General features: G+C 51.7%; 1 protein-coding gene across 1 annotated transcript; it reads right to left on the bottom strand.

Annotated features, from left to right (window-relative positions):
* Positions 1-15,344: 15,344 nt before the first annotated feature.
* LOC140372104 (uncharacterized) lies at positions 15,345-57,242 on the bottom strand. Its single transcript, XM_072459387.1, has 4 exons — positions 57,169-57,242; positions 15,676-21,269; positions 15,534-15,598; positions 15,345-15,411 (listed from the first exon to the last, which is right to left on the bottom strand). The coding sequence occupies exons 1-2, from the start codon at positions 57,240-57,242 to the stop codon at positions 15,773-15,775; spliced, it is 5,571 nt and encodes a 1,856-aa protein (XP_072315488.1). The 3' UTR covers positions 15,345-15,411; positions 15,534-15,598; positions 15,676-15,772.
* Positions 57,243-70,277: the final 13,035 nt, after the last annotated feature.

Below are 70,277 nucleotides of genomic sequence, written 5' to 3'. Positions count from 1 at the left end.
CAGCCCCAACCACAACAACAGCTGCCCCAACAACAACTACAACAGCCCCTACCACAACAACAGCTGCTTCCACAACCACCACAGCAGCCTCAACCACAACAACAGCTGCTCCCACAACCACCACAGCAGCCGCAACCACAACAACAGCTGCTCCTACAACCACCACAGCTGCCCCAACAACAACAACAGTTGCTCCCACAACCACCACAACAGCCCCAACCACAACAACAGCCGCTCCCACAACCACCAAAGCAGCCCTAACCACAACAACAGCTGCTTCAACAACCACCACAGCAGCCCCAACCACAAACACAGCTGCTCCCACAACCACCACAGCTGCCCCAACCACAACAACAGCTGCTCCCACAACCACCACAGCAGCCCCAACCACAACAACAGCTGCTCCCACAACCACCACAGCAGCCCCAACAACAACAGCTGCTCCCACAACCACCACAGCAGCCCCAACCACAACAACAGTTGCTCCCACAACCACCAAGGCTACCCCAACCACAACAACAGCTGTTCCAACAACTACTGTAGCCCCAACAACAACAACAGCTTCTCCTACAACCACCACAGCATTCCCAACCACAACAACAGCTGCCCCAACAACAACTACAACAGCCCCTACCACAACAACAGCTGCTCCCACAACCACCATAGCAGCCCCAACCACTACAACAGCTGCTCCCACAACAACCACAGCATTCCCAACCGCAACAACAGCTGCTCCCACAACAACCACAGCAGCCCCAACCACAACAACAGCTGCTCCCACAATCATCACAGCAGCCCCAACCACAACAACAGCTGCTCCCACAACCACCACAACAGCCCCAACCACAACAACAGCCGCTCCCACAACAACCACAGCAGCCCCAACCACAACAACAGCTAATCCCACAACCACCACAGAAGCCCCAACCACAACAACAGCTGCTCCCACAACCACCACAACAGCTGTTACCACAACAACAGCTGCTCCCACAACCACCACAGCAGCCCCAACCACAACAACAGCTGCTCCAACAACAACTACTGTAGCCCCAAAAACAACCAAAACTGCTCCTACAACCACCACAGCTGCCCTAACCACAACAACAGCTGCTCCCACAACCACCACAACAGCCCCAACCACAACAACAGCTGCTCCTACAACCACCACAGCTGCCCCAACTACAACAACAGTTGCTCCCACAACCACCACAACAGCCCCAACCACAACAACAGCCGCTCCCACAACCACCACAGCAGCCCCAACCACAACAACAGCTGCTCCCACAACCACCGCAGCAGCCCAAACCACAACAACATCTGCTCCCACAACCACCACAGCCGCCCCAACCACAACAGCAGCTGCTCCAACAACAACTACTGTAGCCCCAACAACAACCACAGCTGCTCCTACAACCACCACAGCTGCCCCAACCACAACAACAGCTGCTCCCACAACCACCACAGCAGCCCCAACCACAACAACAGCTGTTCCAACAACAACTACGGCAGCCCCTACCACAACAACAGCTGCTCCCACAACCACCACAGCAGCCGCAACCACAACAACAGCTGCTCCCACAACCACCACAAAAGCCCCAACCACAACAACAGCTGCTCCCACAACCACCACAGCAGCCCCAACCACAACAACAGCGGCTCCCACAACCACCACAGCTGCCCCAGCCACAACAACAGCTGCTCCAACAACAACTACAGTAGCCCCAACAACAACCACAGTTGCCCCAACCACAACAAAAGCTGCTCCAACAACAACTACGGCAGCCCCTACCACAACAACAGCTAATCCCACAACCACCACAGCAGCCCCAACCACAACAGCTGCTCCCACAACCACCACAGCAGCCCCAACCACAACAACAGCTGCCCCCACAACCACCCCAGCAGCCCCAACCACAACAACAGCTGCTCCCACAACCACCAATGCAGCCCCAACCACAACAACAGCCGCTCCCACAACCACCACAGCAGCCCCAACCACAACAACAGCTGCTCCCACAACCACCACAGCAGCCCCAACCACAACAACAGCTGCTCCCACAACCACCACAGCAGCCCCAAACACAACAACAGCTGCTCCCATTACCACCACAGCTGCCCCAACCACAACAACAGCTGCTCCAACAACTACTGTAGCCCCAACAACAACAACAACAGCTGCTCCTACAACCACCACAGCAGCCCCAACCACAACAACAGCTGCTCCAACAACTAATATAGCCCCAACAACAACTACAGCTGCTTCTACAACCACCACAGCAGCCCCAACCACAACAACAGCTGCTCCCAAAACCACCACAGCAGCCCCAACCACAACAACAGCTGCTCCCACAACCACCACAGCAGCCCCAACCACAACAACAGTTGCACCTACAACCACCACAGCAGCCCCAACCACAACAACAGCTGCTCCCACAACCACCACAGCAGCCCCAACCACAACAAGAGCTGCTCCCATAACAACCACAGCAGCCCCAACCACAACAACAGCTGCTCCAACAACAATTACTGCAGCCCCAACAACAACCACAGCTGCTCCTACAACCACCACAGCTGCCCCAACCACAACAACAGCTGCTCCCACAACCACCACAGCAGCCCCAACCACAACAACAGCTGCTCCCACAACCACCACAGCAGCCCAAATCACTACAACAGCTGCTCCCACAACCACCACAGCAGCCCCAACCACAACAACTGCTGCTCTTACAACCACCACAGCAGCCCCAACCACAACAACAGCTGCTCCTACAACAACTACGGCAGCCCCTACCACAACAACAGCTGCTCCCACAACGACCACAGCAGCCCCAACCACAACAACAGCTGCTCCCACAACCACCACAGAAGCCCCAACCACAACAACAGCTGCTCCTACAACCACCACAGCAGCCCTAACCACAACAACAGCTGCCCCCACAACCATCACAGCAGCCCAAACCACAACAACAGCTGCTCCAACAACAACTACGGCAGCCCTTACCACAACAACAGCTGCTCCAACAACCACCACAGCAGCCCCAACCACAACAACAGCTACTCCCACAACCACCACAGAAGCCGCAACCACAACAGCTGCTCCCACAACCACCACAGCAGCCCGAACCACAACAACAGCTGCTCCTACAACCACCACAGCTGCCCCAGCCACAACAACAGCTGCTCCAACAACAACTACTGTAGCCCCAACAACAACCACAGTTGCCCCAACCACAACAACAGCTGCTCCAACAACAACTACGGCAGCCCCAACCACAACAACAGCTGCTCCCACAACCACCACAGCAGCCCCAACCACAACAACAGCTGCTCCCACAACCACCACAGCTGCCCCAACCACAGCAACAGCTGCTCAAACAACTACTGTAGCCCCAACAACAACAACAGCTGCTCCCACAACCACCACAGCAGCCCCAACCACAACAACAGCTGCTTCAACAACTACAGCTGCCCCAACCACAACAACAGCTGCTCCCAAAACCACCACAGCTGCCCCAACCACAACAACAGCTGCTCCAACAACTACTGTAGCCCCAACAACAACAACAGCTTCTCCTACAACCACCACAGCAGCCCCAACCACAACAACAGCTGCCCCAACAACAACTACAACAGCCCCTACCACAACAACAGCTGCTCCCACAACCACCACAGCTGCCCCAACCACAACAACAGCTGCTCCCACAACCACCACAGCAGCCCCAACCACAACAGCTGCTCCCACAACCACCATACCAGCCCCAACCACAACAACTCCTGCTCCCACAACCACCACAGCAGCCCCAACCACAACAACAGCTGCTCCCACAACCACCACAGCAGCCCCAACCACAACAACAGCTGCTCCCACAACCACCACAGCTGCCCCAACCACAGCAACAGCTGCCCAAACTACTACTGTAGCCCCAACAACAACAACAGCTGCTCCCACAACCACCACAGCAGCCCCAACCACAACAACAGCTGCTTCAACAACTACAGCTGCCCCAACCACAACAACAGCTGCTCCCAAAACCACCACAGCTGCCCCAACCACAACAACAGCTGCTCCAACAACTACTGTAGCCCCAACAACAACAGCTTCTCCTACAACCACCACAGCAGCCCCAACCACAACAACAGCTGCCCCAACAACAACTACAACAGCCCCTACCACAACAACAGCTGCTCCCACAACCACCACAGCTGCCCCAACCACAACAACAGCTGCTCCCACAACCACCACAGCAGCCCTAACCACAACAACAGCTGCTCCCACAACCACCACAGCAGCCCCAACCACAACAACAGCTGCTCCCACAACCACCACAGCAGCCCCAACTACAACAACAGCTGCTCCCACAACCACCACAGCTGCCCCAACCACAACAACAGCTGCTCCAACAACTACTGTAGCCCCAACAACAACAACAGCTTCTCCTACAACCACCACAGCAGCCCCAACCACAACAACAGCTGCCCCAACAACAACTAAAATAGCCCCTACCACAACAACAGCTGCTCCCACAACCACCACAGCAGCCCCAACCACAACAACAGCTGCTCCCACATCCACCACAGCAGCCTCAACCACAACAACAGCTGCTCCCACAACCACCACAGCAGCCCCAACCACAACAACCGCTGCTCCAACAACAACTACTGTAGCCCCAACAACAACAACCACAGCTGCTCCTACAACCACCACAGCAGCCCCAACAACAACAACAGCTGCTCCAACAACAACTACTGTAGCCACAACAACAACAACAACAACAGCAACAACCACAGTTGCTTCTACAACCACCACAGCTGCCCCAACCACAACAACAGCTGCTCCCACAACCACCACAGCAGCCCCAACCACAACAACAGCTGCTCCAACAACAACTACTGTAGCCCCAACAACAACCACAGCTGCCCCAACCACAACAACAGCTGCTCCTACAACCACCACAGCAGCCCCAACCACAACAACAGCTGCTCCAACAACAACTACGGCAGCCCCTACCACAACAACAGCTGCTCCCAAAACCACCACAGCAGACCCAACCACAACAACAGCTGCTCCCACAACCACCACAGCAGCCCCAACCACAACAACAGCTGTTCCCACAACCACCACAGCAGCCCCAACCACAACATCTGCTCGAACAACAACTACTGTAGCCCCAACAACAACCACAGTTGCTCCTACAACCACCACAACTGCCCCAACCACAACAACAGCTGCTCCCAAAACCACCACAGCTGGCCCAACCACAACAACAGCTGCTCCAACAACTACTGTAGCCCCAACAACAACAACAACAGCTTCTCCTACAACCACCACAGCAGCCCCAACCACAACAACAGCTGCCACAACAACAACTACAACAGCCCCTACCACAACAACAGCTGCTCCCACAACCACCACAGCTGCCCCAACCACAACAACAGCTGCTCCCACAACCACCACAGCAGCCCCAACCACAACAACAGCCGCTCCCACAACCACCACAGCAGCCCCAACCACAACAACAGCTAATCCCACAACCACCACAGCAGCCCCAACCACAACAACAGCTGCTCCCACAACCACCACAGCAGCCCCAACTACAACAACAGCTGCTCCCACAACCACCACAGCTGCCCCAACGACAACAACAGCTGCTCCCACAACCACCACAGCAGCCCCAACTACAACAACAGCTGCTCCCACAACCACCACAGCTGCCCCAACAACAACAACAGCTTCTCCTACAACCACCACAGCAGCCCCAACCACAACAACAGCTGCCCCAACAACAACTACAATAGCCCCTACCACAACAACAGCTGCTCCCACAACCACCACAGCAGCCCCAACCACAACAACAGCTGCTCCCACAACCACCACAGCAGCCTCAACCACAACAACAGCTGCTCCCACAACCACCACAGCAGCCCCAACCACAACAACAGCTGCTCCAACAACAACTACTGTAGCCCCAACAACAACCACAGCTGCTCCTACAACCACCACAGCTGCCCCAACCACAACAACAGCTGCTCCCACAACCACCACAACAGCCCCAACCACAACAACAGCCGCTCCCACAACCACCACAGCAGCCCCAACCACAACAACAGCTGCTCCAACAACAACTACTGTAGCCCCAACAACAACAACAACAACCACAGCTGCTTCTACAACCACCACAGCTGCCCCAACCACAACAACAGCTAATCCCACAACCACCACAGCAGCCCCAACCACAACAACAGCTGCTCCAACAACAACTACTGTAGCCCCAACAACAACCACAGCAGCCCCAACCACAACAACAACTGCTCCAACAACAACTACGGCAGCCCCTACCACAACAACAGCTGCTCCCAAAACCACCACAGCAGACCCAACCACAACAACAGCTCCTCCCACAACCACCACAGCAGCCCCAACCACAACAACAGCTGCTCCAACAACAACAGCAACTACTGTAGCCCCAACAGCAACCACAGCAGCCCTAACCACAACAGCTGCTCCAACAACAACTACGGCAGCCCTTACCACAGCAAAAGCTGCTCCCACAACCACCACAGCAGCCCCAACCACAACAACAGCTAATCCAACAACAACCACAGCTGCTCCTACAACCACAATAGTTGCCCCAACCACAACAACAGCTGCTCCCACAACCACCACAGCAGCCCCAACCACAACAAAAGCTGCTCCCACAACCACCACAGCTGCTCCTACAACCACAACAGCTAATCCAACAACAACCACAGCTGCTCCTACATCCACAACAGCTGCCCCAACCACAACAACAGCTGCTCCCACAACCACCACAGCAGCCCCAACCACAACAACAGCTGCTCCCACAACCACCACAGCAGCCCCAACCACAACAACAGCTGCTGCAACAACTACAGTAGCTCCAACTACAACTGCTCCATCTACAACCACCACCACAGCGTCACCAACCCCATTTACATATGAAGTTATAGGACTTTTGAAATTTGAAATCTTTACAAGTGATTTATTAGACCCTAACAGTGAAAAAACCAAAGCTCTTAAAATCAAAGTAAAAAAGGATGTAAGTTGCAAGTATTTTTGTATTTTGAAGATGTTTTCCCTAAGTTTAACTTAATAATAATCTTTTTTTCATTTCAGTGTAAAGCAAAACTAGATGAATCCTATGGAATTCCAGGTTCCACTTGTAGTGTAAACAGATTTAGGTAAGATTTAATACACTTAAAAAAAACAAGAGAAACATTACTACAATTTCACATTGCACAGCTGATTTGGGCTTTTATAATAACTTATTCACATAACTTTTGTTTGATGTTTTTGAATACAGGGCTTCTCCACTACAAATCAAAGCCAATGCCACTGAAGCAGATTTAACAATTACATTTCCACCTTCAATGCCGACAGCCAGTCTTCCATCAAATGCTAATCTTGCTCAATCTCTTGAGGAGGGGAATAGCACTTTTGGCAGAGTTGTTGTGACTGGTATGTATAGCAAAATCAGCGTGAAAAAACAATCCCAGAGTTTAATAAGTTACCTTTTTTTTTCCAGCAAGTCCCGTAGCAACTATTACGACTACAACTACAACTGCACCAACAACAACAACAACAAAAACTGCTCCAACAACAACTACAGCTGCTCCTACAACAACTACAGCAGCCCCAACAACCACCACAGCTGCCGCAACCACAGGTGACATCATGTATTCATTATTTTATTATTGGTTAGATAAAAATACTGAACCATGTACTAAATCTAAAATACATTATGTGTTGCAGCCTCAAGTGGAGGAAAGCTTAAGATCAGCTTTGTCAATACATTTTTTGCCATAATTTTTTCTTATGTACTGTCACGTTTTTAGAATCTGACATGATCCACTGGCCTCGCCGACCACCACCAATCACTTACATGTCACAGTCAAATGGCAATGTAGGTAAAGTGCGTTGCCTAAGCACAAAAGGACAGTTTGCATTACAGCCACTGCTGCACCCAATATTCCCAGCAGTCTCCCATTCTCCCATCCCCTGCTTATCTTCTAAGATCTGACTAAATTGAGCATTTTTATTTGATTTTGACTGCATACAGCATACAGTAAAGTAGCCATATAGTAATTTATAATTGTAATGTATTCTGCGATGTTTTGTCACATTTATCTATTATGTTATTATATATATATATATATATATATATATATATATATATATATATATATATATATATATATATATATATATATATATAAGAGTTCTTCTATTGAGAGTGTTTTTCAAACTCCCTATAAGTTATCTGTTCTTTTCCTCTGTATCTAACTGCGTTGCAACAATGAAATTTCCCCATGTGTGGACAATAAAGGATTATCTTATCTTATTATTTTCAATGTACAATGTCCAGAATACAGTCATGTAATCTTTTCTCCGTGTGATTTATACTAATGCTTATAATAATGTTTTTAAGTCCTTGTTTTCACACGTTTCACACTGTGGAGTAGACCCAGTGCGCACAAGATTTCGTGCCACCTCTCTTTTCTTGTATTTTTGGACTTCACAGTAGCTTTCGACACCATTAGTCACTCCATCCTCATCTCCCACCTCAAGACCTCCCTAAATCACTGGCTTCGCTCTGTCCTGGCTCCAGTCCGACCTCATTAACAGCAATACATCAGCATCAACAATCGCTCGTACTCCACTGCGCCACTGTCACAATGGTCCCTCAAGGTTCAGTACTTGGTCCTTTTCTGTTCACTCTGTACATTCTCCCACTTGGCAGTATTATCTGTTGTCAGGGCTTCCGTTTTCACTGCTACGATGACGACGACATACCGCTCTATGTCTCCACTTTGTCCATAAACACAATAACCCACTCCTTGTGGGTGCCTCTTCGACTTCAAAACCTGGATGTCACACAATTTCCTTAAACTAAACAGTGATTATAATCATTGGTCCAAAAACCCTCATTAAAGTCCACCTCCAGTTTCTGTCTCAATTTTGATAACTATTCACTTGATCTAGCGTAGCCTGAGGGTCTGTTCTGTTTGTTAGAAAAAAAAATTATAACTAAGTTCTAACATAATTCCCTCCAAACATGTAATTTTGTGGTTTCCCACCCACTGAGATGCACATATACTTTCACACTCTTCATCATCCAGAACAAAATGACCCATTTACACTTAATGTAATCAGAAGAGTGACTGCCCACATTACATTTGTATAATTTAGATATTAATCCCCTTGAAAGTTCAGATTTATATGCTTTAATGGTCATCATTCTTTTTGATGATTCATAGCCTGTAGTTCTAGCCCAGGGTAGTCTTGGTTTAAGTCTGCTCTAGTACAGTTAGTTGTTAGGGTCAGAGTTAGTTCCCTCTAAGCTGCGCCCGTGCACAAAATAAAAATCTAACCTGAAATGAAAATAAACTAAATACATAACAATGTATACAATGTGATTCAGTGAGGACTGGTATAGGGGGATTTTTCCAGAGGGCTGATGGGTAAATGGGCCGTTGTTGGCCGAGCTGTAGAGGAGGCGAGCAGCACCCTGTCAGCCCCTTTCCTGGCTGTGTTGGCCCTGACTAGAGACCTGTGGCGGACGGGATATACCACGAGTCAAATGCTGCAGGAGCTGGCGGATTTGCATGGCCTTGTGCTGTGTCTGCTCGTGCATGTGAGCCTGTGACCACTCACTGTAACAGAGGACCGAACAGGTGGAGACGAGAGGAGGAGAGCTCTGCATCAGATGGATGTATTATCACAGGACACTTTAATCATGTGAGTAGAACAACGCTGGTGAAACTTTATGAATGAGGCTCAGCGTGATGCCAGTGGGGTGACCGCAGGTCATGAACAAGATGACCTTTTCATTGTAAATGGATTAAAGCACTTAATGTAAAGTAATCTAACAGAAATTACTGCTGTAATTTGATTATTTTAACAAAACATGTAACTTGGACAGATGTGATACTGGTGAGACCACAGTGCGCATGTCTGATGTTTCTCACAGTGGTCCAAGGGAAAATTGGTTATGATACTTTCTAAAATAACTTTACTATACAGTGCTTACAACACTACACTGCCTTAGTTACAGTGTTTAAAATTATTCTGGAGTCAATTTTTCCTCTCCAGCTTTCATGCTAGTCATAACAGCACATGAGCAACTCCCCTACAGTGAGGTGACTGTGTTGACAGTGGCTGCTATACCAGACCCGATACAGGCAATACAGATGTAATGGAAAGGAAAGTAACAAAAGACAATCTTTTTGACAACAAGCATCATTGCCTGTAAGTGCCCAGCCGTACTTTGGAGTCTCGTTGACCAAATGGATCACTTGCTAACAGGCATTTCCATCAGTAGTTGGAACTTTGAAAGTGCTGAACAAACCCGTGACAGGCTGCCAATGTCGGCGTCGCAGTATTTTTCTTATTCTCACTACGTGACATGAGCACTTTTCGACCGTCACGCAAAATATCTTCACCGCTGCTACCCCGGGCGTGCCTGTTGCCACTGCACAGGCACTAGATCATACACTCCTAACTGATTCTGACTTCTGTGAATTAGGAGTGTATGATCTAGTGCCAACCCAGCCGATCTGTACGCGGCAATTTTCATATCTTACGATATAATTATGACAGATGATTTTCTTGCAACTTTTGGATTTTCTCTCACAATTTGACATTCTCGAAACGTACGACCAGTAAATATGCAATAAAATGTTTAAAACACACAATTTTTTCTTCTTGGCTTAATGTTTTATGAAGAAAAAATCTTTTGAAATTGAGATTATATTTATATATAGATTTCGTCCGCCTGTTCAATATCTTTCATTTAAAAATCCGTAAACCAAGTAATAAAATATCTGCAGCCTAAGCAAAAAAGTAACGTAGAATAAGATAAGGCAAGCATAAAAACCGAACAATCACAACATTACTGTAAAATTAGCAGTGTAAATGGTTGTGAACATATTTATTAAAGTGGTGGGTGTTAAATGTTCATGAGTCCAACTGCAACCAGTAAGAAACTGTTCGGAATCAGAAAAGGTTTATTGCCATTGTCAATGAACAGAATTCACAAACATAGGAACTTGCTTTGGTGATTCAGTGCAACATTAAAAAATGAACAATGATAAAGCAACCTATATAGGTCAAAAAGTAAAACAATTAAAATCTGCTAAAGGATAAGAATAAAAATAGGTCATAAGAAAAAAAAAGTAAGTGCGTATACACAATGCATTTACTTTGTACACAAATTTAGAGAATTTACGTACCCCAAGTGCAGTGGGTGATTAAATTATGGTTAAAGTGTTTATGAAGTGTTCATGAGTCCAACGGCAGAGGGAAAACTGTTCTTGTGGCTGGAGGTTCTGGTCCGGTTGGACCGTAGCCTCCTGCCTGAGGGGAGTGGCTCAAATAGTCCATGTCCAGGGTGAGAAGGGTCGGCTGTGATCCCACTAGAGACGTACAGGTCCTGCAGAGATGGAAAATCTGTAGCCAATCATCTTCCCAGCAGAGCACACCATGCGCTGTAGTCTCTGTTTGTCCCTGGCTGTGGCTCTAGCATACCACACCACACGGTGATGGAGGTAAAACTGCACTATCATATGCACTGGCAGCTTGGCTTTCCTCAGCTACTGCAGGAAGTACATCTTTTGCTGGGCTCCCACTTGAGGTCCTGAGTTCACAATGGTAATGGGGGAGTCTGTCAGGGCGAGGTGGGACTGGGAGGCTGTGACTTTCTTGAAGTCCACAATCATCTCCATTCTCTTCTGAGCGTTGAGCTCCAGGTTGTTACCACTGCACCAGGACACCAGCCGGTCCATTTCCCTCCAATATGAGTGTACCTTGTTGAAATTAAAAATAATTCACATTACTTTGTGTAATGTACAACAAAGAACTCCAAAGATGTAAACTGAAGACATAGCTGTCACCTGTATGACATTAAATCAACAGGTAGATTTTGGGGAAACCCTGACAGAACAACACAACCTCAAATAAAAGTAACTTACATTAGGAATAACGGCATAGAACATAAATATTGTTTAAAGTATCCTGTTTGTTTGCTTTACAATTATCTATTTTTATTTCATCTGTTTGCATTGATTCATTCCCATTGATACTATTATGTTACTAATGCATTTCTGAATTTTAGAATGTTATATTAATTTGACCTCACACAAAGTTATTAATTGGAAACAGACTGTAAGGGCAACAACACTAAGTTTTCAAATTTAACTTTTTCAGTTCATCCTGATTTTCAGCCGTAAAACAGAGGAATAATGTTCATTATTCATTATTTAATCCAGCAAAGACACACCAGCAATCAAACTTGTTGTCAAAAAGATTGTCCTTTGTTACTTTCCTTTCCATTACATCTGTATTGCCTGTATCGGGTCTGGTATAGCAGCCACTGTCAACACAGTCACCTCACTGTAGGGGAGTTGCTCATGTGCTGTTATGACTAGCATGAAAGCTGGAGAGGAAAAATTGACTCCAGAATAATTTTAAACACTGTAACTAAGGCAGTGTAGTGTTGTAAGCACTGTATAGTAAAGTAGAAAAAGTTTCAGTTGTAGTATAGTAAAGTTATTTTAGAAAGTATCATAACCAATTTTCCCTTGGACCACTGTGAGAAACATCAGACATGCGCACTGTGGTCTCACCAGTATCACATCTGTCCAAGTTACATGTTTTGTTAAAATAATCAAATTACAGCAGTAATTTCTGTTAGATTACTTTACATTAAGTGCTTTAATCCATTTACAATGAAAAGGTCATCTTGTTCATGACCTGCGGTCACCCCACTGGCATCACGCTGAGCCTCATTCATAAAGTTTCACCAGCGTTGTTCTACTCACATGATTAAAGTGTCCTGTGATAATACATCCATCTGATGCAGAGCTCTCCTCCTCTCGTCTCCACCTGTTCGGTCCTCTGTTACAGTGAGTGGTCACAGGCTCACATGCACGAGCAGACACAGCACAAGGCCATGCAAATCCGCCAGCTCCTGCAGCATTTGACTCGTGGTATATCCCGTCCGCCACAGGTCTCTAGTCAGGGCCAACACAGCCAGGAAAGGGGCTGACAGGGTGCTGCTCGCCTCCTCTACAGCTCGGCCAACAACGGCCCATTTACCCATCAGCCCACTGGAAAAATCCCCCTATACCAGTCCTCACTGAATCACATTGTATACATTGTTATGTATTTAGTTTGTTTTCATTTCAGGTTAGATTTTTATTTTGTGCACGGGCGCAGCTTAGAGGGAACTAACTCTGACCCTAACAACTAACTGTACTAGAGCAGACTTAAACCAAGACTACCCTGGGCTAGAACTACAGGCTATGAATCATCAAAAAGAATGATGACCATTAAAGCATATAAATCTGAACTTTCAAGGGGATTAATATCTAAATTATACAAATGTAATGTGGGCAGTCACTCTTCTGATTACATTAAGTGTAAATGGGTCATTTTGTTCTGGATGATGAAGAGTGTGAAAGTATATGTGCATCTCAGTGGGTGGAAAACCACAAAATTACATGTTTGGAGGAAATTCTGTTGAAAAAGTATGCCTTGTTAAAAAAAACATTTTTCAAAGTAAACTCCTACAAGCCCATAACACAGGCAAGAACTTGACAATAACTATAACCAAATTATGTAAGAACTTAGTTATAAAAAATTGTTCTAACAAACATAGAACAGACCCTCAGGCTACGCTAGATCAAGTGAATAGTTATCAAAATTGAGACAGAAACTGGAGGTGGACTTTATGAGGGTTTTTGGACCAATGATTATAATCACTGTTTAGTTTAAGGAAATTGTGTGACTTTCAGGTTTTGAAGTCGAAGAGGCACCCACAAGGAGTGGGTTATTGTGTTTCTGGACAAAGTGGAGACATAGAGCGGTATGTCGTCGTCATCGTAGCAGTGAAAACGGAAGCCCTGACAACAGATAATACTGCCAAGTGGGAGAATGTACAGAGTGAACAGAAAAGGACCAAGTACTGAACCTTGAGAGGCCATTGTGACAGTTGCGCAGTGGAGTACGAGCGATTGTTGATGCTGATGTATTGCTGTTAATGAGGTCGGACTGGAGCCAGGACAGAGCGAAGCCAGTGATTTAGGGAGGTCTTGAGGTGGGAGATGAGGATGAAGTGACTAATGGTGTCAAAAGCTACTGTGAAGTCCAAAAATACAAGAAAAGAGAGGTGGCACGAAATCTTGTGCGCACTGGGTCTACTCCACAGTGTGAAACGTGTGAAAACAAGGACTTAAAAACATTATTATAAGCATTAGTATAAATCACACGGAGAAAAGATTACATGACTGTATTCTGGACATTGTACATTGAAAATAATAAGATAAGATAATCCTTTATTGTCCACACATGGGGAAATTTCATTGTTGCAACGCAGTTAGATACAGAGGAAAAGAACAGATAACTTATAGGGAGTTTGAAAAACACTCTCAATAGAAGAACTTTTATATATATATTTATATATATATATATATATATATAATAACATAATAGATAAATGTTACAAAACATCGCAGAATACATTACAATTATAAATTACTATATGGTTACTTTACTGTATGCTGTATGCAGTCAAAATCAAATAAAAATGCTCAATTTAGTCAGATCTTAGAAGATAAGCAGGGGATGGGAGAATGGGAGACTGCTGGGAATATTGGGTGCAGCAGTGGCTGTAATGCAAACTGTCCTTTTGTGCTTAGGCAACGCACTTTACCTACATTGCCATTTGACTGTGACATGTAAGTGATTGGTGGTGGTCGGCGAGGCCAGTGGATCATGTCAGATTCTAAAAACGTGACAGTACATAAGAAAAAATTATGGCAAAAAATGTATTGACAAAGCTGATCTTGAGCTTTCCTCCACTTGAGGCTGCAACACATAATGTATTTTAGATTTAGTACATGGTTCAGTATTTTTTATCTAACCAATAATAAAATAATGAATACATGATGTCACCTGTGGTTGCGGCAGCTGTGGTGGTTGTTGGGGCTGCTGTAGTTATTGTAGGAGCAGCTGTGGTGGTTGTGGTGGTTGTTGGGGCAGCTGTAGTTGTTGTTGGAGCAGTTTTTGTTGTTGTTGTTGTTGTTGTTGTTGTTGTTGTTGTTGTTGTTGTTGTTGTTGTTGTTGTTGTTGGTGCAGTTGTAGTTGTAGTCGTAATAGTTGCTACGGGACTTGCTGAAAAAAAAAGGTAACTCATTAAACTCTGGGATTGTTTCTTCACGCTGATTTTGCTATACATACCAGTCACAACAACTCTGCCAAAAGTGCTATTCCCCTCCTCAAGAGATTGAGCAAGATTAGCATTTGATGGAAGACTGGCTGTCGGCATTGAAGGTGGAAATGTAATTGTTAAATCTGCTTCAGTGGCATTGGCTTTGATTTGTAGTGGAGAAGCCCTGTATTCAAAAACATCAAACAAAAGTTATGTGAATAAGTTATTATAAAAGCCCAAATCAGCTGTGCAATGTGAAATTGTGGTAATGTTTCTCTTGTTTTTTTTAAGTGTATTAAATCTTACCTAAATCTGTTTACACTACAAGTGGAACCTGGAATTCCATAGGATTCATCTAGTTTTGCTTTACACTGAAATGAAAAAAAGATTATTATTAAGTTAAACTTAGGGAAAACATCTTCAAAATACAAAAATACTTGCAACTTACGTCTTTTTTTACTTTGATTTTAAGAGCTTTGGTTTTTTCACTGTTAGGGTCTAATAAATCGCTTGTAAAGATTTCAAATTTCAAAAGTCCTATAACTTCATATGTTAATGCGGTTGGTGACGCTGTGGTGGTGGTTGTGGATGGAGCAGTTGTAGTTGGAGCTACTGTAGTTGTTGCAGCAGCTGTTGTTGTGGTTGGGGCTGCTGTGGTGGTTGTGGGAGCAGCAGTTGTTGTGGTTGGGGCTGCTGTGGTGGTTGTGGGAGCAGCTGTTGTTGTGGTTGGGGCTGCTGTGGTGGTTGTGGGAGCAGCAGTTGTTGTGGTTGGGGCTGCTGTGGTGGTTGTGGGAGCAGCTGTTGTTGTGGTTGGGGCAGCTGTGGTGGTTGTGGGAGCAGCTGTTGTTGTGGTAGGGGCTGCCGTAGTTGTTGGAGCAGCTGTTGTTGTGGTTGGGGCTGCTGTGGTGATTGTGGGAGCAGCTGTTGTTGTGGTTGGGGCTGCTGTGGTGGTTGTGGGAGCAGCTGTTGTGGTAGGGGCTGCCGTAGTTGTTGTTGGAGCAGCAGTTGTTGTGGTTGGGGCTGTTGTGGTGGTTGTAGGAGCAGCTGTGGTTGTGGTTGGGGCTTCTGTAGTGGTTGTGGGAGCAGCTGTTGTTGTGGTTGGGGCTGCTGTGGTGGTTGTGGGAGCAGCAGTTGTTGTGGTTGGGGCGACTGTGGTGGTTGTGGGAGCAGCTGTTGTTGTGGTAGGGGCTGCCGTAGTTGTTATTGGAGCAGCAGTAGTTGTGGTTGGGGCTGCTGTGGTGGTTGTAGGAGCAGCTGTGGTTGTTGTTGGGGCTACAGTAGTTGTTGTTGGAGCAGCTGTTGTTGTGGTTGGAGCAGCTGTGGTGGTTGTGGGAGCAGCTGTTGTTGTGGTTGGGGCTGCTGTGGTGGTTGTGGGAGCAGCTGTTGTTGTGGTTGGGGCTGCTGTGGTGGTTGTGGGAGCAGCAGTTGTTGTGGTTGGGGCTGCTGTGGTGGTTGTGGGAGCAGCTGTTGTTTTGGTTGGGGCAGCTGTGGTGGTTGTGGGAGCAGCTGTTGTTGTGGTTGGGGCTGCTGTGGTGGTTGTGGGAGCAGCAGTTGTTGTGGTTGGGGCTTCTGTGGTGGTTGTGGGAGCAGCTGTTGTTGTGGTTGGGGCTGCTGTGGTGGTTGTGGGAGCAGCAATTGTTGTGGTTGGGGCAACTGTGGTGGTTGTGGGAGCAGCTGTTGTTGTGGTAGGGGCTGCCATAGTTGTTATTGGAGCAGCAGTAGTTGTGGTTGGGGCTGCTGTGGTGGTTGTAGGAGCAGCTGTGGTTGTTGTTGGGGCTACAGTAGTTGTTGTTGGAGCAGCTGTTGTTGTGGTTGGAGCAGCTGTGGTGGTTGTGGGAGCAGCTGTTGTTGTGGTTGGGGCAGCTGTGGTGGTTGTGGGAGCAGCTGTTGTTGTGGTAGGGGCTGCCGTAGTTGTTGGAGCAGCTGTTGTTGTGGTTGGGGCTGCTGTGGTGGTTGTGGGAGCAGCTGTTGTTGTGGTTGGGGCGTCTGTGGTGGTTGTGGGAGCAGCTGTTGTGGTAGGGGCTGCCGTAGTTGTTGTTGGAGCAGCAGTTGTTGTGGTTGGGGCTGTTGTGGTGGTTGTAGGAGCAGCTGTGGTTGTGGTTGGGGCTTCTGTAGTGGTTGTGGGAGCAGCTGTTGTTGTGGTTGGGGCTGCTGTGGTGGTTGTGGGAGCAGCAGTTGTTGTGGTTGGGGCGACTGTGGTGGTTGTGGGAGCAGCTGTTGTTGTGGTAGGGGCTGCCGTAGTTGTTATTGGAGCAACAGTAGTTGTGGTTGGGGCTGCTGTGGTGGTTGTAGGAGCAGCTGTGGTTGTTGTTGGGGCTACAGTAGTTGTTGTTGGAGCAGCTGTTGTTGTGGTTGGAGCAGCTGTGGTGGTTGTGGGAGCAGCTGTTGTTGTGGTTGGGGCTGCTGTGGTGGTTGTGGGAGCAGCTGTTGTTGTGGTTGGGGCTGCTGTGGTGGTTGTGGGAGCAGCAGTTGTTGTGGTTGGGGCTGCTGTGGTGGTTGTGGGAGCAGCTGTTGTTTTGGTTGGGGCAGCTGTGGTGGTTGTGGGAGCAGCTGTTGTTGTGGTTGGGGCTGCTGTGGTGGTTGTGGGAGCAGCAGTTGTTGTGGTTGGGGCTTCTGTGGTGGTTGTGGGAGCAGCTGTTGTTGTGGTTGGGGCTGCTGTGGTGGTTGTGGGAGCAGCAATTGTTGTGGTTGGGGCAACTGTGGTGGTTGTGGGAGCAGCTGTTGTTGTGGTAGGGGCTGCCGTAGTTGTTATTGGAGCAGCAGTAGTTGTGGTTGGGGCTGCTGTGGTGGTTGTAGGAGCAGCTGTGGTTGTTGTTGGGGCTACAGTAGTTGTTGTTGGAGCAGCTGTTGTTGTGGTTGGAGCAGCTGTGGTGGTTGTGGGAGCAGCTGTTGTTGTGGTTGGGGCTGCTGTGGTGGTTGTGGGAGCAGCTGTTGTTGTGGTTGGGGCTGCTGTGGTGGTTGTGGGAGCAGCAGTTGTTGTGGTTGGGGCTGCTGTGGTGGTTGTGGGAGCAGCTGTTGTTTTGGTTGGGGCAGCTGTGGTGGTTGTGGGAGCAGCTGTTGTTGTGGTTGGGGCTGCTGTGGTGGTTGTGGGAGCAGCAGTTGTTGTGGTTGGGGCTTCTGTGGTGGTTGTGGGAGCAGCTGTTGTTGTGGTTGGGGCTGCTGTGGTGGTTGTGGGAGCAGCTGTTGTTGTGGTAGGGGCTGCCGTAGTTGTTATTGGAGCAGCAGTAGTTGTGGTTGGGGCTGCTGTGGTGGTTGTGGGAGCAGCTGTTGTTTTGGTTGGGGCAGCTGTGGTGGTTGTGGGAGCAGCTGTTTTTGTGGTTGGGGCTGCTGTGGTGGTTGTGGGAGCAGCAGTTGTTGTGGTTGGGGCTTCTGTGGTGGTTGTGGGAGCAGCTGTTGTTGTGGTTGGGGCTGCTGTGGTGGTTGTGGGAGCAGCAATTGTTGTGGTTGGGGCAACTGTGGTGGTTGTGGGAGCAGCTGTTGTTGTGGTAGGGGCTGCCATAGTTGTTATTGGAGCAGCAGTAGTTGTGGTTGGGGCTGCTGTGGTGGTTGTAGGAGCAGCTGTGGTTGTTGTTGGGGCTACAGTAGTTGTTGTTGGAGCAGCTGTTGTTGTGGTTGGAGCAGCTGTGGTGGTTGTGGGAGCAGCTGTTGTTGTGGTTGGGGCAGCTGTGGTGGTTGTGGGAGCAGCTGTTGTTGTGGTAGGGGCTGCCGTAGTTGTTGGAGCAGCTGTTGTTGTGGTTGGGGCTGCTGTGGTGGTTGTGGGAGCAGCTGTTGTTGTGGTTGGGGCGTCTGTGGTGGTTGTGGGAGCAGCTGTTGTGGTAGGGGCTGCCGTAGTTGTTGTTGGAGCAGCAGTTGTTGTGGTTGGGGCTGTTGTGGTGGTTGTAGGAGCAGCTGTGGTTGTGGTTGGGGCTTCTGTAGTGGTTGTGGGAGCAGCTGTTGTTGTGGTTGGGGCTGCTGTGGTGGTTGTGGGAGCAGCAGTTGTTGTGGTTGGGGCGACTGTGGTGGTTGTGGGAGCAGCTGTTGTTGTGGTAGGGGCTGCCGTAGTTGTTATTGGAGCAACAGTAGTTGTGGTTGGGGCTGCTGTGGTGGTTGTAGGAGCAGCTGTGGTTGTTGTTGGGGCTACAGTAGTTGTTGTTGGAGCAGCTGTTGTTTTGGTTGGAGCAGCTGTGGTGGTTGTGGGAGCAGCTGTTGTTGTGGTTGGGGCTGCTGTGGTGGTTGTGGGAGCAGCTGTTGTTGTGGTTGGGGCTGCTGTGGTGGTTGTGGGAGCAGCAGTTGTTGTGGTTGGGGCTGCTGTGGTGGTTGTGGGAGCAGCTGTTGTTTTGGTTGGGGTTGCTGTGGTGGTTGTGGGAGCAGCTGTTGTTGTGGTTGGGGCTGCTGTGGTGGTTGTGGGAGCAGCAGTTGTTGTGGTTGGGGCTTCTGTTGTGGTTGTGGGAGCAGCTGTTGTTGTGGTTGGGGCTGCTGTGGTGGTTGTGGGAGCAGCAATTGTTGTGGTTGGGGCACCTGTGGTGGTTGTGGGAGCAGCTGTTGTTGTGGTAGGGGCTGCCATAGTTGTTATTGGAGCAGCAGTAGTTGTGGTTGGGGCTGCTGTGGTGGTTGTAGGAGCAGCTGTGGTTGTTGTTGGGGCTACAGTAGTTGTTGTTGGAGCAGCTGTTGTTGTGGTTGGAGCAGCTGTGGTGGTTGTGGGAGCAGCTGTTGTTGTGGTTGGGGCTGCTGTGGTGGTTGTGGGAGCAGCTGTTGTTGTGGTTGGGGCTGCTGTGGTGGTTGTGGGAGCAGCAGTTGTTGTGGTTGGGGCTGCTGTGGTGGTTGTGGGAGCAGCTGTTGTTTTGGTTGGGGCAGCTGTGGTGGTTGTGGGAGCAGCTGTTGTTGTGGTTGGGGCTGCTGTGGTGGTTGTGGGAGCAGCAGTTGTTGTGGTTGGGGCTTCTGTGGTGGTTGTGGGAGCAGCTGTTGTTGTGGTTGGGGCTGCTGTGGTGGTTGTGGGAGCAGCAATTGTTGTGGTTGGGGCACCTGTGGTGGTTGTGGGAGCAGCTGTGGTTGTTGTTGGGGCTACAGTAGTTGTTTTGGGAGCAGCTGTTGTTGTGGTAGGGGCTGCCGTAGTTGTTGGAGCAGCTGTTGTTGTGGTTGGGGCTTCTGTGGTGGTTGTGGGAGCAGCTGTTGTTGTAGTTGGGGCTGCTGTGGTGGTTTTGGGAGCAGTGTTTGTTGTGGTTGGGGCGACTGTGGTGGTTGTGGGAGCAGCTGTTGTTGTGGTAGGGGCTACCGTAGTTGTTGTTGGAGCAGCAGTTGTTGTGGTTGGGGCTGCTGTGGTGGTTGTAGGAGCAGCTGTGGTTGTTGTTGGGGCTATGGTAGTTGTTGTGGGAGCAGCTGTTGTTGTGGTAGGGGCTGCCGTAGTTGTTGGAGCAGCTGTTGTTGTGGTTGGGGCTTCTGTAGTGGTTGTGGGAGCAGCTGTTGTTGTGGTTGGGGCTGCTGTGGTGGTTGTGGGAGCAGCTGTTGTTGTGGTGGGGGCTGCCGTAGTTGTTATTGGAGCAGCAGTAGTTGTGGTTGGGGCTGCTGTGGTGGTTGTAGGAGCAGCTGTGGTTGTTGTTGGGGCTACAGTAGTTGTTGTTGGAGCAGCTGTTGTTGTGGTTGGAGCAGCTGTGGTGGTTGTGGGAGCAGCTGTTGTTGTGGTTGGGGCTGCTGTGGTGGTTGTGGGAGCAGCTGTTGTTTTGGTTGGGGCAGCTGTGGTGGTTGTGGGAGCAGCTGTTGTTGTGGTTGGGGCTGCTGTGGTGGTTGTGGGAGCAGCAGTTGTTGTGGTTGGGGCTTCTGTGGTGGTTGTGGGAGCAGCTGTTGTTGTGGTTGGGGCTACTGTGGTGGTTGTGGGAGCAGCAATTGTTGTGGTTGGGGCACCTGTGGTGGTTGTGGGAGCAGCTGTGGTTGTTGTTGGGGCTACAGTAGTTGTTTTGGGAGCAGTTGTTGTTGTGGAAGGGGCTGCCGTAGTTGTTGGAGCAGCTGTTGTTGTGGTTCGGGCTTCTGTGGTGGTTGTGGGAGCAGCTGTTGTTGTGGTTGGGGCTGCTGTGGTGGTTGTGGGATTAGCAGTTGTTGTGGTTGGGGCGACTGTGGTGGTTGTGGGAGCAGCTGTTGTTGTGGTAGGGGCTGCCGTAGTTGTTGTTGGAGCAGCAGTTGTTGTGGTTGGGGCTGCTGTGGTGGTTGTAGGAGCAGCTGTGGTTGTTGTTGGGGCTACAGTAGTTGTTGTTGGAGCAGCTGTTGTTGTGGTTGGAGCAGCTGTGGTGGTTGTGGGAGCAGCTGTTGTTGTGGTTGGGGCTGCTGTGGTGGTTGTGGGAGCAGGTGTTGTTGTGGTTGGGGCTGCTGTGGTGGTTGTGGGAGCAGCAGTTGTTGTGGTAGGGGCGACTGTGGTGGTTGTGGGAGCAGCTGTTGTTGTGGTAGGGGCTGCCGTAGTTGTTATTGGAGCAGCAGTAGTTGAGGTTGGGGCTGCTGTGGTGGTTGTAGGAGCAGCTGTGGTTGTTGTTGGGGCTACAGTAGTTATTGTTGGAGCAGCTGTTGTTGTGGTTGGAGCAGCTGTGGTGGTTGTGGGAGCAGCTGTTGTTGTGGTTGGGGCTGCTGTGGTGGTTGTGGGAGCAGCAGTTGTTGTGGTTGGGGCTGCTGTGGTGGTTGTGGGAGCAGCTGTTGTTGTGGTTGGGGCAGCTGTGGTGGTTGTGGGAGCAGCTGTTGTTGTGGTAGGGGCTGCTGTGGTGGTTGTGGGAGCAGCAGTTGTTGTGGTTGGGGCGACTGTGGTGGTTGTGGGAGCAGCTGTTGTTGTGGTAGGGGCTGCCGTAGTTGTTGTTGGAGCAGCAGTTGTTGTGGTTGGGGCTGCTGTGGTGGTTGTAGGAGCAACTGTGGTTGTTGTTGGGGCTACAGTAGTTGTTGTTGGAGCAGCTGTTGTTGTGGTTGGGGCTGCTGTGGTGGTTGTGGGAGCAGGTGTTGTTGTGATTGGGGCTGCTGTGGTGGTTGTGGGAGCAGCAGTTGTTGTGGTAGGGGCGACTGTGGCGGTTGTGGGAGCAGCTGTTGTTGTGGTAGGGGCTGCCATAGTTGTTATTGGAGCAGCAGTAGTTGAGGTTGGGGCTGCTGTGGTGGTTGTAGGAGCAGCTGTGGTTGTTGTTGGGGCTACAGTAGTTGTTGTTGGAGCAGCTGTTGTTGTGGTTGGAGCAGCAGTTGTTGTGGTTGGGGCTGCTGTGGTGGTTGTAGGAGCAGCTGTGGTTGTTGTTGGGGCTACAGTAGTTGTTGTTGGAGCAGCTGTTGTTGTGGTTGGAGCAGCTGTGGTGGTTGTGGGAGCAGCTGTTGTTGTGGTTGGGGCTGCTGTGGTGGTTGTGGGAGCAGCAGTTGTTGTGGTTGGGGCTGCTGTGGTGGTTGTGGGAGCAGCTGTTGTTGTTGGGGCAGCTGTGGTGGTTGTGGGAGCAGCTGTTGTTGTGGTTGGGGCTGCTGTGGTGGTTGTGGGAGCAGCAGTTGTTGTGGTTGGGGCGACTGTGGTGGTTGTGGGAGCAGCTGTTGTTGTGGAAGGGGCTGCCGTAGTTGTTGTTGGAGCAGCAGTTGTTGTGGTTGGGGCTGCCGTGGTGGTTGTAGGAGCAGCTGTGGTTGTGGTTGGGGCTACAGTAGTTGTTGTTGGAGCAGCTGTTGTTGTGGTTGGAGCAGCTGTGGTGGTTGTGGGAGCAGCTGTTGTTGTGGTTGGGGCTGCTGTGGTGGTTGTGGGAGCAGGTGTTGTTGTGGTTGGGGCTGCTGTGGTGGTTGTGGGAGCAGCAGTTGTTGTGGTAGGGGCGACTGTGGTGGTTGTGGGAGCAGCTGTTGTTGTGGTAGGGGCTGCCGTAGTTGTTATTGGAGCAGCAGTAGTTGTGGTTGGGGCTGCTGTGGTGGTTGTAGGAGCAGCTGTGGTTGTTGTTGGGGCTACAGTAGTTGTTGTTGTTGGAGCAGCTGTTGTTGTGGTTGGAGCAACAGTTGTTGTGGTTGTGGGAGCAGCTGTTGTTGTGGTTGGGGCTGCTGTGGTGGTTGTGGGAGCAGCTGTTGTTGTGGTTGGGGCTGCTGTGGTGGTTGTGGGAGCAGCAGTTGTTGTGGTTGGGGCTGCTGTGGTTGTTGTGGGAGCAGCTGTTGTTGTGGTTGGGGCAGCTGTGGTGGTAGTGGGAGCAGCTGTTGTTGTGGTAGGGGCTGCCGTAGTTGTTGGAGCAGCTGTTGTTGTGGTTGGGGCTGCTGTGGTGGTTGTGGGAGCAGCTGTTGTTGTGGTTGGGGCTATGGTAGTTGTTGTGGAAGCAGCTGTTGTTGTGGTAGGGGCTGCCGTAGTTGTTATTGGAGCAGTAGTAGTTGTGGTTGGGGCTGCTGTGGTGGTTGTAGGAGCAGCTGTGGTTGTTGTTGGGGCTACAGTAGTTGTTGTTGGAGCAGCTGTTGTTGTGGTTGGAGCAGCTGTGGTGGTTGTGGGAGCAGCTGTTGTTGTGGTTGGGGCTGCTGTGGTGGTTGTGGGAGCAGGTGTTGTTGTTGTTGGGGCTGCTGTGGTGGTTGTGGGAGCAGCAGTTGTTGTGGTAGGGGCGACTGTGGTGGTTGTGGGAGCAGCTGTTGTTGTGGTAGGGGCTGCCGTAGTTGTTATTGGAGCAGCAGTAGTTGTGGTTGGGGCTGCTGTGGTGGTTGTAGGAGCAGCTGTGGTTGTTGTTGGGGCTACAGTAGTTGTTGTTGGAGCAGCTGTTGTTGTGGTTGGAGCAACAGTTGTTGTGGTTGTGGGAGCAGCTGTTGTTGTGGTTGGGGCTGCTGTGGTGGTTGTGGGAGCAGCTGTTGTTGTGGTTGGGGCTGCTGTGGTGGTTGTGGGAGCAGCAGTTGTTGTGGTTGGGGCTGCTGTGGTTGTTGTGGGAGCAGCTGTTGTTGTGGTTGGGGCAGCTGTGGTGGTAGTGGGAGCAGCTGTTGTTGTGGTAGGGGCTGCCGTAGTTGTTGGAGCAGCTGTTGTTGTGGTTGGGGCTGCTGTGGTGGTTGTGGGAGCAGCTGTTGTTGTGGTTGGGGCTGCTGTGGTGGTTGTGGGAGCAGCTGTGGTTGTTGTTGGGGCTATGGTAGTTGTTGTGGGAGCAGCTGTTGTTGTGGTAGGGGCTGCCGTAGTTGTTGGAGCAGCTGTTGTTGTGGTTGGGGCTTCTGTAGTGGTTGTGGGAGCAGCTGTTGTTGTGGTTGGGGCTGCTGTGGTGGTTGTGGGAGCAGCTGTTGTTTTGGTTGGGGCAGCTGTGGTGGTTGTGGGAGCAGCTGTTGTTGTGGTTGGGGCTACAGTAGTTGTTGTTGGAGCAGCAGTTGTTGTGGTTGGGGCTGCTGTGGTGGTTGTAGGAGCAGCTGTGGTTGTTGTTGGGGCTACAGTAGTTGTTGTTGGAGCAGCTGTTGTTGTGGTTGGGGCTGCTGTGGTGGTTGTTGGAGCAGGTGTTGTTGTGGTTGGGGCTGCTGTGGTGGTTGTGGGAGCAGCAGTTGTTGTGGTAGGGGCGACTGTGGTGGTTGTGGGAGCAGCTGTTGTTGTGGTAGGGGCTGCCGTAGTTGTTATTGGAGCAGCAGTAGTTGAGGTTGGGGCTGCTGTGGTGGTTGTAGGAGCAGCTGTGGTTGTTGTTGGGGCTACAGTAGTTGTTGTTGGAGCAGCTGTTGTTGTGGTTGGAGCAGCAGTTGTTGTGGTTGGGGCTGCTGTGGTGGTTGTAGGAGCAGCTGTGGTTGTTGTTGGGGCTACAGTAGTTGTTGTTGGAGCAGCTGTTGTTGTGGTTGGAGCAGCTGTGGTGGTTGTGGGAGCAGCTGTTGTTGTGGTTGGGGCTGCTGTGGTGGTTGTGGGAGCAGCTGTTGTTGTGGTTGGGGCTGCTGTGGTGGTTGTGGGAGCAGCAGTTGTTGTGGTTGGGGCTGCTGTGGTGGTTGTGGGAGCAGCTGTTGTTGTGGTTGGGGCAGCTGTGGTGGTTGTGGGAGCAGCTGTTGTTGTGGTTGGGGCTGCTGTGGTGGTTGTGGGAGCAGCAGTTGTTGTGGTTGGGGCGACTGTGGTGTTTGTGGGAGCAGCTGTTGTTGTGGTAGGGGCTGCCGTGGTTGTTGTTGGAGCAGCAGTTGCTGTGGTTGGGGCTGCCGTGGTGGTTGTAGGAGCAGCTGTGGTTGTTGTTGGGGCTACAGTAGTTGTTGTTGGAGCAGCTGTTGTTGTGGTTGGAGCAGCTGTGGTGGTTGTGGGAGCAGCTGTTGTTGTGGTTGGGTATGCTGTGGTGGTTGTGGGAGCAGGTGTTGTTGTGGTTGGGGCTGCTGTGGTGGTTGTGGGAGCAGCAGTTGTTGTGGTAATGGCGACTGTGGTGGTTGTGGGAGCAGCTGTTGTTGTGGTAGGGGCTGCCGTAGTTGTTATTGGAGCAGCAGTAGTTGTGGTTGGGGCTGCTGTGGTGGTTGTAGGAGCAGCTGTGGTTGTTGTTGGGGCTACAGTAGTTGTTGTTGGAGCAGCTGTTGTTGTGGTTGGAGCAACAGTTGTTGTGGTTGTGGGAGCAGCTGTTGTTGTGGTTGGGGCTGCTGTGGTGGTTGTGGGAGCAGCTGTTGTTGTGGTTGGGGCTGCTGTGGTGGTTGTGGGAGCAGCAGTTGTTGTGGTTGGGGCTGCTGTGGTGGTTGTGGGAGCAGCTGTTGTTGTGGTTGGGGCAGCTGTGGTGGTAGTGGGAGCAGCTGTTGTTGTGGTAGGGGCTGCCGTAGTTGTTGGAGCAGCTGTTGTTGTGGTTGGGGCTGCTGTGGTGGTTGTGGGAGCAGCTGTTGTTGTGGTTGGGGCTGCTGTGGTGGTTGTGGGAGCAGCTGTGGTTGTTGTTGGGGCTATGGTAGTTGTTGTGGGAGCAGCTGTTGTTGTGGTAGGGGCTGCCGTAGTTGTTGGAGCAGCTGTTGTTGTGGTTGGGGCTTCTGTAGTGGTTGTGGGAGCAGCTGTTGTTGTGGTTGGGGCTGCTGTGGTGGTTGTGGGAGCAGCTGTTGTTGTGGTAGGGGCTGCCGTAGTTGTTATTGGAGCAGCAGTTGTTGTGGTTGGGGCTGCTGTGGTGGTTGTAGGAGCAGCTGTGGTTGTTGTTGGGGCTTCAGTAGTTGTTGTTGGAGCAGCTGTTGTTGTGGTTGGAGCAGCTGTTGTGGTTGTGGGAGCAGCTGTTGTTGTGGTTGGGGCTGCTGTGGTGGTTGTGGGAGCAGCTGTTGTTTTGGTTGGGGCAGCTGTGGTGGTTGTGGGAGCAGCTGTTGTTGTGGTTGGGGCTGCTGTGGTGGTTGTGGGAGCAGCAGTTGTTGTGGTTGGGGCTTCTGTGGTGGTTGTGGGAGCAGCTGTTGTTGTGGTTGGGGCTACTGTGGTGGTTGTGGGAGCAACAATTGTTGTGGTTGGGGCACCTGTGGTGGTTGTGGGAGCAGCTGTGGTTGTTGTGGGGGCTACAGTAGTTGTTTTGGGAGCAGCTGTTGTTGTGGTAGGGGCTGCCGTAGTTGTTGGAGCAGCTGTTGTTGTGGTTGGGGCTTCTGTGGTGGTTGTGGGAGCAGCTGTCTTTGTGGTTGGGGCTGCTGTGGTGGTTGTGGGATTAGCAGTTGTTGTGGTTGGGGCGACTGTGGTGGTTGTGGGAGCAGCTGTTGTTGTGGTAGGGGCTGCCGTAGTTGTTGTTGGAGCAGCAGTTGTTGTGGTTGGGGCTGCTGTGGTGGTTGTAGGAGCAGCTGTGGTTGTTGTTGGGGCTACAGTAGTTGTTGTTGGAGCAGCTGTTGTTGTGGTTGGAGCAGCTGTGGTGGTTGTGGGAGCAGCTGTTGTTGTGGTTGGGGCTGCTGTGGTGGTTGTGGGAGCAGGTGTTGTTGTGGTTGGGGCTGCTGTGGTGGTTGTGGGAGCAGCAGTTGTTGTGGTAGGGGCGACTGTGGTGGTTGTGGGAGCAGCTGTTGTTGTGGTAGGGGCTGCCGTAGTTGTTATTGGAGCAGCAGTAGTTGAGGTTGGGGCTGCTGTGGTGGTTGTAGGAGCAGCTGTGGTTGTTGTTGGGGCTACAGTAGTTGTTGTTTGAGCAGCTGTTGTTGTGGTTGGAGCAGCAGTTGTTGTGGTTGGGGCTGCTGTGGTGGTTGTAGGAGCAGCTTTGGTTGTTGTTGGGGCTACAGTAGTTGTTGTTGGAGCAGCTGTTGTTGTGGTTGGAGCAGCTGTGGTGGTTGTGGGAGCAGCTGTTGTTGTGGTTGGGGCTGTTGTGGTTGTTGTGGGAGCAGCTGTTGTTGTGGTTGGGGCTGCTGTGGTGGTTGTGGGAGCAGCAGTTGTTGTGGTTGGGGCTGCTGTGGTGGTTGTGGGAGCAGCTGTTGTTGTGGTTGGGGCAGCTGTGGTGGTTGTGGGAGCAGCTGTTGTTGTGGTAGGGGCTGCTGTGGTGGTTGTGGGAGCAGCAGTTGTTGTGGTTGGGGCGACAGTGGTGGTTGTGGGAGCAGCTGTTGTTGTGGTAGGGGCTGCCGTAGTTGTTGTTGGAGCAGCAGTTGTTGTGGTTGGGGCTGCTGTGGTGGTTGTAGGAGCAGCTGTGGTTGTTGTTGGGGCTACAGTAGTTGTTGTTGGAGCAGCTGTTGTTGTGGTTGGGGCTGCTGTGGTGGTTGTTGGAGCAGGTGTTGTTGTGGTTGGGGCTGCTGTGGTGGTTGTGGGAGCAGCAGTTGTTGTGGTAGGGGCGACTGTGGTGGTTGTGGGAGCAGCTGTTGTTGTGGTAGGGGCTGCTGTGATGGTTGTGGGAGCAGCTGTTGTTGTGGTTGGGGCTGCTGTGGTGGTTGTGGGAGCAGGTGTTGTTGTGGTTGGGGCTGCTGTGGTGGTTGTGGGAGCAGCAGTTGTTGTGGTAGGGGCGACTGTGGTGGTTGTGGGAGCAGCTGTTGTTGTGGTAGGGGCTGCCGTAGTTGTTATTGGAGCAGCAGTAGTTGTGGTTGGGGCTGCTGTGGTGGTTGTAGGAGCAGCTGTGGTTGTTGTTGGGGCTACAGTAGTTGTTGTTGGAGCAGCTGTTGTTGTGGTTGGAGCAACAGTTGTTGTGGTTTTTGGAGCAGCTGTTGTTGTGGTTGGGGCTGCTGTGGTGGTTGTGGGAGCAGCTGTTGTTGTGGTTGGGGCTGCTGTGGTGGTTGTGGGAGCAGCTGTTGTGGTAGGGGCTACCGTGGTTGTTGTTGGAGCAGCAGTTGTTGTGGTTGGGGCTGTTATGGTGGTTGTAGGAGCAGCTGTGGTTGTTGTTGGGGCTATGGTAGTTGTTGTGGGAGCAGCTGTTGTAGTGGTAGGGGCTGCCGTAGTTGTTGGAGCAGCTGTTGTTGTGGTTGGGGCTTCTGTAGTGGTTGTGGGAGCAGCTGTTGTTGTGGTTGGGGCTGCTGTGGTGGTTGTGGGAGCAGCAGTTTTTGTGGTTGGGGCTGCTGTGGTGGTTGTGGGAGCAGCTGTTGTTGTGGTAGGGGCTGCCGTAGTTGTTATTGGAGCAGCAGTAGTTGTGGTTGGGGCTGCTGTGGTGGTTGTAGGAGCAGCTGTGGTTGTTGTTGGGGCTACAGTAGTTGTTGTTGGAGCAGCTGTTGTTGTGGTTGGAGCAGCTGTGGTGGTTGTGGGAGCAGCTGTTGTTGTGGTTGGGGCTGCTGTGGTGGTTGTGGGAGCAGCTGTTGTTGTGGTTGGGGCTTCTGTGGTGGTTGTGGGAGCAGCTGTTGTTGTGGTTGGGGCTACTGTGGTGGTTGTTGGAGCAGCAATTGTTGTGGTTGGGGCACCTGTGGTGGTTGTGGGAGCAGCTGTGGTTGTTGTTGGGGCTACAGTAGTTGTTTTGGGAGCAGCTGTTGTTGTGGTAGGGGCTGCCGTAGTTGTTGGAGCAGCTGTTGTTGTGGTTGGGGCTTCTGTGGTGGTTGTGGGAGCAGCTGTCTTTGTGGTTGGGGCTGCTGTGGTGGTTGTGGGATTAGCAGTTGTTGTGGTTTGGGCGACTGTGGTGGTTGTGGGAGCAGCTGTTGTTGTGGTAGGGGCTGCCGTAGTTGTTGTTGGAGCAGCAGTTGTTGTGGTTGGGGCTGCTGTGGTGGTTGTAGGAGCAGCTGTGGTTGTTGTTGGGGCTACAGTAGTTGTTGTTGGAGCAGCTGTTGTTGTGGTTGGAGCAGCTGTGGTGGTTGTGGGAGCAGCTGTTGTTGTGGTTGGGGCTGCTGTGGTGGTTGTGGGAGCAGGTGTTGTTGTGGTTGGGGCTGCTGTGGTGGTTGTGGGAGCAGCAGTTGTTGTGGTAGGGGCGACTGTGGTGGTTGTGGGAGCAGCTGTTGTTGTGGTAGGGGCTGCCGTAGTTGTTATTGGAGCAGCAGTAGTTGAGGTTGGGGCTGCTGTGGTGGTTGTAGGAGCAGCTGTGGTTGTTGTTGGGGCTACAGTAGTTGTTGTTGGAGCAGCTGTTGTTGTGGTTGGAGCAGCAGTTGTTGTGGTTGGGGCTGCTGTGGTGGTTGTAGGAGCAGCTGTGGTTGTTGTTGGGGCTACAGTAGTTGTTGTTGGAGCAGCTGTTGTTGTGGTTGGAGCAGCTGTGGTGGTTGTGGGAGCAGCTGTTGTTGTGGTTGGGGCTGTTGTGGTGGTTGTGGGAGCAGCTGTTGTTGTGGTTGGGGCTGCTGTGGTGGTTGTGGGAGCAGCAGTTGTTGTGGTTGGGGCTGCTGTGGTGGTTGTGGGAGCAGCTGTTGTTGTGGTAGCAGCTGTTGTTGTGGTAGGGGCTGCTGTGGTGGTTGTGGGAGCAGCAGTTGTTGTGGTTGGGGCGACAGTGGTGGTTGTGGGAGCAGCTGTTGTTGTGGTAGGGGCTGCCGTAGTTGTTGTTGGAGCAGCAGTTGTTGTGGTTGGGGCTGCTGTGGTGGTTGTAGGAGCAGCTGTGGTTGTTGTTGGGGCTACAGTAGTTGTTGTTGGAGCAGCTGTTGTTGTGGTTGGGGCTGCTGTGGTGGTTGTTGGAGCAGGTGTTGTTGTGGTTGGGGCCGCTGTGGTGGTTGTGGGAGCAGCAGTTGTTGTGGTAGGGGCGACTGTGGTGGTTGTGGGAGCAGCTGTTGTTGTGGTAGGGGCTGCTGTGGTGGTTGTGGGAGCAGCTGTTGTTGTGGTTGGGGCTGCTGTGGTGGTTGTGGGAGCAGGTGTTGTTGTGGTTGGGGCTGCTGTGGTGGTTGTGGGAGCAGCAGTTGTTGTGGTAGGGGCGACTGTGGTGGTTGTGGGAGCAGCTGTTGTTGTGGTAGGGGCTGCCGTAGTTGTTATTGGAGCAGCAGTAGTTGTGGTTGGGGCTGCTGTGGTGGTTGTAGGAGCAGCTGTGGTTGTTGTTGGGGCTACAGTAGTTGTTGTTGGAGCAGCTGTTGTTGTGGTTGGAGCAACAGTTGTTGTGGTTTTGGGAGCAGCTGTTGTTGTGGTTGGGGCTGCTGTGGTGGTTGTGGGAGCAGCTGTTGTTGTGGTTGGGGCTGCTGTGGTGGTTGTGGGAGCAGCTGTTGTGGTAGGGGCTGCCGTGGTTGTTGTTGGAGCAGCAGTTGTTGTGGTTGGGGCTGTTGTGGTGGTTGTAGGAGCAGCTGTGGTTGTTGTTGGGGCTATGGTAGTTGTTGTGGGAGCAGCTGTTGTAGTGGTAGGGGCTGCCGTAGTTGTTGGAGCAGCTGTTGTTGTGGTTGGGGCTTCTGTAGTGGTTGTGGGAGCAGCTGTTGTTGTGGTTGGGGCTGCTGTGGTGGTTGTGGGAGCAGCAGTTTTTGTGGTTGGGGCTGCTGTGGTGGTTGTGGGAGCAGCTGTTGTTGTGGTAGGGGCTGCCGTAGTTGTTATTGGAGCAGCAGTAGTTGTGGTTGGGGCTGCTGTGGTGGTTGTAGGAGCAGCTGTGGTTGTTGTTGGGGCTACAGTAGTTGTTGTTGGAGCAGCTGTTGTTGTGGTTGGAGCAGCTGTGGTGGTTGTGGGAGCAGCTGTTGTTGTGGTTGGGGCTGCTGTGGTGGTTGTGGGAGCAGCTGTTGTTGTGGTTGGGGCTGCTGTGGTGGTTGTGGGAGCAGCAGTTGTTGTGGTTGGGGCTGCTGTGGTGGTTGTGGGAGCAGCTGTTGTTGTGGTTGGGGAAGCTGTGGTGGTTGTGGGAGCAGCTGTTGTTGTGGTTGGGGCTGCTGTGGTGATTGTGGGAGCAGCAGTTGTTGTGGTTGGGGCTTCTGTGGTGGTTGTGGGAGCAGCTGTTGTTGTGGTTGGGGCTGCTGTGGTGGTTGTGGGAGCAGCTGTGGTTGTTGTTGGGGCTACAGTAGTTGTTTTGGGAGCAGCTGTTGTTGTGGTAGGGGCTGCCGTAGTTGTTGGAGCAGCTGTTGTTGTGGTTGGGGCTACTGTGGTGGTTGTGGGAGCAGCTGTTGTTGTGGTTGGGGCACCTGTGGTGGTTGTGGGAGCAGCTGTGGTTGTTGTTGGGGCTACAGTAGTTGTTTTGGGAGCAGCTGTTGTTGTGGTAGGGGCTGCCGTAGTTGTTGGAGCAGCTGTTGTTGTGGTTGGGGCTTCTGTGGTGGTTGTGGGAGCAGCTGTTGTTGTGGTAGGGGCTGCCGTAGTTGTTGTTGGAGCAGAAGTTGTTGTGGTTGGGGCTGCTGTGGTGGTTGTAGGAGCAGCTGTGGTTGTTGTTGGGGCTACAGTAGTTGTTGTTGGAGCAGCTGTTGTTGTGGTTGGAGCAGCTGTGGTGGTTGTGGGAGCAGCTGTTGTTGTGGTTGGGGCTGCTGTGGTGGTTGTGGGAGCAGCTGTTGTTGTGGTTGGGGCTGCTGTGGTGGTTGTGGGAGCAGCTGTTGTTGTGGTTGGGGCAGCTGTGGTGGTTGTGGGAGCAGCTGTTGTTTTGGTTGGGGCTGCTGTGGTGGTTGTGGGAGCAGCAGTTGTTGTGGTTGGGGCTGCTGTGGTGGTTGTGGGAGCAGCCGTTGTTGTGGTTGGGGCTGCTGTGGTGGTTGTGGGAGCAGCAATTGTTGTAGTTGGGGCAGCTGTGGTGGTTGTGGGAGCAGCTGTGGTTGTTGTTGGGGCTACAGTAGTTGTTTTGGGAGCAGCTGTTGTTGTGGTAGGGGCTGCCGTAGTTGTTGGAGCAGCTGTTGTTGTGGTTTGGGCTTCTGTGGTGGTTGTGGGAGCAGCTTTTGTTGTGGTTGGGGCTGCTGTGGTGGTTGTGGGAGCAGCAGTTGTTGTGGTTGGGGCGACTGTGGTGGTTGTGGGAGCAGCTGTTGTTGTGGTAGGGGCTGACGTAGTTGTTGTTGGAGCAGCAGTTGTTGTGGTTGGGGCTGCTGTTGTGGTTGTAGGAGCAGCTGTGGTTGTGGTTGGGGCTACAGTAGTTGTTGTTGGAGCAGCTGTTGTTGTGGTTGGAGCAGCTGTGTTGGTTGTGGGAGCAGCTGTTGTTGTGGTTGGGGCTGCTGTGGTGGTTGTGGGAGCAGGTGTTGTTGTGGTTGGGGCTGCTGTGGTGGTTGTGGGAGCAGCAGTTGTTGTGGTTGGGGCTGCTGTTGTGGTTATGGGAGCAGCTGTTGTTGTGGTAGGGGCTGCCGTAGTTGTTGGAGCAGCTGTTGTTGTGGTTGGGGCTGCTGTGGTGGTTGTGGGAGCAGCTGTTTTTGTGGTTGGGGCTGCCGTAGTTGTTGTTGGAGCAGCAGTTGTTGTGGCTTCTGTGGTGGTTGTAGGAGCAGCTGTGGTTGTTGTTGGGGCTACAGTAGTTGTTGTGGGAGCAGCTGTTGTTGTGGTTGGAGCAACAGTTGTTGTGGTTGTGGGAGCAGCTGTTGTTGTGGTTGGGGCTGCTGTGGTGGTTGTGGGAGCAGCTGTTGTTGTGGTTGGGGCTGCTGTGGTGGTTGTGGGAGCAGCAGTTGTTGTGGTTGGGGCTGCTGTGGTGGTTGTGGGAGCAGCTGTTGTTGTGGTTGGGGCAGCTGTGGTGGTAGTGGGAGCAGCTGTTGTTGTGGTAGGTGCTGCCGTAGTTGTTGGAGCAGCTGTTGTTGTGGTTGGGGCTGCTGTGGTGGTTGTGGGAGCAGCTGTTGTTGTGGTTGGGGCTGCTGTGGTGGTTGTGGGAGCAGCTGTGGTTGTTGTTGGGGCTATGGTAGTTGTTGTGGGAGCAGCTGTTGTTGTGGTAGGGGCTGCCGTAGTTGTTGGAGCAGCTGTTGTTGTGGTTGGGGCTTCTGTAGTGGTTGTGGGAGCAGCTGTTGTTGTGGTTGGGGCTGCTGTGGTGGTTGTGGGAGCAGCTGTTGTTGTGGTAGGGGCTGCCGTAGTTGTTATTGGAGCAGCAGTAGTTGTGGTTGGGGCTGCTGTGGTGGTTGTAGGAGCAGCTGTGGTTGTTGTTGGGGCTACAGTAGTTGTTGTTGGAGCAGCTGTTGTTGTGGTTGGAGCAACAGTTGTTGTGGTTTTGGGAGCAGCTGTTGTTGTGGTTGGGGCTGCTGTGGTGGTTGTGGGAGCAGCTGTTGTTGTGGTTGGGGCTGCTGTGGTGGTTGTGGGAGCAGCTGTTGTGGTAGGGGCTGCCGTGGTTGTTGTTGGAGCAGCAGTTGTTGTGGTTGGGGCTGTTGTGGTGGTTGTAGGAGCAGCTGTGGTTGTTGTTGGGGCTATGGTAGTTGTTGTGGGAGCAGCTGTTGTAGTGGTAGGGGCTGCCGTAGTTGTTGGAGCAGCTGTTGTTGTGGTTGGGGCTTCTGTAGTGGTTGTGGGAGCAGCTGTTGTTGTGGTTGGGGCTGCTGTGGTGGTTGTGGGAGCAGCAGTTTTTGTGGTTGGGGCTGCTGTGGTGGTTGTGGGAGCAGCTGTTGTTGTGGTAGGGGCTGCCGTAGTTGTTATTGGAGCAGCAGTAGTTGTGGTTGGGGCTGCTGTGGTGGTTGTAGGAGCAGCTGTGGTTGTTGTTGGGGCTACAGTAGTTGTTGTTGGAGCAGCTGTTGTTGTGGTTGGAGCAGCTGTGGTGGTTGTGGGAGCAGCTGTTGTTGTGGTTGGGGCTGCTGTGGTGGTTGTGGGAGCAGCTGTTGTTGTGGTTGGGGCTGCTGTGGTGGTTGTGGGAGCAGCAGTTGTTGTGGTTGGGGCTGCTGTGGTGGTTGTGGGAGCAGCTGTTGTTGTGGTTGGGGAAGCTGTGGTGGTTGTGGGAGCAGCTGTTGTTGTGGTTGGGGCTGCTGTGGTGATTGTGGGAGCAGCAGTTGTTGTGGTTGGGGCTTCTGTGGTGGTTGTGGGAGCAGCTGTTGTTGTGGTTGGGGCTGCTGTGGTGGTTGTGGGAGCAGCAATTGTTGTGGTTGGGGCACCTGTGGTGGTTGTGGGAGCAGCTGTGGTTGTTGTTGGGGCTACAGTAGTTGTTTTGGGAGCAGCTGTTGTTGTGGTAGGGGCTGCCGTAGTTGTTGGAGCAGCTGTTGTTGTGGTTGGGGCTTCTGTGGTGGTTGTGGGAGCAGCTGTTGTTGTGGTAGGGGCTGCCGTAGTTGTTGTTGGAGCAGAAGTTGTTGTGGTTGGGGCTGCTGTGGTGGTTGTAGGAGCAGCTGTGGTTGTTGTTGGGGCTACAGTAGTTGTTGTTGGAGCAGCAGTTGTTGTGGTTGGAGCAGCTGTGGTGGTTGTGGGAGCAGCTGTTGTTGTGGTTGGGGCTGCTGTGGTGGTTGTGGGAGCAGCTGTTGTTGTGGTTGGGGCTGCTGTGGTGGTTGTGGGAGCAGCTGTTGTTGTGGTTGGGGCAGCTGTGGTGGTTGTGGGAGCAGCTGTTGTTTTGGTTGGGGCTGCTGTGGTGGTTGTGGGAGCAGCAGTTGTTGTGGTTGGGGCTGCTGTGGTGGTTGTGGGAGCAGCCGTTGTTGTGGTTGGGGCTGCTGTGGTGGTTGTGGGAGCAGCAATTGTTGTAGTTGGGGCAGCTGTGGTGGTTGTGGGAGCAGCTGTGGTTGTTGTTGGGGCTACAGTAGTTGTTTTGGGAGCAGCTGTTGTTGTGGTAGGGGCTGCCGTAGTTGTTGGAGCAGCTGTTGTTGTGGTTTGGGCTTCTGTGGTGGTTGTGGGAGCAGCTTTTGTTGTGGTTGGGGCTGCTGTGGTGGTTGTGGGAGCAGCAGTTGTTGTGGTTGGGGCGACTGTGGTGGTTGTGGGAGCAGCTGTTGTTGTGGTAGGGGCTGACGTAGTTGTTGTTGGAGCAGCAGTTGTTGTGGTTGGGGCTGCTGTTGTGGTTGTAGGAGCAGCTGTGGTTGTGGTTGGGGCTACAGTAGTTGTTGTTGGAGCAGCTGTTGTTGTGGTTGGAGCAGCTGTGTTGGTTGTGGGAGCAGCTGTTGTTGTGGTTGGGGCTGCTGTGGTGGTTGTGGGAGCAGGTGTTGTTGTGGTTGGGGCTGCTGTGGTGGTTGTGGGAGCAGCAGTTGTTGTGGTTGGGGCTGCTGTTGTGGTTATGGGAGCAGCTGTTGTTGTGGTAGGGGCTGCCGTAGTTGTTGGAGCAGCTGTTGTTGTGGTTGGGGCTGCTGTGGTGGTTGTGGGAGCAGCTGTTTTTGTGGTTGGGGCTGCCGTAGTTGTTGTTGGAGCAGCAGTTGTTGTGGCTTCTGTGGTGGTTGTAGGAGCAGCTGTGGTTGTTGTTGGGGCTACAGTAGTTGTTGTGGGAGCAGCTGTTGTTGTTTTAGGGGCTGCCGTAGTTGTTGGAGCAGTTGTTGTTGTGGTTGGGGCTTCTGTGGTGGTTGTGGGAGCAGCTGTTGTTGTGGTTGAGGCTGCTGTGGTGGTTGTGGGAGCAGCAGTTGTTGTGGTTGGGGCGACTGTGGTGGTTGTGGGAGCAGCTGTTGTTGTGGTACGGGCTCCCGTAGTTGTTGTTGGAGCAGCAGTTGTTGTGGCTGGGGCTGCTTTGGTGGTTGTAGGAGCAGCTGTTGTTGTGGTTGGGGCTGCTGTGGTTGTTGTGGGAGCAGCAGTTGTTGTGGTTGGGGCTGCTGTGGTGGTTGTGGGAGCAGCTGTTGTTGTGGTTGGAGCAGCTGTGGTGGTTGTGGGAGCAGCTGTTGTTGTGGTTGTGGCTGCTGTGGTGGTTGTGGGAGCAGCTGTTGTTGTGGTTGGGGCTGCTGTGGTTGTTGTGGGAGCAGCAGTTGTTGTGGTTGGGGCTGCTGTGGTGGTTGTGGGAGCAGCTGTTGTTGTGGTTGGGGCAGCTGTGGTGGTTGTGGGAGCATCTGTTGTTGTGGTAGGGGCTGCCGTAGTTGTTGGAGCAGCTGTTGTAGTGATTGTGGCTGCTGTGGTGGTTGTGGGAGCAGCTGTTGTTGTGGTTAAGGCTGCCGTGGTGGTTGTGGGAGCAGCAGTTGTTGTGGTTGGGGCTGCTGTGGTGGTTGTGGGAGCAGCTGTTGTTGTGGTAGGGGCTGCCGTAGTTGTTGTTGGAGAAGCAGTTGTTGTGGTTGGGGCTGCTGTGGTGGTTGTAGGAGCAGCTGTGGTTGTTGTTGGGGCTACAGTAGTTGTTGTTGGAGCAGCTGTTGTTGTGGTTGGGGCTGCTGTGGTGGTTGTGGGAGCAGCTGTTGTTGTGGTTGGGGCTGCTGTGGTGGTTGTGGGAGCAGCTGTTGTTGTGGTAGGGGCTCCCGTAGTTGTTGTTGGAGCAGCAGTTGTTGTGGCTGGGGCTGCTGTGGTGGTTGTAGGAGCAGCTGTGGTTGTTGTTGGGGCTACAGTAGTTGTTGTTGGAGCAGCTGTTGTTGTGGTTGGAGCAGCAGTTGTTGTGGTTGGGGCTGCTGTGGTGGTTGTAGGAGCAGCTGTGGTTGTTGTTGGGGCTACAGTAGTTGTTGTTGGAGCAGCTGTTGTTGTGGTTGGAGCAGCTGTGGTGGTTATGGGAGCAGCTGTTGTTGTGGTTGGGGCTGCTGTGGTGGTTGTGGGAGCAGCTGTTGTTGTGGTTGGGGCTGCTGTGGTGGTTGTGGGAGCAGCAGTTGTTGTGGTTGGGGCTGCTGTGGTGGTTGTGGGAGCAGCTGTTGTTGTGGTTGGGGCTGCTGTGGTGGTTGTGGGAGCAGCAGTTGTTGTGGTTGGGGCTGCTGTGGTGGTTGTGGGAGCAGCTGTTGTTGTGGTTGGGGCAGCTGTGGTGGTTGTGAGAGCATCTGTTGTTGTGGTAGGGGCTGCCGTAGTTGTTGGAGCAGCTGTTGTAGTGATTGTGGCTGCTGTGGTGGTTGTGGGAGCAGCTGTTGTTGTGGTTAAGGCTGCCGTGGTGGTTGTGGGAGCAGCAGTTGTTGTGGTTGGGGCTGCTGTTGTGGTTGTAGGAGCAGCTGTGGTTGTGGTTGGGGCTACAGTAGTTGTTTTGGGAGCAGCTGTTGTTGTGGTAGGGGCTTCCGTAGTTGTTGGAGCAGCTGTTGTTGTGGTTTGGGCTTCTGTGGTGGTTGTGGGAGCAGCTTTTGTTGTGGTTGGGGCTGCTGTGGTGGTTGTGGGAGCAGCAGTTGTTGTGGTTGGGGCGACTGTGGTGGTTGTGGGAGCAGCTGTTGTTGTGGTAGGGGCTGACGTAGTTGTTGTTGGAGCAGCAGTTGTTGTGGTTGGGGCTGCTGTTGTGGTTGTAGGAGCAGCTGTGGTTGTGGTTGGGGCTACAGTAGTTGTTGTTGGAGCAGCTGTTGTTGTGGTTGGAGCAGCTGTGTTGGTTGTGGGAGCAGCTGTTGTTGTGGTTGGGGCTGCTGTGGTGGTTGTGGGAGCAGGTGTTGTTGTGGTTGGGGCTGCTGTGGTGGTTGTGGGAGCAGCAGTTGTTGTGGTTGGGGCTGCTGTGGTGGTTATGGGAGCAGCTGTTGTTGTGGTAGGGGCTGCCGTAGTTGTTGGAGCAGCTGTTGTTGTGGTTGGGGCTGCTGTGGTGGTTGTGGGAGCAGCTGTTTTTGTGGTTGGGGCTGCCATAGTTGTTGTTGGAGCAGCAGTTGTTGTGGCTTCTGTGGTGGTTGTAGGAGCAGCTGTGGTTGTTGTTGGGGCTACAGTAGTTGTTGTGGGAGCAGCTGTTGTTGTTTTAGGGGCTGCCGTAGTTGTTGGAGCAGTTGTTGTTGTTGTTGGGGCTTCTGTGGTGGTTGTGGGAGCAGCTGTTGTTGTGGTTGAGGCTGCTGTGGTGGTTGTGGGAGCAGCAGTTGTTGTGGTTGGGGCAACTGTGGTGGTTGTGGGAGCAGCTGTTGTTGTGGTAGGGGCTCCCGTAGTTGTTGTTGGAGCAGCAGTTGTTGTGGCTGGGGCTGCTTTGGTGGTTGTAGGAGCAGCTGTTGTTGTGGTTGGGGCTGCTGTGGTTGTTGTGGGAGCAGCAGTTGTTGTGGTTGGGGCTGCTGTGGTGGTTGTGGGAGCAGCTGTTGTTGTGGTTGGAGCAGCTGTGGTGGTTGTGGGAGCAGCTGTTGTTGTGGTTGTGGCTGCTGTGGTGGTTGTGGGAGCAGCTGTTGTTGTGGTTGGGGCTGCTGTGGTTGTTGTGGGAGCAGCAGTTGTTGTGGTTGGGGCTGCTGTGGTGGTTGTGGGAGCAGCTGTTGTTGTGGTTGGGGCAGCTGTGGTGGTTGTGGGAGCATCTGTTGTTGTGGTAGGGGCTGCCGTAGTTGTTGGAGCAGCTGTTGTAGTGATTGTGGCTGCTGTGGTGGTTGTGGGAGCAGCTGTTGTTGTGGTTAAGGCTGCCGTGGTGGTTGTGGGAGCAGCAGTTGTTGTGGTTGGGGCTGCTGTGGTGGTTGTGGGAGCAGCTGTTGTTGTGGTAGGGGCTGCCGTAGTTGTTGTTGGAGCAGCAGTTGTTGTGGTTGGGGCTGCTGTGGTGGTTGTAGGAGCAGCTGTGGTTGTTGTTGGGGCTACAGTAGTTGTTGTTGGAGCAGCTGTTGTTGTGGTTGGGGCTGCTGTGGTGGTTGTGGGAGCAGCTGTTGTTGTGGTTGGGGCTGCTGTGGTGGTTGTGGGAGCAGCTGTTGTTGTGGTAGGGGCTCCCGTAGTTGTTGTTGGAGCAGCAGTTGTTGTGGCTGGGGCTGCTGTGGTGGTTGTAGGAGCAGCTGTGGTTGTTGTTGGGGCTACAGTAGTTGTTGTTGGAGCAGCTGTTGTTGTGGTTGGAGCAGCAGTTGTTGTGGTTGGGGCTGCTGTGGTGGTTGTAGGAGCAGCTGTGGTTGTTGTTGGGGCTACAGTAGTTGTTGTTGGAGCAGCTGTTTTTGTGGTTGGAGCAGCTGTGGTGGTTGTGGGAGCAGCTGTTGTTGTGGTTGGGGCTGCTGTGGTGGTTGTGGGAGCAGCTGTTGTTGTGGTTGGGGCTGCTGTGGTGGTTGTGGGAGCAGCAGTTGTTGTGGTTGGGGCTGCTGTGGTGGTTGTGGGAGCAGCTGTTGTTGTGGTTGGGGCTGCTGTGGTGGTTGTGGGAGCAGCAGTTGTTGTGGTTGGGGCTGCTGTGGTGGTTGTGGGAGCAGCTGTTGTTGTGGTTGGGGCAGCTGTGGTGGTTGTGAGAGCATCTGTTGTTGTGGTAGGGGCTGCCGTAGTTGTTGGAGCAGCTGTTGTAGTGATTGTGGCTGCTGTGGTGGTTGTGGGAGCAGCTGTTGTTGTGGTTAAGGCTGCCGTGGTGGTTGTGGGAGCAGCAGTTGTTGTGGTTGGGGCTGCTGTGGTGGTTGTGGGAGCAGCTGTTGTTGTGGTAGGGGCTGCCGTAGTTGTTGTTGGAGCAGCAGTTGTTGTGGTTGGGGCTGCTGTGGTGGTTGTAGGAGCAGCTGTGGTTGTTGTTGGGGCTACAGTAGTTGTTGTTGGAGCAGCTGTTGTTGTGGTTGGGGCTGCTGTGGTGGTTGTGGGAGCAGCTGTTGTTGTGGTTGGGGCTGCTGTGGTGGTTGTGGGAGCAGCTGTTGTTGTGGTAGGGGCTCCCGTAGTTGTTGTTGGAGCAGCAGTTGTTGTGGCTGGGGCTGCTGTGGTGGTTGTAGGAGCAGCTGTGGTTGTTGTTGGGGCTACAGTAGTTGTTGTTGGAGCAGCTGTTGTTGTGGTTGGAGCAGCAGTTGTTGTGGTTGGGGCTGCTGTGGTGGTTGTAGGAGCAGCTGTGGTTGTTGTTGGGGCTACAGTAGTTGTTGTTGGAGCAGCTGTTGTTGTGGTTGGAGCAGCTGTGGTGGTTGTGGGAGCAGCTGTTGTTGTGGTTGGGGCTGCTGTGGTGGTTGTGGGAGCAGCTGTTGTTGTGGTTGGGGCTGCTGTGGTGGTTGTGGGAGCAGCAGTTGTTGTGGTTGGGGCTGCTGTGGTGGTTGTGGGAGCAGCTGTTGTTGTGGTTGGGGCAGCTGTGGTGGTTGTGAGAGCAGCTGTTGTTGTGGTAGGGGCTGCTGTGGTGGTTGTGGGAGCAGCAGTTGTTGTGGTTGGGGCGACTGTGGTGGTTGTGGGAGCAGCTGTTGTTGTGGTAGGGGCTGCCGTAGTTGTTGTTGGAGCAGCAGTTGTTGTGGTTGGGGCTGCTGTGGTGGTTGTAGGAGCAGCTGTGGTTGTTGTTGGGGCTACAGTAGTTGTTGTTGGAGCAGCTGTTGTTGTGGTTGGGGCTGCTGTGGTGGTTGTTGGAGCAGGTGTTTTTGTGGTTGGGGCTGCTGTGGTGGTTGTGGGAGCAGCAGTTGTTGTGGTAGGGGCGACTGTGGTGGTTGTGGGAGCAGCTGTTGTTGTGGTAGGGGCTGCTGTAGTTGTTATTGGAGCAGCAGTAGTTGAGGTTGGGGCTGCTGTTGTGGTTATAGGAGCAGCTGTGGTTGTTGTTGGGGCTACAGTAGTTGTTGTTGGAGCAGCTGTTGTTGTGGTTGGAGCAGCAGTTGTTGTGGTTGGGGCTGCTGTGGTGGTTGTAGGAGCAGCTGTGGTTGTTGTTGGGGCTACAGTAGTTGTTGTTGGAGCAGCTGTTGTTGTGGTTGGAGCAGCTGTGGTGGTTGTGGGAGCAGCTGTTGTTGTGGTTGGGGCTGCTGTGGTGGTTGTGGGAGCAGCAGTTGTTGTGGTTGGGGCTGCTGTGGTGGTTGTGGGAGCAGCTGTTGTTGTGGTTGGGGCAGCTGTGGTGGTTGTGGGAGCAGCTGTTGTTGTGGTTGGGGCTGCTGTGGTGGTTGTGGGAGCAGCAGTTGTTGTGGTTGGGGCGACTGTGGTGGTTGTGGGAGCAGCTGTTGTTGTGGTAGGGGCTGCCGTAGTTGTTGTTGGAGCAGCAGTTGTTGTGGTTGGGGCTGCTGTGGTGGTTGTAGGAGCAGCTGTGGTTGTTGTTGGGGATACAGTAGTTGTTGTTGGAGCAGCTGTTGTTGTGGTTGGAGCAGCTGTGGTGGTTGTGGGAGCAGCTGTTGTTGTGGTTGGGGCTGCTGTGGTGGTTGTGGGAGCAGGTGTTGTTGTGGTTGGGGCTGCTGTGGTGGTTGTGGGAGCAGCAGTTGTTGTGGTAGGGGCGACTGTGGTGGTTGTGGGAGCAGCTGTTGTTGTGGTAGGGGCTGCCGTAGTTGTTATTGGAGCAGCAGTAGTTGTGGTTGGGACTGCTGTGGTGGTTGTAGGAGCAGCTGTGGTTGTTGTTGGGGCTACAGTAGTTGTTGTTGGAGGTGCTGTTGTTGTGGTTGTGGGAGCAGCTGTTGTTGTGGTTGGGGGTGCTGTGGTGGTTTTGGGAGCAGCTGTTGTTGTGGTTGGGGCTTCTGTGGTGGTTGTGGGAGCAGCAGTTGTTGTGGTTGGGGCTGCTGTGGTGGTTGTGGGAGCAGCTGTTGTTGTGGTTGGGGCAGCTGTGGTGGTTGTGGGAGCAGCTGTTGTTGTGGTAGGGGCTGCCGTAGTTGTTGGAGCAGCTGTTGTTGTGGTTGGGGCTGCTGTGGTGGTTGTGGGAGCAGCTGTTGTTGTGGTTGGGGCTGCTGTGGTGGTTGTGGGAGCAGCTGTTGTTGTGGTTGGGGCTGCTGTGGTGGTTGTGGGAGCAGCTGTTGTGGTAGGGGCTGCCGTGGTTGTTGTTGGAGCAGCAGTTGTTGTGGTTGGGGCTGTTGTGGTGGTTGTAGGAGCAGCTGTGGTTGTTGTTGGGGCTATGGTAGTTGTTGTGGGAGCAGCTGTTGTAGTGGTAGGGGCTGCCGTAGTTGTTGGAGCAGCTGTTGTTGTGGTTGGGGCTTCTGTAGTGGTTGTGGGAGCAGCTGTTGTTGTGGTTGGGGCTGCTGTGGTGGTTGTGGGAGCAGCAGTTTTTGTGGTTGGGGCGACTGTGGTGGTTGTGGGAGCAGCTGTTGTTGTGGTAGGGGCTGCCGTAGTTGTTATTGGAGCAGCAGTAGTTGTGGTTGGGGCTGCTGTGGTGGTTGTAGGAGCAGCTGTGGTTGTTGTTGGGGCTACAGTAGTTGTTGTTGGAGCAGCTGTTGTTGTGGTTGGAGCAGCTGTGGTGGTTGTGGGAGCAGCTGTTGTTGTGGTTGGGGCTGCTGTGGTGGTTGTGGGAGCAGCTGTTGTTGTGGTTGGGGCTGCTGTGGTGGTTGTGGGAGCAGCAGTTGTTGTGGTTGGGGCTGCTGTGGTGGTTGTGGGAGCAGCTGTTGTTGTGGTTGGGGAAGCTGTGGTGGTTGTGGGAGCAGCTGTTGTTGTGGTTGGGGCTGCTGTGGTGATTGTGGGAGCAGCAGTTGTTGTGGTTGGGGCTTCTGTGGTGGTTGTGGGAGCAGCTGTTGTTGTGGTTGGGGCTGCTGTGGTGGTTGTGGGAGCAGCAATTGTTGTGGTTGGGACACCTGTGGTGGTTGTTGGAGCAGCTGTGGTTGTTGTTGGGGCTTCTGTGGTGGTTGTGGGAGCAGCTGTTGTTGTGGTAGGGGCTGCCGTAGTTGTTGGAGCAGCTGTTGTTGTGGTTGGGGCTGCTGTGGTGGTTGTGGGAGCAGCTGTTTTTGTGGTTGGGGCTGCCGTAGTTGTTGTTGGAGCAGCAGTTGTTGTGGCTTCTGTGGTGGTTGTAGGAGCAGCTGTGGTTGTTGTTGGGGCTACAGTAGTTGTTGTGGGAGCAGCTGTTGTTGTTTTAGGGGCTGCCGTAGTTGTTGGAGCAGCTGTTGTTGTGGTTGGGGCTTCTGTGGTGGTTGTGGGAGCAGCTGTTGATGTGGTTGAGGCTGCTGTGGTGGTTGTGGGAGCAGCAGTTGTTGTGGTTGGGGCGACTGTGGTGGTTGTGGGAGCAGCTGTTGTTGTGGTAGGGGCTCCCGTAGTTGTTGTTGGAGCAGCAGTTGTTGTGGCTGGGGCTGCTTTGGTGGTTGTAGGAGCAGCTGTTGTTGTGGTTGGGGCTGCTGTGGTGGTTGTGGGAGCAGCTGTTGTTGTGGTTGGAGCAGCTGTGGTGGTTGTGGGAGCAGCTGTTGTTGTGGTTGTGGCTGCTGTGGTGGTTGTGGGAGCAGCTGTTGTTGTGATTGGGGCTGCTGTGGTTGTTGTGGGAGCAGCAGTTGTTGTGGTTGGGGCTGCTGTGGTGGTTGTGGGAGCAGCTGTTGTTGTGGTTGGGGCAGCTGTGGTGGTTGTGGGAGCATCTGTTGTTGTGGTAGGGGCTGCCGTAGTTGTTGGAGCAGCTGGTGTAGTGATTGTGGCTGCTGTGGTGGTTGTGGGAGCAGCTGTTGTTGTGGTTGGGGCTGCCGTGGTGGTTGTGGGAGCAGCAGTTGTTGTGGTTGGGGCTGCTGTGGTGGTTGTGGGAGCAGCTGTTGTTGTGGTAGGGGCTCCCGTAGTTGTTGTTGGAGCAGCAGTTGTTGTGGCTGGGGCTGCTGTGGTGGTTGTAGGAGCAGCTGTGGTTGTTGTTGGGGCTACAGTATTTGTTGTTGGAGCAGCTGTTGTTGTGGTTGTGGCTGCTGTGGTGGTTGTGGGAGCAGCTGTTGTTGTGGTTGTGGCTGCTGTGGTGGTTGTGGGAGCAGCTGTTGTTGTGGTTGGGGCTGCTGTGGTTGTTGTGGGAGCAGCAGTTGTTGTGGTTGGGGCTGCTGTGGTGGTTGTGGGATCAGCTGTTGTTGTGGTTGGGGCATCTGTGGTGGTTGTGGGAGCAGCTGTTGTTGTGGTAGGGGCTGTCGTAGTTGTTGGAGCAGCTGTTGTAGTGGTTGTGGCTGCTGTGGTAGTTGTGGGAGTAGCTGTTGTTGTGGTTGGGGCTGCCGTGGTGGTTGTGGGTGCAGCAGTTGTTGTGGTTGGGGCTGCTGTGGTGGTTGTGGGAGCATCTGTTGTTGTGGTAGGGGCTACTGTAGTTGTTGTTGGAGCAGCAGTTGTTGTGGTTGGGGCTGCTGTGGTGGTTGTAGGAGCAGCTGTGGTTGTTGTTGGGGCTACAGTAGTTGTTGTTGGAGCAGCTGTTGTTGTGGTTGGGGCTGCTGTGGTGGTTGTGGGAGCAGCTGTTGTTGTGGTTGGGGCTGCTGTGGTGGTTGTGGTAGCAGCTGTTGTTGTGGTTGGGGCTGCTGTGGTGGTTGTGTGAGCAGCTGTTGTTGTGGTTGGGGCAGCTGTGGTGGTTGTGGGAGTAGCTGTCGTTGTGGTAGGGACTGCCGAAGTTGTTGTTAGAGCAGCTGTTGTTGTGGTATGGGCTGCTGTGGTAGTTGTGGGAGCAGCTGTTGTTGTGGTTGGGGCTGCTGTGGTGGTTGTGGGAGCAGCAGTTGTTGTGGTTGGGTCTTCTGTGGTGGTTGTGGGAGCTGCAGTTGTTGTGGTTGGGGCTGCTGTGGTGGTTGTAGGAGCAGCTGTGGTTCTTATTGGGGCTACAGTAGTTGTTGTTGGAGCAGCTGTTGTTGTGGTTGGGGCAGCTGTGGTGGTTGTGGGAGAAGCTGTCTTTGTGGTTGGGGCTGCTGAAGTGGTTGTTGGAGCAGCAGTTGTTGTGGTTGGGGCTGCAGTGGTGGTTGTGGGAGCAGCTGTTGTTGTGGTTTGGGCAGCTGTGGTGGTTGTGGGAGCAGCTGTTGTTGTGGTTTGGGCTGCTGTGGTGGTTGTGGGAGCAGGTGTTGTTGTGGTTTGGGCAGCTGTGGTGGTTGTGGGAGCAGCTGTTGTTGTGGTTGGAGCAGCTGTGGTGGTTGTGGGAGCAGCTGTTGTTGTGGTTGGGGCTGCTGTGGTGGTTGTGGGAGCAGCAGTTGTTGTGGTTGGGGCTGCCGTAGTTGTTGTTGGAGCAGCAGTTGTTGTGGTTGGGGCTGCTGTGGTGGTTGTAGGAGCAGCTGTGGTTGTTGTTGGGGCTACAGTAGTGGTTGTTGGAGCAGCTGTTTTTGTGGTTGGGGCTGCTGTGGTGGTTGTGGGAGCAGCTGTTGTTGTGGTTGGGGCTGCTGTGGTGGTTATGGGAGCAGCTGTTGTTGTGGTTGGGGCAGCTGTGGTTGTTATGGGAGCAGCTGTTGTTCTGGTAGGGGCTGCCGTAGTTGTTGGATCAGCTGTTGTTGTGGTTGGGGCTGCTGTGGTGGTTGTGGGAGCAGCAGTTGTTGTGGTTGGGGCTGCTGTGGTGGTTGTGGGAGCAACTGTTGTTGTGGTAGGGGCTGCCGTAGTTGTTGTTGGAGCAGCAGTTGTTGTGGTTGGGGCTGCTGAGGTGGTTGTAGGAGCAGCTGTGGTTGTTGTTGGGGCTACAGTAGTTGTTGGAGAAGCTGTAGTTGTGGTTGGGGCTTCTGTGGTGGTTGTGGGAGCAGCTGTTGTTGTGGTTGGGGCTGCTGTGGTGGTTGTGGGAGCAGCTGTTGTTAAGGTAGGGGCTCCCGTAGTTGTTGTTGGAGCAGCAGTTGTTGTGGCTGGGGCTGCTGTGGTGGTTGTAGGAGCAGCTGTGGTTGTTGTTGGGGCTACAGTAGTTGTTGTTGGAGCAGCTGTTGTTGTGGTTGGAGCAGCTGTGGTGGTTTTGGGAGCAGCTGTTGTTGTGGTTGGGGCTGCTGTGGTGGTTGTGGGAGCAGCTGTTGTTGTGGTTGGGGCTGATGTGGTTGTTGTGGGAGCCGCAGTTGTTGTGGTTGGGGCTGCTGTGGTGGTTGTGGGATTAGCTGTTGTTGTGGTTGGGGCAGCTGTGGTGGTTGTGGGAGCAGCTGTTGTTGTGGTAGGGGCTGCCGTAGTTGTTGGAGCAGCTGTTGTAGTGGTTGGGGCTGCTGTGGTGGTTGTGGGAGCAGCTGTTGTTGTGGTTGGGGCTGCTGTGGTGGTTGTGGGAGCAGCAGTTGTTGTTGTTGGGGCTGCTGTGGTGGTTGTGGGAGCAGCTGTTGTTGTGGTACGGGCTGCCGTAGTTGTTGTTGGAGCAGCAGTTGTTGTGGTTGGGGCTGCTGTGGTGGTTGTAGGAGCAGCTCTGGTTGTTGTTGGGGCTACAGTAGTTGTTGTTGGAGCAGCAGTTGTTGTGGTTGGGGCCGCTGTCGTGGTTGTGGGAGCAGCTGTTGTTGTGGTTGGGGCAGCTGTGGTTGTTATGGGAGCAGCTGTTGTTGTGGTAGGGGCTGCCGTAGTTGTTGGATCAGCTGTTGTTGTGGTTGGGGCTGCTGTGGTGGTTGTGGGAGCAGCAGTTGTTGTGGTTGGGGCTGCTGTGGTGGTTGTGGGAGCAGCTGTTGTTGTGGTAGGGGCTGCCGTAGTTGTTGTTGGAGCAGCAGTTGTTGTGGTTGGGGCTACAGTAGTTGTTGTGGGAGCAGCTGTTGTTGTTGTAGGGGCTACCGTAGTTGTTGGAGCAGCTGTTGTAGTGGTTGGGGCTGCTGTGGTTGTTGTGGGAGCAGCAGTTGTTGTGGTTGGGGCTGCTGTGGTGGTTGTGGGAGCAGCTGTTGTTGTGGTTGGGGCAGCTGTGGTGGTTGTGGGAGCAGCTGTTGTTGTGGTGGTAGGGGCTGCCGTAGTTGTTGGAGCAGCTGTTGTAGTGGTTGGGGCTGCGGTGGTGGTTGTGGGAGCTGCTGTTGTTGTGGTTGGGGCTGCTGTGGTGGTTGTGGGCGCAGCAGTTGTTGTGGTTGGGGCTGCTGTGGTGGTTGTGGGAGCAGCTGTTGTTGTAGTAGGGGCTGCCGTAGTTGTTGTTGGAGCAGCAGTTGTTGTGGTTGGGGCTGCTGTGGTGGTTGTAGGAGCAGCTGTGGTTGTTGTTGGGGCTACAGTAGTTGTTGTTGGAGCAGCTGTTGTTGTGGTTGGGGCTGCTGTGGTGGTTGTGGGAGCAGCTGTTGTTGTGGTTGGGGCTGCTGTGGTGGTTGTGGGAGCAGCTGTTGTTGTGGTTGGGGCTGCTGTGGTGGTTGTGGGAGCAGCTGTTGTTGTGGTAGGGGCTGCCGTAGATGTTGTTGGTGCAGCAGTTGTTGTGGTTGGGGCTGCTGTGGTGGTTGTAGGAGCAGCTGTGTTTTTTGTTGGGGCTACAGTAGTTGTTGTGGGAGCAGCTGTTGTTGTTGTAGGGGCTGCCGTAGTTGTTGGAGCAGCTGTTGTTGTGGTTGGGGCTGCTGTGGTGGTTGTTGGAGCAGCTGTTGTTGTGGTTGGGGCTGCTGTGGTGGTTGTGGGAACAGCAGTTGTTGTGGTTGGGGTGACTGTGGTGGTTATGGGAGCAGCTGTTGTTGTGGTAGAAGCTCCCGTAGTTGTTGTTGGAGCAGCAGTTGTTGTGGCTGGGGCTGCTGTGGTGGTTGTAGGAGCAGCTGTGGTTGTTGTTGGGGCTACAGTAGTTGTTGTTGGAACAGCTGTTGTTGTGGTTGGGGCTGCTGTGGTGATTGTGGGAGCAGCTGTTGTTGTGGTAGGGGCTGCTGTGGCGGTTGTGGGAGCAGCAGTTGTTGTGGTTGGGGCTGCTGTGGTGGTTGTGGGAGCAGCTTTTGTGGTAGGGGCTGCCGTAGTTGTTGTTGGAGCAGCAGTTGTTGTGGTTGGGGCTGCTGTGGTGGTTGTGGGAGCAGTTGTTGTTGTGGTTGGGGCAGCTGTGGTGGTTGTGGGAGCAGCTGTTGTTGTGGTAGGGGCTGCCGTAGTTGTTGGAGCAGCTGTTGTAGTGGTTGGGGCTGCTGTGGTGGTTGTGGGAGCAGCAGTTGTTGTGGTTGGGGCTGCAGTGGTGGTTGTGGGAGCAGCTGTTGTTGTGGTAGGGGCTGCCGTAGTTGTTGTTGGAGCAGCAGTTGTTGTGGTTGGGGCTGCTGTGGTGGTTGTAGGAGCAGCTGTGGTTGTTGTTGGGGCTACAGTAGTTGTTGTTGGAGCAGCTGTTGTTGTGGTTGGGGCTGCTGTGGTTGTTGTGGGAGCAGCAGTTGTTGTGGTTGGGGCTGATGAGGTGGTTGTGGGAGCAGCTGTTGTTGTGGTTGGGGCAGCTGTGGTGGTTGTGGGAGCAGCTGTTGTTGTGGTAGGGGCTGCCGTAGTTGTTGGAGCAGCTGTTGTAGTGGTTGGGGCTGCTGTGGTGGTTGTGGGAGCAGCTGTTGTTTTGGTTGGGGCTGCTGTGGTGGTTGTGGGAGCAGCAGTTGTTGTGGTTGGGGCTGCTGTGGTGGTTGTGGGAGCAGCTGTTGTTGTGGTAGGGGCTGCCGTAGTTGTTGTTGGAGCAGCAGTTGTTGTGGTTGGGGCTGCTGTGGTGGTTGTAGGAGCAGCTGTGGTTGTTGTTGCGGCTACAGTAGTTGTTGTTGGAGCAGCTGTTGTAGTGGTTGGGGCTGCTGTGGTGGTTGTGGGAGCAGCTGTTGTTGTGGTTGGGGCTGCTGTGGTGGTTGTGGGAGCAGCTGTGGTTGTATTTGGGGCTACAGTAGTTGTTGTTGGAGCAGCTGTTGTTGTGGTTGGAGCAGCTGTGGTGGTTGTGGGAGCAGCTGTTGTTGTGGTTGGGGCTGCTGTGCTGGTTGTGGGAGCAGCTGTTGTTGTGGTTGGGGCTGCTGTGGTTGTTGTGGGAGCAGCAGTTGTTGTGGTTGGGGCTGCTGTGGTGGTTGTGGGAGCAGGTTTTGTTGTGGTTGGGGCAGCTGTGGTGATTGTGGGAGCAGCAGTTGTTGTGGTTGGGGCTGCTGTGGTGGTTGTGGGAGGAGCTGTTGTTGTGGTAGGGGCTGCCGTAGTTGTTGGAGCAGCTGTTGTTGTGGTTGGGGCTGCTGTGGTGGTTGTGGGAGCAGCTGTTGTTGTGGTTGGGGCTGCTGTGGTGGTTGTGGGAGCAGCTGTTTTTGTGGTTGGGGCTGCTGTGGTGGTTGTTGGAGCAGCTGTTGTTGTGGTTGGGGCTGCTGTGGTGGTTGTAGGAGCAGCTGTGGTTGTTGTTGGGGCAGCTGTGGTGGTTGTGGGAGCAGCTGTTGTGGTAGGGGCTGCCGTAGTTGTTGTTGGAGCAGCTGTTGTTGTGGTTGGGGCTGCTGTGGTAGTTTTGGGAGCAGCTGTGGTTGTTGTTGGGGCTACAGTAGTTGTTGTTGGGGCAGCTGTTGTTGTGGTAGGGGCAGCTGTGGTGGTTGTGGGAGCAGCTGTGTTTGTGGTTGGGGCTGCTGTGGTGGTTGTGGGAGCAGGTGTTGTTGTGGTTTGGGCAGCTGTGGTGGTTGTGGGAGCCGCTGTTGTTGTGGTAGGGGCTGCCGTAGTTGTTGGAGCAGCTGTTGATGTGGTTGGGGCTGCTGTGGTGGTTGTGGGAGCAGCTGTTGTTGTGGTTGGGGCTGCTGTAGTGGTTGTGGGAGCAGTAGTTGTTGTGGTTGGGGCTGCTGTGGTGGTTGTGGGAGCAGCTGTTGTTGTGGTAGGGGCTGCCGTAGTTGTTGTTGTTAGAGCAGCAGTTTTTGTGGTTGGGGCTGCTGTGGTGGTTGTAGGAGCAGCTGTGGTTGTTGTTGGGGCTAAAGTAGTTGTTGTTGGAGCAGCTGTTGTTGTGGTTGGGGCAGCTGTGGTGGTTGTGGGAGCAGCTGTTGTTGTGGTTGGGGCTACTGTGGTGGTTGTGGGAGCAGCTGTTGTTGTGGTAGTGGCTGCTGTGGTTGTTGTGGGAGCAGCTGTTGTTGTGGTTGGGGCAGCTGTGGTGGTTGTGGGAGCTGCTGTTGTTGTGGTTGGGGCTGCTGTGGTGGTTGTAGGAGCAGCTGTGGTTGTTGTTGGGGCAACAGTAGTTGTTGTTGGAGCAGCTGTTGTTGTGGTTGGGGCTGCTGTGGTGGTTGTGGGAGCAGCTGTGTTTGTGGTTGGGGCTGCTGTGGTGGTTGTGGGAGCAGGTGTTGTTGTGGTTTGGGCAGCTGTGGTGGTTGTGGGAGCCGCTGTTGTTGTGGTAGGGGCTGCCGTAGTTGTTGGAGCAGCTGTTGATGTGGTTGGGGCTGCTGTGGTGGTTGTGGGAGCAGCTGTTGTTGTGGTTGGGGCTGCTGTAGTGGTTGTGGGAGCAGTAGTTGTTGTGGTTGGGGCTGCTGTGGTGGTTGTGGGAGCAGCTGTTGTTGTGGTAGGGGCTGCCGTAGTTGTTGTTGTTAGAGCAGCAGTTTTTGTGGTTGGGGCTGCTGTGGTGGTTGTAGGAGCAGCTGTGGTTGTTGTTGGGGCTAAAGTAGTTGTTGTTGGAGCAGCTGTTGTTGTGGTTGGGGCAGCTGTGGTGGTTGTGGGAGCAGCTGTTGTTGTGGTTGGGGCTACTGTGGTGGTTGTGGGAGCAGCTGTTGTTGTGGTAGTGGCTGCTGTGGTTGTTGTGGGAGCAGCTGTTGTTGTGGTTGGGGCAGCTGTGGTGGTTGTGGGAGCTGCTGTTGTTGTGGTTGGGGCTGCTGTGGTGGTTGTAGGAGCAGCTGTGGTTGTTGTTGGGGCAACAGTAGTTGTTGTTGGAGCAGCTGTTGTTGTGGTTGGGGCTGCTGTGGTGGTTGTGGGAGCAGCAGTTGTTGTGGTTGGGGTGACTGTGGTGGTTGTGGGAGCAGCTGTTGTTGTGGTTGGGGCTGCTGTGGTGGTTGTAGGAGCAGCTGTGGTTGTTGTTGGGGCTACTGTAGTTGTTGTTCGAGCAGCTGTTGTTGTGGTTGGGGCAGCTGTGGTGGTTGTGGGAGCAGCTGTTGTTGTGATTGGGGCTGCTGTGGTGGTTGTGGGAGCAGCTGTTGTTGTGGTTGGGGCTGCTGTGGTACTTGTGGGAGCAGCAGTTGTTGTGGTTGGGGCAGCTGTGGTGGTTGTGGGAGCAGCTGTGCTTGTTGTTGGGGCTACAGTAGTTGTTGTGGGAGTAGCTGTTGTTGTGGTAGGGGCTACAGTAGTTGTTGGAGCAGCTGTTGTTGTGGTAGGGGCTACCGTAGTTGTTGGAGCAGCTGTTGTTGTGGTTGGGGCTTCTGTGGTGGTTGTGGGAGCAGCTGTTGTTGTGGTTGGGGGTGCTGTGGTGGTTGTGGGAGCAGCAGTTGTTGTGGTTGGGGCAGCTGTGATGGTTGTGGGAGCAGCTGTTGTCGTGGTTGGGGCTGCTGTGGTGGTTGTAGCAGCAGCTGTTGTTGTTGTTGGGGCTACAGTAGTTGTTGTTGGAGCAGCTGTTGTTGTGGTTGGACCAGCTGTGGTGGTTGTGGGAACAGCTTTTGTTGTGGTTGGGGCTGCTGTGGTGGTGGTGGGATTAGCTGCTATTGTGGTTGGGGCTGCTGTAGTGGTTGTAGGAGCAGCTGTGGTTGTTGTTGGGGCTACAGTAGTTGGTGTTGGAGCAGCTGTGGTTGGAGCGGTGGTTGATGTCACTAGTGCCCCATACACTGCAATTAAAAAATAAATTACCAGTTTTTCTGTCAAGGGGCCTGAAAAGGTTTCGTTTTAGTTACTTAGTTCCATTCTGCTCATAAAACATGTTCATCATATTTTTTTGATGATCATTTACAAATAAATGTATATTTTACTCAATCAACATTTTATATTTGTAACATATGACATATCACCAAAATATACTACTAAACTTTTCAGGTTTTTTCACTTACCCAACACAGTTATCAGCATTGTTTTGACTCTTCCACTCCCCATATCGTCTGTAAACCTTAATCAAGGAAGATATAAAAACATCGCATTCAATTATGAGTTTATTTTTCTTTAGCTTCTAAAATGATTTTGAAAATATCATTTTTCAAAAGCATTTTACATTTATCAAAGTATAAGGTCAAAGCTGTACAGAAATGCAAATTCTTTATTTATTTCCAGATATTTCCCGATTTAATCACTTATTGTCGACTCCGGCCAACACACTAAAAGTTTTATAAGAGTAGTTTTCTATGTTGCAATCTTTTTTTTAGGTCCAATATAATATGATGATGTCACAACCTCAGATGGAGTGCAAGAACCTCTTTTTTCTATTGCAATGGATTTTGCCATGAAATATCTAAAAGGAAATTTTACAAATATTGAACCTGATTATTGAGAAAGAAATTGCATTTTAACTATATTAATTTCAGCTGCTCACCATTTGTGTTAAATATTCTTGGCTGATTTTACATACATTAAACCTTTTGAAGTGCATCTGAAAACTGAAACTGTAGATTTACACTTTTTTCTATTTTCTTCTTAGAAACTACATGTCTGTAAATAAAATAACTTAATGCCCTTCATTACTTTAACAACAAGAACTGAAAGAAAATAGAACAATGTCTTTTAAACATTAGGGGGAAAAACACCAGACGCATAAATCGGAGATGACAAAAATGTGAGAACGCTGTTGAGAACTGAACTGAATGTTTTAAACAATTGTCAGCCTGAAGTGTCAACTCCATCACACATTCAACTTGAAAGCATAAATTATGTTATTTATGCTGTATTTAAGGATTGTATATACAAATTACACAATAAATCTGCCATTTAAGCCTTTTCAAAGCTCACAAACTGTATGTATAGCACATTCAGAGGCTGGGTATTCTGGTTGACCAGTCAGGTTGACGGCTGGCGGAGTTTTAATGTATGTTTTCCCCTTTTAAATAATATATGATACACTGAAGCTTTTTTCTTTTTGTTACATTTGTGAGATGCAATTATGACTTCACTAAAGGCTTAGACTCACTCCAATATTTTAGATAAATTTAACATATTGGACTGACAGAGTTAACATTTTGTCTTAAAAATCAAAAAGTTTGAAAGTTACAAGATTGAATGGCAGTGCTGCGTTCAGAACAGCCATATATATAGATATATATTTCCACGCGGAGGACAAACATATTACTTTTACTTAACACAACAGTCTACATATATCTACATTATGTTTGAATAAAAAGCTCCAGTATACAGAATAAGAATAATATAGCTCCAGTACACAGAATAAACTTTAAACCACCGGCCAGACATAACTTAATAGAGAGGACTAGTTTAGTATGGCTTCTCAAGAACGACAGAGTAATACTCACAAGAAAAAGAAATTAGACCTCAGTTGTTCTTTGTGGTGGTTTAACTTGAAGTGCCTGAACTTGAAGTGCCTCTTCTTTGAAAGGCACCTGCCTCTTATTATACCCTTGTCATATACAGGGCTGTGACGTACAGTTGATGAGCCATTGATTTGAAATGAATGTGATTTAGTGTTTGTGATGTTACTCATTGTTAGCTTATTGTTGTCAAGCCACTCCCTTCACAGTGTTTTTTTTTTCTATAAATAACATAAAAGTATGTTCAAATACATATTTGATATTTGAGTTAGCCTAATTTACCTTTATCACTGATCAGTTCTGTTCTCCAGTGCACTGAGCATAACCTCTGTGAGCTGCACTGGACACTGGACTGTGCGGACAGAAAAAACTAAAGCCTGAAACTTTAGTCAGGACACCTGATGTTGCTTCTAAAATAATTCAACAGTAATGTGGGGAAAAATATGGCACTGTAATTTGAGATAATGAATCTACAGTGAATAAGATGATCCGAATTACAGGCTGAATGCTTTTGTGGTCAGAGGTCTCTTAATTCTTGAGTTCAGAGTTTATTGTAGTTTAACGTTGCTTATTTAGTGCAGATAAACCGATTTTCTCACTCGTTATTTTTTTGTTTTCATACAGTCCGAATATCGCATTCCATAATCCCCACACTACAAATGCTCCCCGCTGCGCGGCCACACATGAACCGAGACATCCAAACGACGCACAGGGCAGGTGGGACATGCGACAGGTAAACCAATCAGAGCTGCGCATGGAGCTGGCGAAGTTATTTTCACATTGTACGACAAATGAGGGATTACACCGACATTGTACGTTAGACATTTGCTTCCTGCTTAATTGTTGTAAATCTGTCCATTATTATACGACGGAGTATAAGGGCCGACCAAAAAAAAAAAAAAAAAATGCGCCGCACTACGAGAATAAACTCGTAATTTAATGAATTTAGCGAGAATAAAGTCGTAGTTTAGAGGCCGGTGTCAATGTTCCGATTCAAAGTGACGGCCAGGACGCAAAGAAACAACATAAAAGCCTGCAATAGATGTTCAAGTGTTTCCTCGCCTAAAAAACGATGTCTTACGTGTGTGTTTATTACAAGACAAGACCCTGCAGTTTAGCAGCACCTTTCCTGTTTCGCATCATCCACAAACTGTTGGATAAACTCTTTACTTTCTCCATGCAGTACCCGTAGTTCACCACGGGCTCAAACAGCAGTCGTGCTCCGTGCCACAGCCGCCCGCAGACAGGAGGAGGAGCCCGCAGACAGGAGGAGGAGCCCGCAGACAGGAGGAGGAGCCCGCAGACAGGAGGAGGAGCCCGCAGACAGGAGGAGGAGCCCGCAGACAGGAGGAGGAGCCCGCAGACAGGAGGAGGAGCCCGCAGACAGGAGGAGCGTTCTCGGTGTTGTATTCACACATGGTCTGCTCCTCTAGTGTTGTTTCTCTATGTGGGCACTTTGCGCACAATCACTATTCTCACGTGCTCATTGTGTGCACTTAGGTTTTATGCACCGATTCTAACTTTTTGTCATTCCTTGGACAAACTCAGTAAAACACAGAACAGAGCGCTGTTACTGGACTGTACCATTGTGCAACACTGGAGGGGCGTAACATGGTACTGAAAGTGTATGTACAGTGTATAAAGCTATGAAGCCGATCTGTCAAGTCAATACACTGAGTCAAATGCATCTGTCTGGAGTCTTCATTATACACACAAACACACCATCGCCAGGACGCAAATGGCGCTCGACTTGGTTAAAAGTGAATAGAAAAGGCCACAATAGAAGTCGATCTTTATAATTCGGGCCTTTTAGACATCACAAACAATCATGTCCCCGGTGCAGTGTCCCCATGTCAGGTCCCGGACCTGTAACATGACGTACTCCGGTGTTGGCGCTCACGTGTGTTGGAGCTCATGCCATGATGTATGGATGAAGTATGGATGATGTATGGATGATGTATGGATGAAGTATGGATGATGTATGGATGAAGTATGGATGATGTATGGATGATGTATGGATGATGTATGGATGAAGTATGGATGAAGTATGGATGATGTATGGATGAAGTATGGATGATGTATGGATGATGTATGGATGAAGTATGGATGATGTATGGATGAAGTATGGATGATGTATGGACGAAGTATGGATGAAGTATGGATGATGTATGGATGAAGTATGGATGATGTATGGATGATGTATGGATGATGTATGGACGAAGTATGGATGATGTATGGATGAAGTATGGATGATGTATGGATGAAGTATGGATGATGTATGGACGAAGTATGGACGAAGTATGGATGAAGTATGGATGATGTATGGACGATGTATGGATGATGTATGGATGATGTATGGACGAAGTATGGACGAAGTATGGATGATGTATGGATGAAGTATGAATGATGTATGGATGATGTATGGATGAAGTATGGATGATGTATGGATGAAGTATGGATGATGTATGGATGAAGTATGGATGAAGTATGGATGATGTATGGATGATGTATGGATGAAGTATGGATGATGCATGGATGATGTATGGATGAAGTATGGATGATGTATGGATGATGCATGGATGAAGTATGGATGATGTATGGATGATGTATGGATGAAGTATGGATGATGTATGGACGAAGTATGGATGAAGTATGGATGATGTATGGATGAAGTATGGATGAAGTATGGATGATGTATGGATGATGTATGGACGATGTATGGACGAAGTATGGATGATGTATGGACGAAGTATGGACGAAGTATGGATGATGTATGGATGAAGTATGGATGATGTATGGATGAAGTATGGATGATGTATGGATGATGTATGGACGAAGTATGGATGATGTATGGATGAAGTATGGATGATGTATGGATGAAGTATGGATGATGTATGGATGATGTATGGACGAAGTATGGACGAAGTATGGACGATGTATGGATGAAGTATGGATGATGTATGGACGATGTATGGATGATGTATGGATGATGTATGGACGAAGTATGGACGAAGTATGGATGATGTATGGATGAAGTATGGATGAAGTATGGATGATGTATGGATGATGTATGGATGAAGTATGGATGATGTATGGATGATGTATGGATGAAGTATGGATGATGTATGGATGATGTATGGATGAAGTATGGATGATGTATGGATGATGTATGGATGAAGTATGGATGAAGTATGGATGATGTATGGATGATGTATGGACGAAGTATGGATGATGTATGGATGAAGTATGGATGATGTATGGATGAAGTATGGATGATGTATGGATGATGTATGGACGAAGTATGGACGAAGTATGGACGATGTATGGATGAAGTATGGATGATGTATGGACGATGTATGGATGATGTATGGATGATGTATGGACGAAGTATGGACGAAGTATGGATGATGTATGGATGAAGTATGGATGAAGTATGGATGATGTATGGATGATGTATGGATGAAGTATGGATGATGTATGGATGATGTATGGATGAAGTATGGATGATGTATGGATGATGTATGGATGAAGTATGGATGATGTATGGATGATGTATGGATGATGTATGGATGATTTATGGATGAAGTATGGATGAAGTATGGATGATGTATGGATGAAGTATGGATGATGTATGGATGAAGTATGGATGATGTATGGATGAAGTATGGATGATGTATGGATGATGCGTAAAACATGCGTAAAACATATCGCTTTTTGGCTGTGCCAAACACGATCCGGCGTCAGGAGGAGCTGAGAGGAAGCACAGACTGCAGACAGATGTTTTGTGTTTTGTGTGTTTTACGGAGTTTGTCCAAGGAATGACAAAAAGTTAGAATCGGTGCATAAAACTTAAGTGCACACAATGAGTACGTGAGAATAGTGATTGTGTGCAAAGGGCCCACGTAGAGAAACAACACTAGAGGAGCAGACCATGTGTGAATATAATACAGAGGCTCCTCCTCCTGTCTGCGGGCTCCTCCTCCTGTCTGCGGGCTCCTCCTCCTGTCTGCGGGCGGCTGTGGCACGGAGCACTGCTCCGTTTGAGCCCGTGGTGAACTACGGGTACTGCATGGAGAAAGTGAAGAGTTTATCCAACAGTTTGTGGATGATGCGAAACAGGAAAGGTGCAGCTAAACTGCAGTGTCTTGTCTTGTAATAAACACAGAGACTCAAGCAGGAAGCAAATGTCTAACGTACAATGTCGGTGTAATCCCTCATTTGTCGTACAATGTGAAAATAACTTCGCCAGCTCCATGCGCAGCTCTGATTGGTTTACCTGTCGCATGTCCCACCTGCCCTGTGCGTCGTTTGGATGTCTCGGTTCATGTGTGGCCGCGCAGCGGGGAGCATTTGTAGTGTGGGGATTATGGAATGCGATATTCGGACTGTATGAAAACAAAAAAATAACGAGTGAGAAAATCGGTTTATCTGCACTAAATAAGCAACGTTAAACTACAATAAACTCTGAACTCAAGAATTAAGAGACCTCTGACCACAAAAGCATTCAGCCTGTAATTCGGATCATCTTATTCACTGTAGATTCATTATCTCAAATTACAGTGCCATATTTTTCTCCACATTACTGTTGAATTCTTTTAGAAGCAACATCAGGTGTCCTGACTAAAGTTTTAGGCTTTAGTTTTTTCTGTCCGCACAGTCCAGTGTCCAGTGCAGCTCACAGAGGTTATGCTCAGTGCACTGGAGAACAGAACTGATCAGTGATAAAGGTAAATTAGGCTAACTCAAATATCAAATATGTATTTGAACATACTTTTATGTTATTTATAGAAAGAAAAACACTGTGAAGGGAGTGGCTTGACAACAATAAGCTAACAATGAGTAACATCACAAACACTAAATCACATCCTTTTCAAATCAATGGCTCATCAACTGTACGTCACAGCCCTGTATATGACAAGGGTATAATAAGAGGCAGGTGCCTTTCAAAGAAGAGGCACTTCAAGTTCAGGCACTTCAAGTTAAACCATCACAAAGAACAACTGAGGACTAATTTCTTTTTCTTGTGAGTATTACTCTGTCGTTCTTGAGAAGCCATACTAAACTAGTCCTCTCTATTAAGTTATGTCTTTAAAGTTTATTCTGTGTACTGGAGCTATATTATTCTTATTCTGTATACTTGAGCTTTTTATTCAAACAAACATAATAATATGTTTGTCCTCCGCGTGGATATATATGTATATATATATATATATATATATATAATTAATTCTATATAATTAATTAAATTAGATAACCCTATCTAAAATATTGGAGTGAGTCTAAGCCTTTAGTGAGGTCATAATTGCATCTCACAAATGTAACAAAAAGAAAAAATCTTCAGTGTATCATATATTATTTAAAAGGGGAAAACATACATTAAAACTCCGTCAGCCGTCAACCTGACTGGTCAACCAAAATACCCACCCCGCAGCCTCTAAATGTGCGATACATACAGTTTGTGAGCTTTGAAAAGGAATGGGAGATTTATTGTTTAATCTTTATATACAATCCTTAAATACAGCATACATAACATAATTTATGCTTTCAAGTTGAATGTGTGATGGAGTTGACACTTCAGGCTGACAATTGTTTAAAACATTCAGTTCAGTTCTCAACAGCGTTCTCACATTTTTGTCATCTCAGATTTATGCGTCTGGTGTTTTTCCCCCTAATGTTTAAAAGACATTGTTCTATTTTCTTTCAGTTCTTGTTGTTAAAGTAATGAAGGGCATTAAGTTATTTTATTTACAGACATGTATTTTCTAAGAAGAAAATAGAAAAAAGTGTAAATCTACAGTTTCAGTTTTCAGATGCACTTCAAAAGGTTTAATGCATGTAAAATCAGCCAAGAATATTTAACACAAATGGTGAGCAGCTGAAATTAATATAGTTAGAAGGCAATTTCTTTCTCAATAATCAGGTTCAATATTTGTTACTACTTTTAGATATTTCATGGCAAAATCCATTGCAATAGAAAAAAGAGGTTCTTTCCCTCCATCTGAGGTTATGACATCATCAAACGTGAACATATTACATTGTGCATAAAAAAAAGGATTACAACATAGAAAATTACTCTTAAATTGAAAATTTGACAATTCTGCAAAGTCTGTAAAAAGTACACGTTTTTCAAATGTCAAAAGTAATAGCACATAATGAGGTATAACATGTTGAAATCGATTGAAGCGTCAAGGAGTTGAAACTGGCTAAATGGAAAATCATGGAAAATATAATAATAAAAAATGCGTGAAATACAAGAACATATAGTGCCTGCGTGACATCACGCAGACACTCAATTACTCTTAAAAACGTTTAGTGTGTTGGCCAGAGTTGACAATGATTGATTAAATCGGGAAATATTAAAGAAAAAAAATATTTCCATACAGCGTGGACCTTATACTTTGATGAATGTAAAATGCTTTTGAAAAAATACATTTTTAAACCATTTTAGAAGCTAAAGAAAAATAAACTCATAATTGAATGCAATGTTTTTATATCTTCCTTGATAAAGGTTTATAGACGATATGGGGAGTGGAAGAGTCAAAACAATGCTGATAACTGTGCTGGGTAAGTAAAAAGACCTGAAAAATATAGTAGTAAATTTTGGTGAAAACATAAAATCAGTTATATGTTACATACATAAAATGTTGATTGAGTAAAATGTAAATTTATTTGCAAATGATCATCAATAAAATATGATTAACATGTTTTATGAGCAGAATGGAACTAATTAACTAAAACGAAACCTTTTCAGGCCCCTTGACAGAAAAACTGGTAATTTATTTTTTAATTGCAGTGTATGGGGCACTAGTAGCATCAACCACTGCTACAACCACAGCTGCTCCAACAACAACTACTGCAACCCCAACAACAACAACACTTGCTCCAACAACGACAGTAGCCCCAACCACAACAACAGCTGCTCCAACACCAACTACTGTAGCCCCAACCACAACAACAGCTGCTCCAACAACCACCACTGCAGCCCCAACCACAACAACAGCTGCTCCTACAACCACCACAGCAGCCCCAACAACAACAACAGTTGCTCCAACAACTACGACAGCCCCTACCACAACAACAGCTGCTCCCACAACCACCACAGCAGCCCCAACCACAACTACAGCTGCTCCCACAACAACTACCGCAGCCCCTACCACAACAACAGCTACTCCCACAACCACCACAGCAGCCCCAACCACAACAACAGCTGCTCCTACAATCACCACAGCAGCCCCAACCACAACAATAGCTGCTCCCACAACCACCACAGCAGCCCCAACCACAACCTCAGCTGTTCCCACAACCACCACAGCAGACCCAACCACAACCTCAGCTGTTCCCACAACCACCACAGCAGACCCAACCACAACCTCAGCTGTTCCCACAACCACCACAGCAGCCCCAACAACAACAACAGCTGCTCCCACAACCACCACAGCAGCCCCAACCACAACCTCAGCTGTTCCCACAACCACCACAGCAGACCCAACCACAACCTCAGCTGTTCCCACAACCACCACAGCAGCCCCAACAACAACAACAGCTGCTCCCACAACCACCACAGCAGCCCCAACGACAATAACAGCTGCTCCCACAACAACCACAACAGCCCCAACAACAACACTTGCTCAAACAACTACTGCACCCCCAACCACAACCACAGCTGCTCCAACAACAACAACGGCAGCCCCTACTACAACGACAGCTGCTCCCACAACCACCACAGCGGTTCCAACCACAACAGCTGCTCCTACAACCACCACAGCAGCCCCAACCACAACAACAGCTGCTCCAACAACAACCACGGAAGCCCCTTCCACTACAACAGCTTTACCCACAACCACCACAGCAGCCCCAACCACAACAACAACTGCTCCCACAACCACCACAGCGGTCCCAACCACAACAGCTGCTCCTACAACCACCACAGCAGCCCCAACCACAACAACAGCTGCTCCAACAACAACTACGGAAGCCCCTACCACAACAACAGCTGCTCTCACAACCACCACAGCAGCCCCAACCACAACAACAGCTGCTCCAACAACAACTACGGAAGCCCCTACCACAACAACAGCTGCTCTCACAGCCACCACAGCAGCCCCAACCACAACAACAGCTGCTCCTACAACCACAACAGCAGCCCCAACCACAACAACAGCTGCTCCTACAACCACAACAGCAGCCCCTACCACAACAACAGCTGCTCCCACAACCACCACAGAAGCCCCAACCACAACAACAGCTGCTCCCACAACCACCACAACAGCCACAACCACAACAACAGCTGCTCCCACAACCACCACAGCAGCCCCAACCACAACCTCAGCTGCTCCAACAACAACTACGGCAGCCCCTACCTCAACAACAGCTGCACCCACAACCACCACAGCAGCCCCAACCACCACAACAACAGCTGCTCCAACAACCACAACAGCAGGCCCAACCACAACCACAGCTGCTCCTACAACAACCACAGCAGCCCCAACAACAACAACAGCTGCTCCCACAACCACCACAGCAGCCCCAACGACAATAACAGCTGCTCCCACAACAACCACAACAGCCCCAACGACAACAACAGCTGCTCCCACAACCACTACAGCAGCCCCTACCACAACAACAGCTGCTCCCACAACAACAAAAGCAGCCCCAACGACAACAACAGCTGCTCCCACAACCACCTCAGCGGTCCCAACCACAACAGCTGCTCCTCCAACCACCACAGCAGCCCCAACCACAACAACAGCTGCTCCAACAACAACTACAGAAGCCCCTATCACTACAACAGCTGCACCCACAACCACCACAGCAGCCCCAACCACCACAACAACTGCTCCTACAACCACAACAGCAGCCCCTACCACAACAACAGCTGCTCTCACAATCACCACAGCAGCCCCAACCACAACAACAGCTGCTCCCACAACCACCACAGCAGCCCCAACCACAACCACAGATGCTCCTACAACCACCACAGCAGCCCCAACCACAACAACAGCTGCTCCCACAACCACAACAGCAGCCCCAACCACAACAGCTGCTCCTACAACCACAACAGCAGGCCCAACCACAACCACAGCTGCTCTTACAACAACAACAGCAGCCCCAACCACAACAACAGCTGCTCCAACAACAACTACGGCAGCCCCAACCACAACAACAGCTGCTCACACAACCACCACAGCAGCCCCAACCACAACAACAGCTTCTCCCACAACCACCACAGCAGCCCCAATCACAGCTGCTCCTTCAACCAACACAGCAGCCCCAACCACAGCAACAGCTGCTCCCACAACCACCACAGCAGCCCCAACAACAAATACAGCTGCTCCTACAACCACAACAGCAGCCCCAACCACAACAACAGCTGCTCCAACAACAACTACGGCAGCCCCTACCACAATAACAGCTGCTCCCACAACCACCACAGCAGCCACAACAACAGCTGCCCCCACAACAACCAAAACAGCCCCAACCACAACAACAGCTGCTCCCACAACCACCACAGCAGCCCCGGCCACAACAACAGCTGCTCCCACAACAACTACGGCAGCCCCTACCACAACAACAGCTGCTTTCACAACCACCACAGCAGCCCCAACCACAACAACAGCTGCTCCCACAACCACCACAGCAGCCCCAACCACAACCACAGCTGCTCCTACAACCACCACAGCAGGCCCAACCACAACAGCAGCTGCTCCTACAACCACAACAACAACCCAAACCACAACAACAGCTGCTCCTACAACCACAACAGCAGCCCCTACCACAACAACAGCTGTACCAACAACCACCACAGCCGCCCCAACTACAACAACAGCTGCTCCCACAACCACCACAGCAGCCCCAACCACAACAACAGCTGCTCCAACAACCACCACAGAAGCCCCAACCACAACAACAGCTGCTCCAACAACAACTACTTTAGCCCCAACAACAACCACAGCTGCTCCTACAACCACCACAGCAGCCCCTACCACAACAACAGCTGCTCCAACAACAACAACAACTGCAGCCCCAACCACAACAACAGCTGCTCCAACAACCACCACAGCAGCCCCAACCACAACAACAGCTTCTCCTACAACCACCACAGCAGTCCCAACCACAACAACATTTGCTCCAACAACAACTACGGCAGCCCCTACCACAACAACACCTGCTCACACAACATCTACGGCAGCCCCTACCACAACAACAGCTGCTCCTACAACCACAACAACAGCCCCAACCACAACAACAGCTGCTCCCACAACCACCACAGCAGCCCCTACCACAACAACAGCTGCTCCTACAACCACCACAGCAGCCCCAACCAAAACAACAGCTGCTCCAACAACAACTATGGCAGCCCCTTCCACAACAACAGCTGCTCCCACAACCACCACAGCAGCCCCAACCACCACAACAACTGCTCCTACAACCACAACAGCAGCCCCAACCACAACAACAGTTGCTCCCACAACAACACCGGCAGCCCCTACCACAACAACAGCTGCTTTCACAACCACCACAGCAGCCCCAACCACAACTACAGCTGCTCCCACAACCACCACAGCAGCCCCTACCACAACAACAGCTGCTCCCACAACAACTACGGCAGCCCCTACTACAACAACAGCTGCTTTCACAACCACCACAGCAGCCCCAACCACAACTACAGCTGCTCCCACAACCACCACAGCAGCCCCAACCACAACCACAGCTGCTCCTACAACCACAACAGCAGCCCCAACCACAACAACAGCTGCTCCCACAACCACAACAGCAGCCCCAACAACAACCACAGCTTCACCCACAACCAACACAGCAGCCCCAACCACCACAACAACAGCTGCTCCAACAACCACAACAGCAGGCCCTACCACAACAACGGCTGCCCTCACAACCACTACAGCAGCCCCAACCACAACTACAGCTGCTCCCACAACCACCACAGCAGCCCCAACAACAACAACAGCTGCTCCTACAACCACAACAGCAGCCCCAACCACAACAACATCTGCTCCAACAACAACTACGGCAGCCCCTACCACAATAACAGCTGCTACCAAAACCACCACAGCAGCCCCAACTACAACAACAGCTGCTCCCACAACCACCACAGCAGCCCAGACCACAACAACAGCTGCTCCCACAACAACTACGGCAGCCCCTACCACAACAACAGCTGCTCTCACAACCACCTCAGCAGCCCCAACCACAACAACAGCTGCTCTCACAACCACAACAGCAGCCCCAACCACAACCACAGATGCTCCTACAACCACTACAGCAGCCCCAGCAACAACAGCAGCTGCTCCCAAAACCACCACAGCAGCCCCAACCACAACAACAGCTGCTCCTACAACCACAACAGCAACCCCAACCACAACAACAGCTGCTCCTACAACCACAACAGCAGCCCCTACCACAACAACAGCTCCACCAACAACCACCACAGCCGCCCCAACTACAACAACAGCTGCTCCCACAACCACCACAGCAGCCCCAACCACAACAACAGCTGCTCCAACAACAACTACTTTAGGCCCAACAACAACCACAGCTGCTCCTACAACCACCACAGCAGCCCCAACCACAACAACAGCTGCTCCAACAACAACTACTTTAGCCCCAACAACAACCACAGCTGCTCCTACAACCACCACAGCAGCCCCTACCACAACAACAGCTGCTCCTACAACCACCACAGCAGCCCCAACCACAACAACAGCTGCTCCTACAACTACCACAGCAGCCCCAACCACAACAACAGTTGCTCCAACAACAACTACGGCAGCCCCTACCACAACAACAGCTGCTCCCACTACCACCACAGCGGCCCCAACAACAACAACAGCTGCTCCCACAACAACCACAGCAGCCCCAACAAAAACAACAGCTGCTCCCACAACCACCACAGCAGCCCCGACCACAACAACAGCTGCTCAAACAACAACTACGGCAGCCCCTACCGCAACAACAGCTGCTCCCACAACAACTACGGCAGCCCCAACCACAACAACAGCTGCTCCCACAACCACCACAGCAGCCCCTACCACAACAACAGCTGCTCCTACAACCACCACAGCAGCCCCAATCACAACAACAGCTGCTCCAACAACAACTACGGCAGCCCCTACCACAACAACAGCTGCTCCCACAACAACTACGGCAGTCCCTACCACAACAACAGCTGCTCCTACAACCACAACAGCAACCCCAACCACAGCAACAGCTGCTCCCACAACCATCACAGCAGCCCCTACCACAACAACAGCTGCTCCTACAACCACCAGAGCAGCCCCAACCACAACAACAGCTGCTCCAACAACAACTACGGCAGCCCCTACCACAACAACAGCTGCTCCCACAACCACCACAGCAGCCCCAACCACAACAACAGCTGCTCCCACAACCACCACAGCAGCCCAAACCACAACCACAGCTGCTCCTACAACCACCACAGCAGCCCCAACCACAACTACAGCTGCTCCCACAACCATCACAGCAGCCCCGACCACAACAACAGCTGGTCCCACAACCACCACAGCGGTCCCAACAACAACAGCTGCTCCTACAACCACCACAGCAGTCCCAACCACAACAACAGCTGCTCCAACAACAACTACGGAAGCCCCTACCACTACAACAGCTAAACCCACAACCACCACAGCAGCCCCTACCACCACAACAACTGCTCCTACAACCACAAAAGCAGCCCCAACCACAACAACAGTTGCTCTAACAACAACTACGGCAGCCCCTACAACAACAACAGCTGCTCCCTCAACAACTACGGCAGCCCCTACCACAACAACAGCTGCTCTCACAACCACGACAGCAGCCCCAACCACAACTACAGCTGCTCCCACAACCACCACAGCAGCCCCAACCACAACCACAGCTGCTCCTACAACCACAACAGCAGCCCCAACCACAACAACAGCTGCTCCCACAACCACAACAGCAGCCCCAACCACAACAGCTGCTCCTACAACCACAACAGCAGCCCCAACCACAACAACAGCCGCTCCAACAACAACTACAGCAGCCCCTACCACAACAACAGCTGCTCCCACAACCACCACAGAAGCCCCAACCACAACAACAGCTGCTCCCACAACCACCACAACAGCCACAACCACAACAACAGCTGCTCCCACAACCACCACAGCAGCCCCAACCACAACCTCAGCTGCTCCAACAACAACTACGGCAGCCCCTACCTCAACAACAGCTGCACCCACAACCACCACAGCAGCCCCAACCACCACAACAACAGCTGCTCCAACAACCACAACAGCAGGCCCAACCACAACCACAGCTGCTCCTACAACAACCACAGCAGCCCCAACAACAACAACAGCTGCTCCCACAACCACCACAGCAGCCCCAACGACAATAACAGCTGCTCCCACAACAACCACAACAGCCCCAACGACAACAACAGCTGCTCCCACAACCACTACAGCAGCCCCTACCACAACAACAGCTGCTCCCACAACAACAAAAGCAGCCCCAACGACAACAACAGCTGCTCCCACAACCACCTCAGCGGTCCCAACCACAACAGCTGCTCCTCCAACCACCACAGCAGCCCCAACCACAACAACAGCTGCTCCAACAACAACTACAGAAGCCCCTATCACTACAACAGCTGCACCCACAACCACCACAGCAGCCCCAACCACCACAACAACTGCTCCTACAACCACAACAGCAGCCCCTACCACAACAACAGCTGCTCTCACAATCACCACAGCAGCCCCAACCACAACAACAGCTGCTCCCACAACCACCACAGCAGCCCCAACCACAACCACAGATGCTCCTACAACCACCACAGCAGCCCCAACCACAACAACAGCTGCTCCCACAACCACAACAGCAGCCCCAACCACAACAGCTGCTCCTACAACCACAACAGCAGGCCCAACCACAACCACAGCTGCTCTTACAACAACAACAGCAGCCCCAACCACAACAACAGCTGCTCCAACAACAACTACGGCAGCCCCAACCACAACAACAGCTGCTCACACAACCACCACAGCAGCCCCAACCACAACAACAGCTTCTCCCACAACCACCACAGCAGCCCCAATCACAGCTGCTCCTTCAACCAACACAGCAGCCCCAACCACAGCAACAGCTGCTCCCACAACCACCACAGCAGCCCCAACAACAAATACAGCTGCTCCTACAACCACAACAGCAGCCCCAACCACAACAACAGCTGCTCCAACAACAACTACGGCAGCCCCTACCACAATAACAGCTGCTCCCACAACCACCACAGCAGCCACAACAACAGCTGCCCCCACAACAACCAAAACAGCCCCAACCACAACAACAGCTGCTCCCACAACCACCACAGCAGCCCCGGCCACAACAACAGCTGCTCCCACAACAACTACGGCAGCCCCTACCACAACAACAGCTGCTTTCACAACCACCACAGCAGCCCCAACCACAACAACAGCTGCTCCCACAACCACCACAGCAGCCCCAACCACAACCACAGCTGCTCCTACAACCACCACAGCAGGCCCAACCACAACAGCAGCTGCTCCTACAACCACAACAACAACCCAAACCACAACAACAGCTGCTCCTACAACCACAACAGCAGCCCCTACCACAACAACAGCTGTACCAACAACCACCACAGCCGCCCCAACTACAACAACAGCTGCTCCCACAACCACCACAGCAGCCCCAACCACAACAACAGCTGCTCCAACAACCACCACAGAAGCCCCAACCACAACAACAGCTGCTCCAACAACAACTACTTTAGCCCCAACAACAACCACAGCTGCTCCTACAACCACCACAGCAGCCCCTACCACAACAACAGCTGCTCCAACAACAACAACAACTGCAGCCCCAACCACAACAACAGCTGCTCCAACAACCACCACAGCAGCCCCAACCACAACAACAGCTTCTCCTACAACCACCACAGCAGTCCCAACCACAACAACATTTGCTCCAACAACAACTACGGCAGCCCCTACCACAACAACACCTGCTCACACAACATCTACGGCAGCCCCTACCACAACAACAGCTGCTCCTACAACCACAACAACAGCCCCAACCACAACAACAGCTGCTCCCACAACCACCACAGCAGCCCCTACCACAACAACAGCTGCTCCTACAACCACCACAGCAGCCCCAACCAAAACAACAGCTGCTCCAACAACAACTATGGCAGCCCCTTCCACAACAACAGCTGCTCCCACAACCACCACAGCAGCCCCAACCACCACAACAACTGCTCCTACAACCACAACAGCAGCCCCAACCATAACAACAGTTGCTCCCACAACAACACCGGCAGCCCCTACCACAACAACAGCTGCTTTCACAACCACCACAGCAGCCCCAACCACAACTACAGCTGCTCCCACAACCACCACAGCAGCCCCTACCACAACAACAGCTGCTCCCACAACAACTACGGCAGCCCCTACTACAACAACAGCTGCTTTCACAACCACCACAGCAGCCCCAACCACAACTACAGCTGCTCCCACAACCACCACAGCAGCCCCAACCACAACCACAGCTGCTCCTACAACCACAACAGCAGCCCCAACCACAACAACAGCTGCTCCCACAACCACAACAGCAGCCCCAACAACAACCACAGCTTCACCCACAACCAACACAGCAGCCCCAACCACCACAACAACAGCTGCTCCAACAACCACAACAGCAGGCCCTACCACAACAACGGCTGCCCTCACAACCACTACAGCAGCCCCAACCACAACTACAGCTGCTCCCACAACCACCACAGCAGCCCCAACAACAACAACAGCTGCTCCTACAACCACAACAGCAGCCCCAACCACAACAACATCTGCTCCAACAACAACTACGGCAGCCCCTACCACAATAACAGCTGCTACCAAAACCACCACAGCAGCCCCAACTACAACAACAGCTGCTCCCACAACCACCACAGCAGCCCAGACCACAACAACAGCTGCTCCCACAACAACTACGGCAGCCCCTACCACAACAACAGCTGCTCTCACAACCACCTCAGCAGCCCCAACCACAACAACAGCTGCTCTCACAACCACAACAGCAGCCCCAACCACAACCACAGATGCTCCTACAACCACTACAGCAGCCCCAGCAACAACAGCAGCTGCTCCCAAAACCACCACAGCAGCCCCAACCACAACAACAGCTGCTCCTACAACCACAACAGCAACCCCAACCACAACAACAGCTGCTCCTACAACCACAACAGCAGCCCCTACCACAACAACAGCTCCACCAACAACCACCACAGCCGCCCCAACTACAACAACAGCTGCTCCCACAACCACCACAGCAGCCCCAACCACAACAACAGCTGCTCCAACAACAACTACTTTAGGCCCAACAACAACCACAGCTGCTCCTACAACCACCACAGCAGCCCCAACCACAACAACAGCTGCTCCAACAACAACTACTTTAGCCCCAACAACAACCACAGCTGCTCCTACAACCACCACAGCAGCCCCTACCACAACAACAGCTGCTCCTACAACCACCACAGCAGCCCCAACCACAACAACAGCTGCTCCTACAACTACCACAGCAGCCCCAACCACAACAACAGTTGCTCCAACAACAACTACGGCAGCCCCTACCACAACAACAGCTGCTCCCACTACCACCACAGCGGCCCCAACAACAACAACAGCTGCTCCCACAACAACCACAGCAGCCCCAACAAAAACAACAGCTGCTCCCACAACCACCACAGCAGCCCCGACCACAACAACAGCTGCTCAAACAACAACTACGGCAGCCCCTACCGCAACAACAGCTGCTCCCACAACAACTACGGCAGCCCCAACCACAACAACAGCTGCTCCCACAACCACCACAGCAGCCCCTACCACAACAACAGCTGCTCCTACAACCACCACAGCAGCCCCAATCACAACAACAGCTGCTCCAACAACAACTACGGCAGCCCCTACCACAACAACAGCTGCTCCCACAACAACTACGGCAGTCCCTACCACAACAACAGCTGCTCCTACAACCACAACAGCAACCCCAACCACAGCAACAGCTGCTCCCACAACCATCACAGCAGCCCCTACCACAACAACAGCTGCTCCTACAACCACCAGAGCAGCCCCAACCACAACAACAGCTGCTCCAACAACAACTACGGCAGCCCCTACCACAACAACAGCTGCTCCCACAACCACCACAGCAGCCCCAACCACAACAACAGCTGCTCCCACAACCACCACAGCAGCCCAAACCACAACCACAGCTGCTCCTACAACCACCACAGCAGCCCCAACCACAACTACAGCTGCTCCCACAACCATCACAGCAGCCCCGACCACAACAACAGCTGGTCCC

Source organism: Eucyclogobius newberryi, unplaced genomic scaffold (assembly GCF_026437365.1).
Source record: "Eucyclogobius newberryi isolate DKJ021-1_F unplaced genomic scaffold, fEucNew1.0.hap1 SCAF_22, whole genome shotgun sequence".
NCBI lineage: Eukaryota > Metazoa > Chordata > Actinopteri > Gobiiformes > Gobiidae > Eucyclogobius > Eucyclogobius newberryi.
Note: the sequence above shows the minus strand (reverse complement) of the source record. Positions and strands in the feature narration are given on the sequence as shown.

Excerpts from the sequence above, each read along its gene's own strand:
- LOC140372104 (XM_072459387.1), bottom strand. The coding sequence starts at position 57,242 with ATGCTCCCCGCTGCGCGGCCACACATGAACCGAGACATCCAAACGACG. Across the intron at positions 21,270-57,168 it reads GCAGGTGGGACATGCGACAG|CAGCCCCAACCACAACAACA; the intron begins GTAAACCAATCA and ends CAACCACCACAG.